We start from the raw sequence: 60,948 nt of genomic DNA, 5'->3' as shown, positions 1-60,948 counted from the left end.
GCAGGCTTGGAGGGGGGGCAGGTGCCGTTTCTAGAAACAATAGCCCCCAATGAGCAGGGTCCTGTTGCAACTCGTGATTGCGAAAAACATAATTTGAATTCAAAATTTCAGAATTCAAGTTAATTTCCATTTTATTATTTAATTTTAACTTGTGTTATTTTTCAGAGAGTTTTTTTTTTATACCTCTTGCGCTCCCCGCTCCGCGAGGGTTGTGGGATCACTGACGAGGGGAGCCCCGAACTTAATTTTTTGCGGGGAAAGTTCTCAATTTTGCAATCAATGAAACACTTAATTTTGTCGAATGACAAAATGCGAGCATGCACACACACTAACATCGGGGGCACCCCAATGGCAGGTCACGGGAGGGCTATGTGACCTCTAAAAAATTTTTCATTCGGCTAACTTTGACTGAGGATTCGGCAAATTTGGGTACAAAATCGCAATTTTGGAATTTTTTAAACTCCCGGTTGTCCCTTTTCATTAGATCTACTTTTGTGTGCATACCCATATTTTATTATTCGGTGAAAATTGGAATTACAGTCGGTAAATTGAGTTTTCACCCTCCCAAAAATTTACTTTCGCGGCGCCCCTGACCACCCTACGTCTTATGGGAAAAAACATTAAGCATCTAAAAAGCTTTTTAAAAAATGCAATATTGCATCACTGATCATTGCATGCAAATTTGATGAGTAAGAAAAATTTTTGATCTTCAACAGTGACTTATACTTCTCTTGACCTCCCGACCGCCCGTGCGACCTGCGACTGAACCAGAGACCGATTAGTTTGGAACAGGGGTTCTCAAACGGTGGGTCGCGACCCCCAGAAGGATCACGGGATGTGTCTAGGGGGGGTCGCGAGATGTGGAAGAAAAGTTCAAAGAAAATTAATTTATTGCTATCTTTTTCGTATTGTGTGCAATGATAGAATTTGAAGGAGCGCAAGATCAATAACTGTCATAAAACAACTGCAAGATTATAAAATCAGTACTGTCTCTTATTATACAATGATTCAAGGGACAAAAATTCATGTTTATTTTACTAGTTACTTGTATTCAGTAAATTACCGCCCATTGAGTCTGCTGATTCTATATTAGCTACCAGTTTGTTTCGCACTCTTGGCTTCCTTAAGATATTTTCCATCTCCAGCTCAGTCACTTTCCTATGCCGGGCTGATGAGTGCTAATAAGCACGAAACTGCAGTCCTCGGCTGGAAATGACTGAGCTGGCGGTGTATTTCACGTAGTTACTTGTGCTTCTAAGGATACAACTTATTCATTTGTGTAGTTTTTAGTTATTGTTTTAATGTTTAGACAGAGTTAAAACTTAGGGGGAGGATCACCAAAATACCTAGTCTAAAAAGGGGATTCGTAATGTCCAAAAGTTCCAGAACCCCTGGCTAAGAAAAATGAATCTGCCCTATATTCTCAGCAGCAGCACAATTTATGCGCATCCCCTCGATCCTCAATGCCAAGCATCCTTTCGCCAGCTAAAAACGAATCGGATGGGCTTAGGAAGGGATGGAAATAGCATCTCGACAGCCACATCCAGAGACGAGTCGTGCTCTCGTATCTCGCCCTCTCCTGATCCTTCAACATCGGCATCTCAAAAGTCGTAAGTACTCCTCCCGTCTCATCTATCATAAAGCTTGCTAGTGGACTTGCCAGGTGTCCCCACGGACCATAACTCGCCGTGTTGAAATATTCGTCACTTTTTTTTGCACCCTGGAAAAATTCCATATCCTTCATCACAAGAACTTACTTGAGAGCTCAAGTACATCATAAAATTTATATGTATGTGCATTGGGATGGTTCAAAAAAACTTTTTTTCAGCAAGAGCTTAGGACACCCCTTATTTTTTTTAGACTTACTAATAGTATTATGCTGTAAAAGTTTTAGTTTCTTACTCAAACTTTAAGAGGGTGCTCAATGAACCCCAAATTTAGAAACATTTAATTTCCCCAGTTATTTTTTTGTAAATAATTATTTTATTGCAGTGTAAGTATATTACAAGTGTATATTATTATTTGTAGCATTGTTTTTTCCGTTCAATGTATTTTTTTAACCCCCCTCACCATACGTATGAAGCAAGGGCGGATACAGGGGGGGGGCGATGGGGGCGATCGCCCCCCCCCCCCCTTGAGCCAAGAGATGAATAACCGGGCACCTATCGAAATTAACCAAAAAAAAAAAAAAAACCAACTAAAGAATATTCGCGAAACAAAATGTTCTTCAGAGGCAAAAGAACATTCTTTCTTGCCTTTATAGGAATAAGAATTTATAACATTTTTTTCTTCTTCGTTGGGATTGAATTTTGGCTTGAAAATATGATGAAACAGAAACCTTAAGATCTTTTAACCGAGAAAGAAAAAGTCTAACGGGCTAAAATGCAAATCATATAGGGGAAAGGGGGAAACATAACCTTCCCAACCAGAAATTCAGAGCGCCGCCGATTTTTTGATGACGCCATTCTGTATAGCGTCACTCTAGGAAACCGCGGGAAATGTTCAGTCATCGTCTCTCTTGAATACATCTAACTTCCTAAGACTATGTCCAAAAGAAAACAAAGCAATTTATTTGGATTTTTCAAGAAGAAAGAAGACCAAGAAAAAACCCATGAAACTAGTGAGCTACCAGATGTTGTTAGACAAGGTACGTTTATGTATTTTGTATTTTCTTTTCGTTTTTCTTTTTCTGATTCGACAAGTTTTGGTCTGTATGTGGGTGTGCATGCATAGATATTTTTAACGCCTCATAAACACATGCATTAAAAATCGAAAAGACGGCTCAAAAATATTGTGAACTGTAATTGACGGTTTGTGTTTTAAGCCTTTGAAAACACAAAACCTAAGTAAAGTTCCGGGATGATAATATTTATCAAAAATTTATTAAATTAGAAAAAACAAAATTGAATAAATTGACTAGGGCCATTCTAGCTGGGGTCAGTTTTATATTTTCTCTATGTATTAAAAAAAAAAAAGTAAGGTCAAAGAAATAATGAAAGGAAGTCTGGCGGGCTTGCGTCCACGAGACCCCATAGCACCTACAATCTTGAATATTTGTACAAAATTACTTCGAGCCCCCTCCCCCCAGGGTTTTCACCTGGGTTTTTATGTTTTAAACTTCGAATTAGATTTTTTGTAATTAATTTTTAAGACAGGAATTTTATATTAATTGCCTATTATCGGGATGAAAGATTTCCCATACCCCCGAACATTCGATGTCGTTCGAAAGACATTTTTTTTTTCTGAATCAGATGCAGCTTGTTCCAATTTTATCAATAAATTAAAACAACTCAATCAATTTTTATCTAGGGAACCATACGATCTTGAATTGGATTTGGCTTACTATTTAATTTTAATGATTTATAAAGAAAGGTTTTTCAAACAATCGGCATATTTTACTTCTAAATGCGTAAAACTTTTATTTTTTACAGCATATTTATTTTCCTCTTGCCTTGTATTATTTCAGATGCGAGTTTGGAAAATGTGAAACGTACGAAAGTTGTTGACAGTTGTTGTAGTACACAGGCTACATCAGATATCGAACATTTTATCTCAGATAAAACTGCTGAAGCCAATTTATCCCCTAAAGAAATTTATCCGAATGATTTAGGACTATATATAAATGAAATGTCTTTATCTGAAAGACGCAGAAAAGAACTGTTAGACAATCCTTTTAAACCACCAAAAGGGTTTAAGTTTCCCTACTCAGAGCACAATAAAAGTGGCAAAATTGAGAAACGGTACATTAATCAGTCACATTTAAATGATTACCCATGGTTGGTGTATTCGCATGAAAAGAAAGGTTTATTATGTAAATATTGTATCCTTTTTGCACCAGTTGAAGTGGGGGCTGCAAAATGCCAAGCTAAGCCTCAGATACTTGTTCGTTCTGCTCTAGTATCCTTTTCGAAACTTAGAGGACAGACCGGTCATTTAGAAAAAAACCAATTACCACAGAAATGCAGTGCAAGCTGCAAAAGATTTCATACAATCTTATGAAAATCCTGAAAAAGAAGTGCAAAATATGTTAAATTCTGAAAGATTAAAACAGGTTACAGAAAACCGCCAGCGTTTAAAGCCAATGATTGAAACAATTATTTTTCTCGGAAAACAAAATATTCCTCTTAGGGATCACAGGGATGATGGTTCATTTCTTGATATGCCTTGCACTTCTAGTAGTATAACGAATGAAGGTAATTTCCGAGAAATGCTGAGATTTCGAATTCGAAGTGGAGATCAGGAACTTCAAAAGCATTTGGAATCTTCTTCAAATGCTACTTATATTTCTAAAACGACACAAAATGAACTCATAGAGTGTTGCGGCGAAGAAATATTGCAGTATATACGAAATTCAGTTAATATTTCAAAGTTATATTCCGTAATTTTTGATGAGACTACGGACGTTTCGTATGTCTCCCAAATGAGCGTGATAATTCGTTATTGTGGTGAACACGTTCGTGAAGATTTTATAGGTTTTTTTGATTTACATGAAATTAACTATTCCGCTGAGTCCGCGAATGAAGTTACTGAACCGGTATTAAGTGGTGAAAAAATTGGTCACTCAGTGCTGAATATTCTGAAGAAAAATGGTTTCGATTTAAACTATTGCGTTGGTATCGGCACTGGCACTTGCAAAGTCATGGCTTCGGAGCAGAAAGGAGCTGTATCCTATTTGCTAAAAAAAAACAAAATTTACAACATGGATATCTTGCAAAAATCATTGCTTAAATCTGTCTTTGTGTAAAAGCTGTGACATCAGACAGATTGGAAAATGCCTAGCAATTGTTCAAGAAACAGTATCTTTTTTCCATGCCTCAGCAAAAAGAAATTTCGTTTTGAAAAGGGTTTTAGGGAAGAGGGTTAACGAAGCTGTGCGGCACTCGTTGGGTAGAAAGATATGAAACGATAACACAATTTCAAAGCAATTTTAATTGCGTTGTCAAAGTACTAGAGGAAATTACGAACTGGAACGATACTACGGCTTCTGTTAAAGCAAGCATGCTTTTAAAATCATTGCTCAGCTTAGATTTTTATTTATCACTCAGTTGTATGGTTCATTTTTTCTCTCTCACTCTCCCTTTGAGCAAATTGTTTCAAAAAGAAACTCTAGATTTGCATGTAGCAAAAGATTACATTAATGATCTTATCACAGTTTTAAATGAACAAAGACGCGATGCTAACAAAACGTATGGGAGAATTTGGGAAAAAACTACCGAAATTTGTAACCAGCTCAATGTGCCAATTGAACTTCCGAGATTAGCAGATAAACAGAGTATAAGAGATAATCACCCGTGTTCATCACCAGAAGAATATTACAGACGAAGCCTGTTTATTCCATATATTGATGCGCTACTTGCTCACATTGAGGCACGCTTTTCTTCCAACACAACAAATGCCTTTGATTTATGTCTCTTGCTTCCGCATAACGTAACTTCACGTGGTAAAGAAGAAATCTACAACTCAGCTAAAATTTTATGGAACATGTACGGTGACTTATTGTGTAAATTAGTTAGTCAAACCACCGAAGAAAATTTTTATAGTGAAATAGTAATGTGGGAAAACTAAATGTAATCGAGAAAAAAAATCTACCATTGATTCATCATCAACTGCAAATGAATATGTTTTTGATATTTTGCATAACTGTGATGGAGATTTATATCCTAATGTCAAACAACTTCTCTCGATACTAATCACATTGCCGGTCAGCGTAGCTAGTGCTGAGAGAAGTTTTTCTTCATTAAGGAGGTTGAAAACTTGGTTAAGGAACAGAATGACCGAGGATCGTCTCACAGGGTTAGCTTTAATGCATGTACACAGAGAAATCGCTATAGATGTAGATGGAGTCATAAATAGATTCAGCAAGTCGGGAAAACGACGCAAAGAATTTGTTTTATAAGAATTTCCATTTTGTTTCTCAACCAAATTGAAATATTGTTTCTGTTCTATTCACCAAAAATTATTTTTTTTAAATACATGTTTTTATTTTAATTATAAACCTTAGGTATTTTATGTATGTTTGTTGTACTGTTACGATACAGAATTAGCAATCTTCATTGCTAAAAAGCATATTCCTAAAAGAGGCTTCTTTTTTACGCTTAGTTGTAAACTGCTTGCCTTGATTTTGATTTTCAAATATGTTGATTTTACGTATTAATTATTTTTAATTTATTATTTTTGTTACAAAAGCTTTTCAATTTATATAAACTTGCATATAATTAGATACAAACATAAGGTTTCCAAATGACAATCTGAAGTTAATATTTTCATTCAAAAAACATATTGGACATCTATCTACCACATCTTCAATTTCAATTCTTACTTTGATAACTGGATTACAAAAAGAAATACTGTTAAAAACAGTAAATAAAATAAAATAAAATAAAATAAAATGTAAAAAACCACCTAATAATAAATATGCATCTTGCTTCATGTTTCTCTATTAAAAACGCCCAATGTTCATTGTGGTTCTCGGTTCTGTGTTGAAAATGTATGCTGATGTCAGAGCTGCATTTATTTTGTACCAAAATAACGTAATGTGCTCATGAGTTCACCTTTTTGATACCGATCATATTGCATCTCCAAAGTTTATTTTAAGTAATAAGTATTATTGTATTAACTTGTGCTTGATTATATGTTTGAACACCACACACACACATACATACATATATATATATGGGTAATATACATATGGGTATATATATATATATATGGGTAAATAATAAAAATCTATCGCCCCCCCCCCCTTGAGAAGTTTCTGGATCCGCCCTTGGTATGAAGTTTGGTGGCAGGGGTTGAGCCCCCTCTTTCAGTTGAAATAGGAAGCTAAAGTTCTTCCAGTATATTACTATACACAAGTGTAAAAATATTGAGGGGGGTCTTGTTAATCTAGATTTTTTTTTACATGTATTCTTGAACCACCCTGATGTACATATTCCATTATTTTTAAAGTTATGTTTCTGTTGACTACTTAACGCATTTGCCCGTGGGTGAGACGGGCGAAAGTACCGCCAACTTTTTGCATATACCCGTGTCTCACACGGGCGATCTTGTAACTCGACGTTGATGCCCATCCAGTAAAAATAGATATAATAGATTAGGGGTTTCCAACATGGGCGTCCATATAGGGGGGCAAGTGGGGGCTGAAGCCCCCCTTAGGAATAAGTACTTCCTTGCTTTTAGTACTTTTTTCTTCGCAAAAATGAAAAAAAAAAAAAAAAAAACATTTTTTCTCCTACCGTTAATGAATAAGTTCTTAAAAATGTCAAATTTTAATAACTCTAATCTGTACTGAAATCGGTTTCCATGGAGAAAATATCTGACCTCCCCCCCCCCGCCTTAAAATTTTGCATATGGGCCCCAATGGTTTCCAAAGTGGGTGCCGAGATACCTTGGGGTATCGCAGGTGGAGACGAAATGGTCACGGCATCAATGTATATAATGTAACAGAAATAGGCTAGGGGTACCATGAGAAAATGTCAATTCTTCAAAGGGTGCCGCGAATCGAAAAAGTTTGTGAACCCCCGGAATTCATCATAATTTGACTTATTTACCATGAATGGCGCTACTATGTTTCCTTTTCCTTCATAGACGCCCATATGGGGGGCAAGTGGAGGCTCAAGCCCCGTCCCCCTTAGAGATTTGAATTTCCTTGCTTTTAGTACTTTTTACTTTGCAAAAATTTAAAAACATTTCTTCTCCAGCCATTAATGAGTATGTTATTAAAAATGTCAAATTTTAATAACTCTAATCTGTACTGAAATCGGTTTCCATGGGGAAAATATCTGACCTCCCCCCCCCCGCCTTAAAATTTTGCATATGGCCCCAATGGTTTCCAAAGTGGGTGCCGAGATACCTTGGGGGTATCGCAGGTGGAGACGAAATGGTCACGGCATCAATGTATATAATGTAACAGAAATAGGCTAGGGTACCATGAGAAAATGTCAATTCTTCAAAGGGTGCCGCGAATCGAAAAAGTTTGTGAACCCCTGGAATTCATCATAATTTGACTTATTTACCATGAATGGCGCTACTATGTTTCCTTTTCCTTCATAGACGCCCATATGGGGGGCAAGTGGAGGCTCAAGCCCCGTCCCCTTAGAGATTTGAATTTCCTTGCTTTTAGTACTTTTTACTTTGCAAAAATTTAAAAACATTTCTTCTCCATCCATTAATGAGTATGTTATTAAAAATGTCAAATTTTAATAACTCTAATCTGTACTGAAATCGGCTTCGAGGGGGAAAAAAGTTCTGCTAAACCATGGGGAAAATATCTGAGCACCCCCCCCCCTTAAAATTTTGCATATGGGTACCCATGTTTTCCTTGTGTAAACAGCTTTATGTATTTTGATGGTAAACTGTATAGGTTTGTTAGGGTGAAAACTTTTTGTAACGAATTTTTGTGTGTGCGTGTGTAAAATGTAGTACGTGTACCCATTTTTAATGAATTATTTGTCAGTCTTATGTTTGTAAGAATAATTTTTTTTTTATTTTTTACCCCACCCTTCTGTTCCCTAGTCACTCTCCTCCACAGCTATGGAGCTGTCTTTTGGCCTTTAACTAGTATATAGCTTATACAACTTTTGTGCCATTAAACCAAACAGAAGTGAACCAACCAAACCACAATTATATTTGCAGAAAAGCCGAGTGCGCCACTGAAATTTTTTCAGGGGGGGGGGGTTCAGATGCATTTTCTCTTATTTTTTGGGAGGAGGGCGAGCTCTAGTTCTTGGGGGGGGGGGGGCTTCGTGGTATTTAGGACGTGCACTATTGCTCTTACGGGGGGGGGGGGCTGGATTTCTCGTAAGTTTTTGTGAAAAAAATATATGACAGCGGTGGGAGGGGAGCTAAAAGAATTAAGCAAATTTCATGTTTGAAAAAAAAAAAAAAAGAATCTATTGGGGTTTGTGAATATTTATTACTTTCTTCTCATCTAATATATAGAACAGCGTTCCCAAAGTTTTACAAGTCGTAGCAAATTTTGAAAAAATTATAAGTTTCGCTCGGCACTCTGATTATTTATTTCTATGAATATCTATAATATATCTAATTTTTTTTTTTCGTGGGAATGCCAAATCCTTTCGAATACTTAATCAATTTTCATCAGTAAGGCATCATTTCAAATATTTTTTTCACCGATTTCGGCGTAAAATTTGTTGGTTTTATTTCGTTGGTTTATTGCGTATTGCTTAGTGTAAAGCATCCTGAGATGAAGGGCCATTAGCTCAGTTGATTAAATTTGTTAAATGCAGTAAAATAAAAATTCTAAATTTTTGAAAACTCGCCTTTGTGCGTAGTAGCATCACAAAAGTTCTATCATTCATAATATTACAGAGGTAAGGTTGCAGTGTAGGAAGAGCACTTTTAATAAATTCAAAAATAGCTTCCAATAAGTAACTTCAGAATTACTAAATGATGTAATGAGTAGACATTTAGGGGGGGGGGGGTCAATTCCTCCCCCCCATCTTTTGGAAATTGATGTATTTACATGCACGTTGGAGTGGCCTTTGCTGTTTTTTTTTTTTTTTTTTGAGTGTCCTATATCCTTAGCAAACCTTTGCCCCCCCCCCCGCTTTAAAAATGCAAAAAGACGGGCCTATAATGAGTTGTGCACAATAATGCGAAACTTTTTTTTTTCCTTTTGTAATACTAGCGAGGCCCTAGAGCTGCTAGTCGAGCGCCTTACCTACTAAGCTATTCGAGCAACATAGTCCGAGCTATTGCTGCAATAAAAATGCATCGTAAAATATTATTGATTTAATTTCAATTTATTGCTGCTCCACTCCTATTAGTCATAGCGTAATGTTATATAGCCTATACCTTCCTCAATAAATGTTTTATTCAGCACAAAAAGAATTTTTCAATTCGAACCAGTAGTTCCTGAGATTAGCACGTTCAAACAAACAAACTTTTCAGCTTTATATTATTAGTGTACAGGGGTGGTAAAAAAAATTGCACCCGCGCCGCAAAGGGGAGGAATATCATCCCGACTGCATTCAACACACAGTACCCTTTCCCTAGTGTTTGAAAATCTTATCTTTAAAAACTTTTCTGTTTGTGACGTTTTTCCGCACTATAGGTGTCGTTGCTGTTCTGTGACGCAATGTTTCCGGTTTCCATGTCTATTTACTTTGCTTCCTTCTATTTTCCTTTCATTTGTGGTTTGGTCTACATTGTGTGGGCTTTTCGTTCTTCTTTTATGCACTGATGAAGGGGCTTGCATTTGACAGTTCCGAAACAGCTGTTTGCTGAGATTTAAATCCATTTTAATACTTAATTTGTACTTTATACACGTTGTGTCGTTTTACTCATTCCATAGTACAAAATTTTCGACTGTTTTTTTACAAAATACATGTGATTGTATAGTCATGTGCAGGTCATTGGCAGTATTAAAATGAAGATAAGGCTTTTAGATATATGTATTTGAAGAATCGCGTTTTTGATTCCCTACAAACATCCATAAAATATTGATATATATTTTTTAAAGGATTTCATATTTCATTGGAATTGAGCATTTAATTTAAATCTTATGTGCATAGATAAATCAGAGGGTGCCCTTCTAAGGGCAAGGGCACACCCCCTTAAATATAGTGAAGATCCCCCAAAGCAAGAGCACCTCAATGAGAAGAATATCCCTTAGAACACCCCCCCCCCGCCTAAAAATTTCAATGGCGCAATCTGCGCCTCTTGGGTTAACACCCTTGGATAAATTAATTTCGTTCTTCGGAAAATGTCTTCTCCTGTATTTCCTAGTGATGCATTCATGAACTCTGGTCTCTCAATCAAGCAACGAGGGTAAAGAGTTAAGAAAAAAGAAAAGAAAAAAAATTAAAAATTAATTTGAATTTTGACACTTGGAATTCAAATTATGTTTTTCGCAGTCACGAGTGTGTGTGTGTATGTAGGCGTGTGTGTATGTGTAGGTATCTGTATGTATGTGTAGGAGTCTGTACGCATGCGTGTGTGTGTATGTGTTTGAGTGTGTGTATGTGTGTGTAGGTGTATGGATGTGTGTATGTGTGTGTAGGTGTATGGATGTGTGTATGTGTTTGTGTATGTGTGTGTAGGTGTATGGATGTGTGTATGTGTTTGTGTGTGTGTACGTGCGTGTATGTATGCGCGTGTGTGTAGGTGTATGGATGTGTGTATGTGTTTGTGTGTGTGTGTGTACGTGCGTGTATGTATGCGCGTGTGTGTAGGATATGGACGCAACCTCTGGAGACGGTTTTTGCTATAGGAGTAGCATCGTGAGGTGGCCGGTCGACGGTGGTGCTGCAGAGGGTGCTGGCGGGAAAATAAAATCATAGGACATCAAAACAGTCAAATGAAAGCAATAAGCAATCGTGATTGCTCAAAAAAAGTTTTTATGTCAAGAGTTGCTTTAATTTCAAAAACAGATTGATTGTCTCTTTCTGTGCTCTCACTTGTAGGTTATCCTACCGGAAGGTCATGTTCATGAGTGCAGTATACATTCAGACACCATACAATAAAAGCTAACGTTTTTGATTCTTTTCTTTAGGGATGAAACAGGCTTGCGTCCAAGATTCATTTGGAGTATTTCCAAATAAGTTAACGGATAACAATAATGTTCTTTGCTTTCAACTTCACCACATGTTTCTTGCTAAATGTATTTGAGTAGTGCTAAGTAACTGAAATTGAATCTTATAAATGGAGTCAAATAATTTAAGTAATCTGAACAGTTCAATAAACTGAACATTAGCTCCTACGGGGAAATTTAAGGCAAATATAAATCTCGCACTTAAAGGCGAATCTGCTTTAAACAAGCTTTGTTATAAAAAGCTATACCGAATACCGGTGCTTCGTGTTATTTTTAATTTCCTAAAACCAGCATTTAACTAGATTAAAAAAACGGTACTTCGGTATACGCAGTAAAAATAGAAATTTTTAAAAGTTGATATATTTTTATTTTAATGCGCTAGGAGTCTACTGCTACTCATATTTTAAATGCAGTTTTTAAAATTATTTTTTATACAATCAATAAGAATATCAAAATCAATCATTTAATGCTGAAATTCGTCTTCAAATGCACGAATTAATAGAGAATCAAATGCATAAAAGCACAGAATATTTCAACATTCTATGGCGATGTGATGAATCGCCTTTTCACGTAAATCAATAAATAAATATTTGAAAAAATACACGCACACACTCACAATATTTTTATGTATGACTATTTACTTTTTCTCATAACAATGCAATGTGTTTTTTCCCATGTGCCATATGTTCTGTGCTGTGGAGTTCCAAAATTTTATCAAAATTCAAAAATAAAAATATTTTAGCAAAAAAAAAATTTTTTTTTTGATCTCCCCCCCCCCTCCCACACTCATACGAAATATAGTTAAGTTAGTCAGTTGTACTTATGTCTAAAATAATAGCTGACGGTTTTCTTTTCATTGCATAAAATGTTATTAACTGTTGTAACTTAAAGAGTTATAATAAATAAATACCTTTGTGTTTAAAATGTAAAATAAGGTATAAGGACGTTTTAATTGCATAAAACTGCAGATTACGGCAGACTCGTGTTTCGGGGGTTTCAAGGTATGATCACCGTTTTCCCTCATCACCCACAACCTTTTTTCAGTTTTGGACAGTTTCATAGCTATTATTTTTATTTGGAGGGAAAAGGAGCATTATGTTAGATTATAACATTTTTCTGAGGGACAAAAGAGGGGGGGGGGGGGGAGTTCGAAAGTATGAATATTTGTAGAAAGTTGGGAGGCTCACGAGGTTATTCCCTCAAAAAATATTTTTGAAATCATTCAAAAAGTCTCTTTGTTCGATTTATATATATATATATATATATATATATATATATATATATATGAAGGATATATATATATATATATGAAGGAAGCATCATAGTTGAGTGAAATTTAGTACAGTTTAGTGGTAATGGTACAAATAAATGATTACATTTTCAAACCACACACACAGGCCCGGACTGGCTCCTTCTGGGGTGGTCGGCAAAGTACTGGAAAGGGGCCGTTAAATAATAAAACTAAAGTTAAATTTATGTATAAAAACATGTGTTTGAAGTTTTACTTGACTTACCCTTTTGCAGAAGGAAATTTCATACCATTTTAACAAAATCTATTAAAGGTTTGTAATTTTATTTATCATTATTTCTGAATTGAACGTTTTTTTTTCCTTTATTATTATTATTATTATTATTATTATTATTATTATTTTAATTTTATTTACCTTGTAAGCGGAGACGTTGTGGAGAAGGATTGTGAAGCAGGGCCAGGGTTGGAAAGGTTTTTTTCCTACCACCGGTATTTACCTTCCTGGAAAACACTACGTTTTTCCCGCACAGGAAAAACTGATTATTAAAAAAAATTTTTCAAAACAATCTATAAAAATATCAAAATTGAGTTCTAAGTAAATAATAGCTTGATAGACAATACACAAATTACAAATCATAATCGTGTTTATATTCTCCGTCTTCTACTTCCACATTGGATCTTAGCATCATATAACAAAACACTAAATTAGAGACTTTTTGCAAATTTTATTTAAATTTAACGCAAATTATTTGCTGCTTCTCTTTATGACGCTGGTATTTTTAAGTTTAAAAATTTTATTTTATTGTGATCAAAAATATTTATTTAGGAAATTAATTATTGATAAAAAAAATTGTGAGCAAATTTTATGTTATATGCAATAATTCTTTTTTATTTATATTCCTTTCCTAATTTAAAACCCAAGGGGAATTTGTGATAACCATTTATTTCTAACCTTCATTCTACACATCAGATTCAGATAGCCAAAGTATTTCTTACATATTGTTATTTAGATGTATTTCCCGGAATTTACCACTTTTCCCGGTATTTACCATTTTTTTCCGTATTTCCCAGCGGGATGAAAAAAACAAATTTTGGACGGCAAAAAGCCAACCCTGTGTAGGGCTTGGGCACCCTTGTTTCAGTGGAGTAGGGTAGACCGGGGAACGTTTACGCAGTGCCCTTTTTTCAAAACGAATTATAACTGGAGGGCCAACAGTCATAACAGATTGATTCTGCTCCCTAGCAAATATCTTCACAAGCTTTTGAGCATCAGTCGAACTTCGGTCTAGCATGCAGAGAGAATTATCGGTTTTCTACCAAGTCGAGGAAAATTTTGATTTGAACGGTTTAAAGTTTATTGTGAAAAAATAATAGTTAAGAAAGAACAAATATATAAAAAAATAGCAGAATTTTATCCTTTTTGAGAATTGTATTTGTTTGAACTGAAATGTTATTAGCTTTTTTTGCACGTTAAAAATAAAGTCTTAATGTTAGTCTCATTAGTTCTAAATGGGTGAAAATAAAAATTTAACTTGATCAAAAGATTCATGTTAGTGTTTTGTATCTCAACTTATATAAAAAGCACACAATACCTCTGAACATTCCGGTTAATAGAGGAATAAAATGAAATTCAAAAAACAGATTCAAAGCTTTCAAAAATTAACCGAAAATGCCGTGAAAAATGGTCGAAGTATTTTCACGAAAAAATGTTTTTACCAGTTCAGGTAAACAAAAATTCTGCGAATTTTGATTCATCACAGAACAGTACCTTAAATACCATCAACATCAATGAAATAAAATTAATTAATGAGACAGAAAACGAATTCAAAGAAAATTTCAAGCAGACAACAGAAAATAAAATATTTGGAAGAAAACCCTCAAATCGAAAAAAACATGCGTCAAACTTATAAGAAATACAGAACGAAAGCTAAATCATTTACCAAATCAATATGAATTCCATACAATGTGAATACTTTTTTCAAAATCATGATTTACAAAGGAGAAAGTTATTATTAGAATACTGTTAAGTCTTGAGAAACTCTTGTTTACTTGCTTATATAAGTTAAAATTGAAATGGGCATCCAAAAAACCAACAACCCCACACAACTACTCAAAACCTTAAAATAATAATAAACTTGTAAAAATATTTAAACAAATAAATTCAAAATTTAGGTAGAAATGTTGAAGCATACAAAAACAAACAACAAACCACTCTTTTAATTTTTTTTTTGAGCGGGGGGGGGGGGGGAGGGAAATTCAGTGGGCGGTTACGGACCCTGATGATTTTTTACAGGGAGGTCGAACATTTCTGTTGGGGGCCCGTAGCCGCTTCCTAAGTTGCCCATTTGGTAATCCGGCCCTGTTTACGGGACAAATTCAGAGAATTAAAGCCCTAATGCCCCCTAACCTAAAGATAATGTTTTCCCCGGGACCCTACCTGGCTTTAATCAGACCCATTGTGCTATTTGTATAAAACTAGAATCAGTGATCAAAAGCATCCCGGACAGGGCCTGATTAAGATATAGGAAGGTTCTAAGCCAAGATTTTTTAGAGCCACTAAGCAGTTAAATCTTACCTTTAGTCATTAGCAAAAATAACTTTAGCCATTGGGGGCCCCTAAAAAGCAAGGGCCCTAGACCACAGCCTAGTTGGTCCATTCAGTAATCAGGCCCTAATCCAGGCAAAACGTATAAGGAAACAGATTGAAATAGTTACAAGGAAATCAAAGAATTGTAAAATTATTTTTTTCTACAAATTTTTTTGGCTTCATTTGAGGGCCCTTCCTAGCTTGGGGGCTTTCGGCGATCGCCGACTAGCCGACCTGGTCAGTCCGGGCCTGACCACACAAACAATAAAAAGAGTATTTTGTGTGGCTACCACGCGCCGCAATAAGAGCTGCTACACGACTCGGCATGGAGTGAAACAAAGTTTGAATATCTACCTGCAAAAGAGTATACCATATTGTTTGTATGCGCAACCAAAGTTCGTCTGTCGAAGCAACAGGACGAGGATCACGATCGAGACGCCGCCCAGCGAAATACCACACATGCTCAATCGGTGACATATACGGGGAAAATGCAGTTCAAGGAAGAAGCCGTATCTGCTGCCAATCAAGGTGGGATTTGACAGTCCTGACGACATGTGGATGGACATTATCCTGCTGGAATACAGCCCCTGGCAATCCTTGCAGGAAAGGAATAGCTTGAGGCTGTAAAACTTCGTTTATGTAATGGTTACTGTTCAAATTGCCCACAGTTCGTAGCAATTGTGATCGTCCATGATATGCTATGGCACCCCAGACCATAACTCCGGGTGTTCGTCCACTGTAGCGTTCGATAATGCACTCCAGAATGTGCCGTTCCCCGGCATAGCGCCTGATACGAATTCGGCCATCATGGTGCCACAAATTGAAGCGAGATTCGTCAGAAAAGACGACCTGCTGCCTATCAGCACTCCAGCTCCTATGCACATTGGCTCATTGTAACCGCAGGCGGCGATGGTTTTGTGTGAGAGGAATCCTGTATAAAGGAATCCTTGCGCGCAGCTGACACTGCAGCAGACGTCTCCGAATTGATGAAGCACACAATGAAACACTTGTAGCTGTTGACCACTGTGCTGTCAATTGTCTAGAAGAAGCTGTGCGGTCCGTCAGCGCCATACGTACCAGATGTCTGTCATCGCGAGCTGACGTCACCTTTCGGGGTCCACTCCCGGATTTTCGAGCTATCCGACCCTCGTCCATCCACTGGTTTCAAACACGCATGATTGGGCTGCTGTCACACTGCACACGAGCGGCTACTGCACGATAAGACAATCCAGCTTCACGAAAGCCGACGAATCTGCCCCGTTCAAACTCCGAAATTTGCTCAAATTTCGCTTTCTTTCATCGAAGAGACACATTAAATATTCAGTTAACGTTTACTCTAGCATATAACCACCGATAATCATACACGCCTCGCTACAGCCGTCAGTTTATATTCGGTTCGATCCGCAGTTCAGAGGGTGCTGCTCAGCATACGGTTGCGCTACCGGTCTGCAATTCTAATCATTTGCATATCATGCCCTACTTTACATTTTCTGCAATTTTCAGCTCACTCTCGTTAGTCTTCGTGGTGTTGCAATTTTCACAAACAGGAGTGTATTCCCAAGCAATCGCAGTACCAGTCCTACTTCTGGGTCAAACTTTCAGTGAAACAGTTTATGTTTCTATGATGGCAACTTCTTTGTTTTAGCGGGTATTTTATGTATTTTTATCGTCCTTCATACCATATGTAAGTTTTTTTCCCCCGTCTGTTTATAGCAGCTTTTTCTAATGGATTGGCGATGATCAAACTTAGGTCCCATACCTTAAATTAGCGGCTCCTAAACTTTTAAGGCCACGGAACCCTAAGTGATTTGTTTTTACTTAAAGGAACCCCATTTTTGTTGTGACTAAAAGGCAAAATGTTAACGTTTTAGGAGTCAAATGATAAAGATGAAAAATGATCATCATTCTTCTGCACTTTCTTCTGCATAGAAGAAACTATTGATTATGTGAGAATTTACTTGTTTGACATATTAACACGTTTTAAGCTGCTCTGAACCTACCTTGACCATTTTTAGAAACTGTCTGTCCGTCTGTTTGTGTTTTGCATGTATTTGACCGATTTCTTGAATGCGATCAAATGCAAAACGTAATGCATGAAATTGAAACAAACTTGGTATACACGTGCATCTCCATGTGAGTAAGTATTGATTAGTTCTGCCCCTAATCTCTTCAAAGATTAATGCCAAAACGAACAATTTCCACTTTTATCGTGGCTGCTGTCTGTCAAACAATAACACAAGAATTTGTATAAAAATTGGTACACATACATACCTTATTGGGAGAGGTGCATATAAAGTTTTACAACCAATCATTTCAATGGGGACAGATTGATTTTATTTTCAAGCATTAATATTTAATAATGATAAAAATACAAGAATTTAAACAAAAAATTAAATACAAAAGGACCTCAACTGAAACATGTGTGGATTCGCCTTTAATTTTTGCGCCTATTGCTTAGAAGGATTTTGAATGCTTTTGTCGTCCAACGTGAACAATATTATCTTTTATTATTCAGTGCCTGTGCAATGTGCATAATTAGAACTGCGGCAAGACACTTAATCTATCCATCTTGATAGTTGCCTTGATACATAAATTTGAAATTCCTCCAATATAGCAAATTGCGCAAACCTGACTGATATAAATTGTGAAGTTCCATAGGCCCTGAAGGAAATTCAAAAATGCTATGATGAATGTTTTATACGGTTCACTGATAGACATGTATTAACCTCAAAATGCATTTACCAGCCCCCAAACCTATAAATCTGCCATTGATTCTCCGTAACTATCATAGTTTTACCAGTTTTTAAGGGACCCTAGACATATTTTTTTATGCTTCACCAGGGGATAAGCAACACCAGCCCACTATCCCCAAAGGTATTAACTTGGGATGGAACATTGAAAGACTTTGACCACAACTAATTGAATGTGCCCTTATCAAATTAGCGCACATGGTGGATCTTCGACCGTTGTCAGTATCAAACCTGTAACAATTTAGCCACGAACTAAATTCTTTATTGAGCTCGGCCCCTGTCCACAGCATACTATTTAACTATGAACCGTAAGCAACCTTTTAAAAAACTATGAGGCAGTATGAACAAAAAATACAGCCTTCAATTTAAAATAAGACCCTATTTAAGAAAACATAATTTTCCCATGAAATTGTTCAACCGTTTTATTACTGTGGTCCTGCAACAAATTACATTAATATGAAGAATGAAATTAATTCATTGTAAAATTAATAATAGCTATAAATTTTTGCTTTGTGTCGGAATGTTCAGTAAGTACAGCAGGAGCAGAATGGGCATGGAAAGCTTGTTTTGCATTGATTCGAGCGGAAGAAGTTTTGAGATACAGCTTTGTTACCCTATAACTGCGTTCATTTTCAACATCAAATCAAAATTTATTGAGTGAATCTGAATCAGAAAATTGATTTCCAGCAGATGAACTCTAAAGTGCGATTATGATTCGTATACGGTCATGGACAGTGTCATAGATTTCTCAAATGAAGACAGTTTTTAATGTCACGAAATATGTAGTTGCACTGCGTTTTCTTCATAGAAGTTGTTTCTGGCAGAAATTCCCTTTATGAGGGCAAAACATTCTACGTTAGGCAGGAACACAAAACAGCTTTCTTTCTAACGGTGTTATTTTATCTCTCACAACAAATGTTACTACTGTTTTCCTTTGAGTGAAAATAGTTCAGTTCACCAAAAAAGTCCACAAAATATTTATTAGCCGTAATTCCTCGTGTAAAACATTGAAAACAGCTGAAAATATTGATGACTTTTGCTCCAGTTGAAATACCCTCCTTTCATGCGGAAGTTCATACAACCTTTTAAAAGATTTTGCTTTGGATTTATCCAGCATATTTCATATGGACAAGTAGTGGTTTTTACTGCCTACCCATGTTTTAATAAGATTTCCTAGATAGTCTTGACTGGAGAAAACGAGATTTAGCAAAATAAACTATTTCTGAAGCTTCATCAAGAACTTTTCTGAAGTCGAGTATTCACTTGATTATGACATGGCAATGCACTGTAACGACTACTACTTCAATCTGGAGCGACAGTTTAGATCCTTGATATTAATTATTTAATTTTCTTGAAACTAGGGGAAAATAAATTTATGCAATGGGTAACTCGCGAGGAACCCTTCTTATACTTCGGCGGAACCCAAGGGTTCCACGGAACACACTTTGGGAAACGCTGCCTTAGATCAACCGTATCGGTACTGTAGAAAAAAAAAATATGGTCTTAGTCGAGATTACTTAGTCAAAAATTATTTTTGACTTAGGGCCCATTCATCAATTACGTAAGGGTCCTGAGGGGGAGGGGGGTTCGGAAAAATCTCTATATACCCTTGCTTTGAAAGGGGCATCAAACTCATTCTTACGTAATATTTTCCAAATCGATATTTTATATTGAAATCGTGCGGTTAAGTGGTTTGGCAGGGATTATATTTCATTTGGGTCAGAAAGGTAAAAAAACATATTAGAATGAGCTGATTTTTTCTTCTCTTTTCTTTTTTTTTTACAAAGAATGAATAATGTAAAATACACTCTGTCGCAAAAAAATATATGCACCTAGAAGAATTAGAGCCACACTCATGAAACTTGGCACAAATGCAGTTTCGTAGCCGATATGCAAATGATTAAAATTTCAGCGCCAATGAAACAAGGCTAAGCGCGCTATGAGCATGTGAGTTGCACGGGGGGAGAGTTTAAAAGCATGAGTACTTGTGCCGTAGGGCTATTCAGTCGGAATCGTTGACTTCGGTAGACTGTATTGTGACTTAAGATGCCTCTAAGACGTAACCGGCGGCAGTACGAACAGCTGACGGAGTTTGATAAGGACCGTATATTAGGCCTCAGAGAAGCAGGTTGGTCAAACAGGAGTATCGGTCGCCACCTCGGTCGGAGTGATATGGTAGTTGCTCGGTGTTGGCAACAGTGGATCACGGAAGGGAGAGCCTACCGTCGCGGAGGGTCAGGGCGTCCAGGGAACACAAATGAACGCGAGGATTGCGCAATCAGAAGAGTGGTCGCGACGGCACCGACAACGTCGATAGCATCGATTCAACGCCACTTACCTCCTTCCAGGCATCCGGTGGTATCAAGGAAAACCATTAGGAGACGACTGGTCAAAATTAGCTTGGAGCCCACGTCCATTAAGACGCTTGCCACTGACCCCACATCACAGGCAGTGTCGACTGGATTTTTGCCGACCTTGGGCAGCTTGGAGTGTAACAGACTGGAGGCGTGTGATCTTCAGTGATGAATCCCGATTCAGTCTCAGTGCTGATAATCACCGTACACTTGTGTGGAGGTGCACCGGTCAGCGCTTCGATCCGGCATTTGTTGTCGAGCGGCATACAGCTATTTGACAAGGTGTAACAGTGTGGGGAGCGATTTCTTGGGATACACGATCACCTCTAGTTGTTCTCCAAGGCAATTTGACAGCTCGCAGATACGTGGACAGTGGACAGCATTTAAACGCCGATTGTTCTGCCCATGATATCAAGTCGCCTAGGTGCCATTTATCAGCAGGATACTGCGTGACCAGTGTTCGAAAAGATCATCATATTTTCGAAAATATCCGATACTTAGATATTAAAATATTCGGATATATATATCAATGTATATATCCGGTATTTTCGATTTAAAAAATTTCCATTCAAGTCATTTCGTTAAATATTTTTTTAAATTTTTGTACTCAAGAAGCGAGAAGGTGTAAGGATAACCTGCAAAGTTAACCATTTTTCGGATTTTTTTTTACTTACTTTATTTTTCTTAAACTCATAGGTACAAATTAAATGAATCAAAAAATATATATATTGCCACTGAAATGCTCGATCAAATAAAAAATTGCTAGTAAATGGATACTTGCAATCAGGGCTTTCTGATGAATCGATAATATTATCTTTGTGCAAGCATTAATTGTAGAAATACAAAAAAAAAAAAAAAAATGTCTGGGAGAAAAAATGTAAAATTTGCCGACCCGTAAATATTTTGTAAAAATTTTATTGTGGGGGCCCCTTTGTTGTGGAGGCCCCGGGGCAGTAGCCCGTATGCCCTCCCCTAAATCCGGCCCTGTCTCTAGGTCGTATTTTTGTTTAAATTTTTAAAAATTAAGAGATCGTATATAATTAGTTAGGTATTTAAAATAATTCATCGTATAGTAATTTAGATCAGTGTTTATTTTATAATTCGGTGTTTAGTTTAGTTGATTTTTGTACTGGAATTGTAAAATAAATTTTATTTCTATGTTTGGGTAGGAAATAGAATGTAAGTGTAATCAGTTATTTTTTGTTTTTAGTTCCTGGGTATTTTTTGAAGGCGGTTTTTTTAAAGTAATTTATTTTTTGCTTTTTAGTGGTGTAAATAACACGGTGAGCGTCTCGGAGACTTCCGACGACTGTGAAGAAAGGCTTTTTCAAATGCGTAACTATGTACGAAAAAAATTGTCTTCATCATTTGTTCAAATGTATCAAAGTTTGCTTTCCGAAAGCAAATGCAAGTCACTAAAAAAAAAAAAAAATAAATAAAATAAAAAAAAATAAATAAACGAAATCGCTTTAAGTTTAAATTTGTAAAATTGTAAATTTTAGAATTGTAATATTGTAAATTGTAATTTATGTTTCGCAATTAGTGTCATGTAACTCGTGATAAAAGTCGCATGTTTCTTCACATGGCCCCACTATAGATTAAAAATTCCACTAGAGTGAATTTTATGTTAGCTTCAGAGAATCCTTTATTCAAAATTTTCATTATCATTACTCTTAATAATATATATTTTTAGTACTTTCTTTAACTATAGGTAAAGAAAGTATAAACCTTTGTTTTATGGCCTTTGTTTATCAATGGGTTTTATGTTTAATCGCTTGTGAGGGAAATTGCATGAAATTTATTGTTTTTCCGTTAACTTTTCCCTAAAGAACAAATAGGGTAAATCAAAGATTTGGAACTTAAGTTAGATCACCCCTAAACAAAACCACCACTAACCAAAAAGAAAGCATAAAAACCGGTTCACTAAGTGAGACGATATACAAAGTTAAAAAAGTACAAATCGATTTAAATGTATGATATTTGAAGAGTTCCCTCAATTTCATCAAACCTGAACTTGACTACCATTAGACCGCCGAGGAAGTATACCATTTCGAACAAAAAAAAAAGAACTTTCCTTATCGGTACAGGCAGGGGCGTGCACAGAAATTTTGGAGCCCATCACAAATGACTTTTCCGGGCCCCTCTCCATATTCTTTACCCCTATATTTCACCCTTTGGGCCCCTTTCAGGCACGGGCCAAAAAGTGTTCCTCCCCCCTCCCTGTGCACGCCCCTGGGTACAGGTGTCTTCGAGTATTTATGGAACATTGTACAAAGAAAAACAAACCCGACGAGTTCAGAACCTCCTCCTTTTTTTGAAGCCTGCTAATTAATATAACCCAAATTTCAAATTGAACTGGTGGCATCGTGAAATAGTAAATCTAGAATATTGGTCAAACTTCAAAAATCATACACAGTTACAATGTATATTATTAAAGAATATAAATTAAATCGTGGGGGGGGGGGGTCTGTATTCAATTCCCCCTCTATTGAACACTAAATATATTTAAAAATTGGAATATTAAATAAAGAACTTTATATTTTAGTGCCTAAATAAAATTATTTATTAGGAAATAAAATGTTAAGGTAATTGTTTCAACTATTAAAGTAGCAAAATATCTTTAATTTACCGCTTTGCTACGCAGTAATAAATACATTAGTAGCACCTATAATAAAAAATTACCATGCGGCGCAGCGTTGAGAAAATTGAAAATTAATCATCCATGTGCCGATGCCGCGAGAATTAAATATCGTTCAAGAGAAAGCCAAAAGCTTAGGTATGAAAATACACCGATCACAGCAACACCACGTGACCATGACGTATGAAATTTAAAGTTTCTTGGATTTCTCCGGGACCCCTTATCAGATCCAGACCAAATTACAATTTGACCATCTGGGAAATATACCCTTCCAAAAAAAAAAAAAAAAAAAAAAAAAACTCAAATCGATCCATTAGTGTTGGAATAATTCGAAAAAACACAGCGCCAATACGAAATCATTACCTCCTTTTTTAAAGTCGGTTAATAATCCGCATGCATGTTAGAATCCAGTATTTCGTGCCCGTGGCTCAACGAGAAAATTTTTCTTAGACAATTTAGAACTGAAGATTTAAAAAAAAAAAAAAAAGGTTTTGATGTTGATTTAGTAAGACGAAATTCGCCATCGTCCGTCTTTAAAAAAAAAAAAAAAATAAATAAATAAAAAAAAAATTTTTTTTTGATTTTAATGTAGTGTTACAGAATTTGCCGCCCCTTACAAAATGCCGCCCAGGGCGAGTGCCCCCTTCGCCCCCCCCCCCCCCCCCCCCGACGCTACGCCACAGACTAACGTGGCATGTCCAATTAGCAGCATTTGAGTATCTGAAAGCACATCGACAAAATGACTTGCCAAAAGATATCGTCTCCAAGTAGAACATAAACACAGGAACCGTTGCTATAAAAAGGGCGTAGATCTACCAGAAAGAAAAAAACTGGAGCAACTCGTGTGGATGAGTAGAACAATACAGAGAAGAGGTTGTGGAATAAAAAGAATAGTGAACTCTTTCTGGACGAATGCCTGCATTACTACACTTAAAAGAATGTTTAACTAAGCCTACATGTATTACCTCTAACCAGGAATGAGTAAATTTTGAATTTGAGTCGCAGACGATAGTTATGACAATTATGAATGAAAAATGTAAAGAATGAATTACATTATGCTTGAAAATGGCAATGTGAAGGGAGTTTTCGTTGCGCTATTAACCCTAAAATGTCTCATTTTAAAAACATTTTTTAAAAAATTCTCTTATTCTTATTGAGCAATCGAGATTGCTTATTGATCTCACTTCGCCCGGTAAATGTCAGTTGCCTTCGTGATTGGCAGAAGCGAGTCACGTGACATGAACAACGTAAATTTACAAACGTATGTATGATTATAACCCATATAACCCACTATAGGGGCCTTATGTATAATAAGCTCTAACTTATTGCCCTCATGTTCAAGCTAAGGCAGAACTACAAGCATGTACCGACAGCTCGGATATGATATCAAGAGACTGTTGCTGTTGAACCGCATTATTGATTGCAGACGCTGACTGGCCTACAATTGTTAACAATCGTACCGCTTTTATGAATTTTAATGAAAAGAATTGAACATTACATTTATTTATTTTTTCTCTTAGAACGATGAAGGCAAAGTTTTAACTTAAAACAGAAGTAAAGTAGAGGAGTTAATGAAAAAGAATTTTCTTGATATAAGATCCAAAATTGTATCCCAAAAACACAATTAACTTGATTACGGCTCTACATGTCCAGTTGTGTATTGACAAAGTGACCATTTGTTTTGTTTTGCTTTTTCTCAAATCAACACATTTACCAATTTTAAGCATCTGTGCGCGTATATCTAAAAAACATGCCTTCCTTTTTTATAGCTCATGGCAGGCAAAAATAGAAATGAACACTTACAAGGGAAGAATTGATATAATTTTTTAATGTAAGAAGTTTCTTGAGTATATATGGTGGAGATTTTAAATAAGAATGAACTGGGCCGAATTTCATGTTTTGAGAACTGCGATTTGTAATCGTGCTTTTTACTCTAACCCAAAAGACAAAACAAAAATATCTTTCTATGATAGCATTAGGCAGGCCCATCATTTGGAGGGGGGGGGGGAGTCAACTGACCACTCCTGGTTTTTAGAAACAAAATGAAATTAGGCATTTTTGTACGTTTTTTTTTTTTTTTTTTTTGTTTGTTTTTTGTTTTTGTTTTCTTCCTACAGAATGTACTAAGCACAAACCCTTGCCCCCCCCCCCCTGGAAAATTTTGAAATGACCGGTCCCTGGCATTAGCCCCTGGCAACGTAAAATACTTTAAATAATTAATCATGAATTTATTTATTGGATGAAAATGCATAAGCAGCTGCACCCAATGACTTTTGATCGAAACATTTAGTGCTACTTTCTGTCACTTCATAAAACGCAGTATGTGCGGGAACAACGGGACAAAATACCTGAAAATGGGAGTGTCACGTTCAAAACGGGATGCATGGTTAAGTTATGAATTGAACCATGTGATGGCAACAGATGATTTGAATGACTTTTCTTTCATTTATTTCTTTATTCAAAATTTTGCTGCATAGGAGAGCTTTGACCTTCCTCTTACTGACTGAGAAAAAAAAAAGATTCTCTTTGAATCTCTAAAATGTCAAGTTCAATAAGTTTGCAAACAAAACCGCATCTGTTCTATGAACAAGAGCGCAAAACAAATGGATTTCAATGGGTTAAATATAGCCATATTAAGGTATTCAAGCTCTGAACTCGCTTTATTTAAGTCTAGCTGTAACTAAACAGTGCAGAAGTGAATCATCATTCTTCGTCCTCGCCCCACATATCATTCAATCCTCTTGGCCCAGGTTTCCCCGACTTTCTCCGATGCAGCTGTTTCACTTTCTTAATTAATTGGATGTGTTTTCTGAAGGTGTGGTTCCGTATACAAAATGCCGAGATTTTATTTAGCGGTTATATCACCACTAAAACACTGCCGAGTGCACAAGTGACGCGCGAACGTTCGTTGAGGGGGCGATTTTGGCTTTTACAACTGTAATGCTGCATGAAAAAGGAAGTTCATATATAGCCCTGATATTTTGTAAGCATGGGCATTGTCAAGAGTGCCTACCTAGGGAGTCATGGCGCAGACTGCGCCATTGATTTTTTTGGGGGGAGGGGGGGTGTTTTGAGGGGTATTTTTCTCATTTTTAAGGGAGGCTCTTGCTTTTAGGAGGAGAGGTCTTCGCAGTTTTTAGGGGGTGCGTTCTTGCTCTTAGAGGGGCCCTCCTCGCATTGTTTTGAGGGGTATTTTTCTCATTCTTAGGGGAGGCTCTTACTTTTGGGGGGTATCTTCGCAGTATTTAGGGGAGTACGCCCTTGCTCTTAGGGGCTGGGACCCCTGGCATTGTCGTTCTATTTAATGATTATTTCATCACAGGATTGTTTATTTATTTCACTCGCACATTGATTTCATTGAATAGAACGGAATCCCCCCAGTTTCGCTCACGTTTAAAATTTCCTCCCCCTTAGAAAACATCAAAATGTAAGATTGAAAATGAAAAAAAGGGGTGAGGGAAATTTCGTGCCGGCGAAACTGGATGGATACCATTGAACACCTTTTTTCAGCCTAAAAAGTTTTTTGAAGTGTAAAAATGTCATTTAAGAACTATTAAATATAAATAATAAAAATTATAAATGAATTAAATTGTAAATAATTTAAAAACCTGTACAGTTAGCTGTAAAAAAAAAAAAATTCCAAGCAAAGTACCGACAGCCCGGTTATGCCATCCATGGACTGCAGTTTCGTCCTTGTTGTGAACTCCTCAATATGGAATGGTAAATAACGACTTGGAGGTAGATGCCAGCGCATGGAAGCTGGGAGTGCGAAAAAACTGGTAACTAAAGTAAATGTAACACACCAGTGAGAGTCCGCAGCCATGGTGCAGTACGCGGGAGTGCCTATCTGGGGGGGGGGGGAGATCATGGTGCAGACTGCGCCCTTGAAATACTTAGGGGAAGGGGTGTTTTCAGGGGTATTTTTTCCTTTTTTTTGCGGGGGGTGGGGGTTCTTCGCGATAATTAGGGATGAGTGCACCCTTGCTCTTAGGGAACGTGGGCATCCCTGCAGTACATTTAGTCAATTGATGGCTATTTGTCTCCAAATGTGTTAATTCGCCACTTTGCCAAGTAACCAGATTCCGCTTGCACGCTATCACTGACCCTATCAATTACGAAATGGTTATTACGAATTTCACATTTTGTCTCAGAAACCAATATTTCAACTAAATCATACCGTGCACCTAAAGCTCTCCTTAGCTGCCATAAAACTAAAAATTCAAATCTTTTTTCAGGAGTGTTGCCCTTTCAGTGAGAGGATATAACCGATCGACTTGAAGTTCCTTTAAAACTTACTTCCATTCCAAATAAATGGCAGAAAATGACACCATGGAAAATGGTGGGGAGGAATACAGCCCAGTTGAATCACCTACTTTAGTGAACATTCGGAGAAGAGACGATATATGGCCGCCAAAAGTAAGAACAGATTTCTCTTTCTTTCTATTTATCTTGATTGGGTATCAACGCTTTGTAGTTCCCTCTCTTGTAGTTCCATTCTAATCATACAGAGTAACAATAGAAGTAGAGAGAGATTTCTGTTTCTTTCAATTTATCTTGATTTGGTATCGACGCTTTGTAGTTCCATCTCTTGTACTTCCAGAGCCGTATCCAGAGGGGGAGGGAGTCGCCCCCCTCCCCGAAACTTGAAATGTTTTGAACCTTAAAACAGAAGTTTTTTTTTTTTTTTAATTTCTAATGTCCGAAAAGGAAAATATCTAAGTTTTTTTATTCTTAATTTTTTAACTATTAAACGAGTGAAAATTTGAAGAAATACAAAAAAAAGCAATTCTAGTTCTCATTACCAGCAAAGCAAACTTGAAATTTAGACCCTTAATTAGGACTTCCTGCTCTCTTTCCGAATTCAATTCAGGGCCGTCCAGGGCCAAGGCAGACCCCTTGTCAGTTTGGTAGACTTAACCTCCTCCAGGGGTGTGAACAGAAATTTTGGGGCCCGTCACAAATGACTTTTTTGAGCCCCCTCCATATTGTTTAACCCTATTTTCAACCCTAGTTATAAAAATATTGGGCCCCCTTCAGGCTCGAGCCCGAGTCAACAGGTGTCCCTTCTCCCCCCCCCCCGTGCATGCCCCTGGTCTCCTCCCACTAAAACTTACACTGCACCGATTTAGAGCCGGGACTCCCCAAGTTCCGGGCCCCTAGTTTCCGATTAGGCTAGTATCTGGTTACTAAGATGTGCCAAATTTAGTTCCTTGATACATCCAGAGAAAAAAATGCTAAAATCATGATCCTCGCATTTTTTGTATCATACGAGCAAAAAAACCCGGCTGTGCCTGGGTCAGTAATAATTATGAGAAACAATCGTTACTTGCATTATTTTTCTGTTTTAAGTGAAATAACTCAAAACACACCTTTTTGACGTGATTAAAAATCTAGTTTCGTCCTTACTCATGAAATACCCGGCAAAAATACCCGGCGTTGCCTGGGTCAGTAATAATTAAGAGAAACAATCGTTACTTGCATTATTTTTCTGTTTTAAGTGAAATAATTCAAAACACACCTTTTTGACGTGTGATTAAAAATCTAGCTTCGTCCTTACTCATAAAACTAAAATAGCAGAAAGTATAAAGAACAAAATAGTATTCATGTATAAAACGAAAGCACGACAGTTAAGAAAAAACAAACTTGAAGAATTCCAAAAATATGAAATTAATCTTCACATTTTAAAAACATTTATGTGTTAATACTTTTTTTTTTTAACATGCAGTCTAAAACCTTCTCTTTTGGTAAGGTCTTTTGGTAAATGAAGATACAGATCATAAATCGATAATTTCTCTTCTTATTTACTACTCAATATAATTTAGAACTCGTATAGCTCACAACTAAACAAAAAATGAAGGTAAAATATAGGAAGGTGTACAGAAAGCTTTGACTTCAGAAGTTAGTTATCGAACCGAGGCTGTTAGCAAGTGTACAGACAGGTATAATTGCTTTTTTAATTGCGACTGACGCTAACAAAATTGTTGGAACCTAACAATAACAAATAGTTAAAAACTCCAACCTCAAGCAGCTCAACAATTTTCGAAAATTCTTAAAGTCAAGATTTTATGTTTAGTTCTAAGCTCTTAATGAACAATTTTTCTTTTAAACATTTGCAGGTTGTTTTAATTAATTTCTACTTCGTGACTCTAGTTAGAGCGACACATAATATGTGATGATGTTTTAGTATTTGCATAGAGTAATATATTGTTCCTTATCTATAACTATTATAGATAAGGAACGATGCTTTTTTTTTTCTTTTTTGTAAAATGCTAGTGGTTTAGAAGTTTGGGAACGTCTGTTAAAAATTAAAAGCAGAAAAAAACTAGTAAGCTGTCTACTTGATTGTACGATTAAGGCCTTTAAAGTAAAAACGTTTTCAAAAATTAATTTAAGTTTTTTACTTTACTTTTTAATCGACAGATTTTTTTTTCCAGACGTCAAGTGTAAGGTATTTGCCAAAGACGGGATTCTCACCTACCATTTTGGCAGAAAGTAAGCTACTCAGGAAGTTTGTATACATTTGATTAATTATTACTTTATTTTACTTCTAATTATTGCTATTTTTTTTACTTGTGTAAGCCGGTTAGTTTCATGTTTATTTAATTTTAATTTTTTTTCTTTCTTTTTTCTTCTTCCTTTTCTCATCTCTGTCTCACTCTCACCCTCAGTTTCCTTTTGCTTTTTTTTTTTTGAGTAATCACGATTGCTTATTGCTTTCATTTGACTGTTTTGATGTGCAATCATTTTATTTTCCTGCCAGCACCCTCTGCAGCACCACCGTCGACCGGATGTCGCACCTCACGATGCTGCTCCTCTAACGAAAACCGTCTACAGGTTGCGTCAATATCCTACACTTACACGCATACATACACGCACGTACACACACACAATTATACACTCACGTTCTTTCACCAAAGTCATTATTTTTTTACCTAATTTTTCTAACGAATCAACTTAATTATTAAAATCAATTCATAATCGACACTTCAATCAGATTTCAAACTTGAGATAAAAGTTAATCTTTCAGTAAACATAAATTCCATTGTTAATTAGAAAGATTGTTTGCAGTTAACAATGAAGGATAAATGAAACGTCGTAACCGTATTTGTCATCAAAAAGCTAGAAATAAAGCTTTAAAAGCATTAATTAATGGGATGAAACTCAAAATAAATAAGTAAGTGAATAAGCAGATAAAGAAGGGGAAAAAACAATTTAATTAATTACAGTGAAGCTTGAAACATGAAAAATAAAATTAAAAATTGACGTTTTTGTTGGTTTGTGGTGTCCATAAGGCCAACCATGTGTGATATTGCTCCCTTGTTTCAACATTTTGCTTTTTTATCAACTAAAGGAAAAATAAAATCAAACAGGATACTATATTGAATCAACTGATGTTGCAGAAATAATAATTACTAAAGTCACGATTACCTCACTGAAAAAAGATTTTTCTTGTTTCTTAGAAATGGTTAATATGTAAAATGACACCAACTGGTAGAATTGCGTTTAAAACACGATTTTTTTTTGTTCACAAATTTTTTGTCAATGTTGCAAAAAATGTACTCGGATTATTTGGTTGCAACATTATTATTATTATTATTATTATTATTATTTGTTTCGAAGCATTTCTTTTACCCCAAGTATTTCTGCGGAGGATGCCCCTGGAGTTTCATTCTCTTTCTCGAATCCTATAAACTTTGGCTGAATTCCGACCTGATGAGTTATGCTAAATGCGTGTCTTTTTTTTTTTTTTTTGAGCAATCACGATTGCTTATTGCTTTCATTTGACTGTTTTTGGGGTCCTATCATTTTATTTTCCCACCGACACCCTCCGCACTATCACCGTCGACCGACTCCTCACGATGCTGCTCCTACAGCGAAAGCCGTCTCCAGGTTGCACCCATGTCCTACACACACGCGCATACATACACAACTACACTCACACACGCACACATACACACACACAAACATACACACACATACAGCTACACACACATACACAAACACATACACACGCGCATACATACAGACACCTTACACATACACACACAAAACATACACACACAACACACACACATACCCACACATTCATGCCTGCACGCAGACACAAACACATATGCCTACACACACATACACATACCCCGCCCCCACGCACACACATTTATACATACAACTACCCACCACTTATGCCAGCACACAGACACAAACACACATGCCTACACACACATACACCCTACACACAAACACACATACCCCCCACACAAACACACACGCCTACATAGACACACTCGTGATTGCGAAAAACATAATTTGAATTCAAGATGTCAAAATTCAAATTAATTTTTATCTTTTTTTTTTGTCTTAGTCGAACTAGCTATTTGTTACCTTACGTTAACCCTATCAGAATCTGCAAAAACACCAGTTTTAAATAATATGATACAGGAAATTTATATGTAAAAAAAAAGAGAGAGAGAAAGAAAGTAAAATAAACTAAGCACTATTTGCAACTCCAACGAACTATAGGGGGCACTGAAGTCACTGTCTAAGGGCGGACTTAAAAACTAAAACAAACGCACATGGTAACGAAGAAAATGCTAAAAGTGTTGTGATTTTTGTTCGTACGTATGATTTTTTCGCTTTATTCTTTTTAAATTAATTTTCAAAGTCTTGTGGATATTCTGGCCCACGTAGAAAGAAATGAGAATTCAAGAAGCATTACTAAACGTCAAAGATTAATGCAAACTACGTAGTTCGTAGTTATAAGCAGCTATTTCCACGATGTTGAATTCGATATTTATCAATTCTTGATAAAACTAAATAATAATTGTGGCCTGACAAGAACAACAATTAATACTAGAAAATTCAATATGACATTACAAATTGTTATCGAAAGAAGATGATACTTTTTTGCCTTGCTTGGCTAGCGCTTATTGTTTTCCATTTGTAGCTGAGTTATTTCCCTCGAATTCCCGAATCAGTTAATTTAAAAATTTTCTGTTTCGATTTTTCTAATTTCTGAGTTACGGTTTAATTGTGTCATGTTATGCAAATCATCAACAAAATTCTCACGGATATATGGTGGTAGTTTTCTTTTCAGTTGATTGACCATTATTTCTTTTCACTTATCGAATTCTGTAATCTTACTACCATTTTATTCCACTCATGATAAAAATTAAAAATGGTTCAACTAAAAACGCGAAATCTCGCCAAGGCTACTTTGCTCGCACAATACTAAAACTATAACCCTAAACAAATTTGGCGAAACCTTTCAGCTGAGAATAAAAGGAATAAAGTAAATTCTTTCTCGGTTATTCATTTTGTTCTACGATAATATATTCAAGAAAATATTTTGCATACTGTCCATTCCAACTAAATGCTGCTGTAAAATATGGCAAGTTTAATTAATTTAAGATTAAAAAAAACCCCATATTCTTACAAATTCATACAAAACAATAAATTTTTTTACCTTGTATAACGTTATCCAAGTTTGTTAATCCAGAATTTTCGCTTTCACCAATTATTAAGGAAATAATGAAAACTAACATTATTTTGAGAAGCTCGAGAATACTACTAAGGGACGAATTAATTTCTGTAGCTGAAAACAAACTAAGACTCATCGATTGCGTTAATAAATACTCAGAACAAACTGCCTCTGTTTACGTCAACAGACACACGTGGAACGCAACGTGGCAATGTTTTAGTTTCATTTGCAGTTTTGTAAATCACCGCAAGGTAGCGTATTCGAGCGCTGGAGTTCCGAATCTAGTGACAAATAAGTTAAACAGAAACAGAAACTATGCATTATTAAATCATTTTAGCAACCATTTATCTATCTATCTATCTATCTATCTATCTATATATATATATATATATATATATATATATATATATAAATGAATGTTTGTCTGTATGTCATCCATGAACTCAAAAACTACCCGGCAGATTTGGCTGAAACTTTCACCGTTTGTTAGTTTTGGTACTGGGAATGTTTATAGACCAGTTCGAAAAAAATCCGATCGATAGTTCCTTTTTTATTCCAATTTAAGTCACAATCCATTGGATAAATACGAATAAAATTATCGGCTGCAGAAATTAATTCGCGTGAAAGATCTCATTGATAAGAAGTTAGCTGTTGCCATTTTTCTTGAGTTTGAACAAATAAATTCTTTCTTTATTGTTTTATGGCTTTTCATGCAACGGGGGGATTTAAAACTTTTTCTATTTGATATTTTTAGCGATTGATTGATCTTGCAAACTGCGTGAGTCCAAAATTTGAGTATAGTCACGGCTTCACTTGATACCTGGACCGATTAATATGAAAATTGCTATATATATGTATTTTTCCACGGAGAAGGTGCATAATATGCTCATTGAAGCCACTCGCCACCAGGTGGCACTGCAGAGTAGCAACTTCTGCCCCATTCAACCGATTGTCATGAAAATCAGTATAATGATGTATTTTTTTGTTGGCGTAGCAACGCGCGTCGGGTACAGCTAGTTAATTATAAAAACATCATTAAAGTAGTATGTTGTGGCCATCAGGCAACTTTCTTCGATCTATGTTTTTTTGACGAATTCTTGGTTGTTACGCATAATCACAACTACTAAATTTGCTATTCGCAAAAACAGAATCAAGAGCAAAAACTGAAAATCGTTTTAAAAGCCTTGCTTCATTTAATTACAAACATTTTATTTGCTAAATAATTTCGAAATTTGAAAATTTAATACTTTCTTCAAAACATTAGATATTGAAGAAAGTAATTAGTGGAGCAAGAGTGTAACGTTCTATTTCTGAGCAGTAGCCTTTTAATTCTGTTTCTGAGCCAAGCAATAACAAACGTTAGTCGTTTGTATTGCTCGACATTTCTCTGACGCATTGACATCTAAAAATTACTTTTCTTCTTTAGGAGGCCAAGGCAAAAAGTTCGTATGGCCCCCTGAGAACGAAAATGCTCAACCACACACTAGCCAAGTCGGTCACTTGCCAACAGGATCTGCAGACCAAGCCTGGAATCCAGAAGCCAACGCTCTGGGCAACAGACCACCGCCTTTCGCGCCACGCACTGCCCCCACTCGACGATGCACAGACGACGTGTGGCCACCCAAAGGCAGTGAGTACCAGCTCAGACACCATTCTTCACCCAAGCCCGTGAAAACACTAGGACGATTCGAGGACTACATCAAGTGCCGACATGGTCCTTCTGTGCCACCTACCTACAGGACGCCACCTGGTACTCAACACATACAGGTACGGTGATTATTAGCGCCCGAATTATGCGTACAGAAAAATCGTCAAAATATGCAATACACATTCCTAAAATATGCACTAAAAATTCCAAAAATGTACACTATTTTTTATATTCACGCAAATAAAATATTTGACGTTTGAATAAAAACAAAACGTCTGTTGTCGGATATTTTTTCATCCATACGATCACTTTTTTTGCATTGAAGAAGGGGTTGTAGAAGCGAGGGGGGGGGATATGGTTGATACAGGGTTAAGTTGGTACAAGGGCTTTAATTTTCGAGTGCGTTATGTGCCCAGAACTGAAATTCTTATGAGGAAGCAACCACATACTTGACCTACCTACGCAGAAGAACATGTTTTTCTCCATTTGAAAGTTATTCGTAACACAAATCGTTTTTTAACACAAAAGTAAATTTTTAAAATTTTCTCTTTAGTGTCGTATAGGGTGATTAAATAGTTATAAAATGTTAGGCTAGATACATATCACTATGTTAATTAAATAGGGGACATGTTTTACCCAGGGGAGGTTTCTTATATTCGAAGCTGTTTGTTCACCGTTTTAGAGTAAACGCAATGTTGCTGTTTGGATCAGGTTGAAACATCGCGTTTGGGTCAAGTTGATAGGAGTAATAATTTAACATAAGTTTTTAAATGTTTTTCCTTTTTCCAAAAAATGGTTAGGGAAAAAAATGAAATGAAGGAAATTCCACTTGAAACATTTGAAAGAGAGTATATTTCGCAGAAGATAGCCGTACTTATATTTGCATTAACTGTAATTCAGATTTACGTTAATCATATAACTCTTCTTTAAAAACAACTCTTAAAAACTTAATTTCGTTGCTTGTTACGTCATAACAGTTGTAATCATTTGTGTAAGCACCACTTAGAAAACTTTGGGCCACGTTAGAAAAGTTTTTTTTTTTTTGTATGAAAAAAAATATCAACAAAGATTTTTAAATCAATCATTGATAGGAAAATAGTAATAGTATTTCTGGAGAATTTGTTTTGACACATATCATTGGTGACAAAAATTATAAATCTAAAATGTAAAATATATATCTACTTCACCCGCTTTCCCCAACGGACAACGTATGTGACTAAATGTAAATTAGAGGTGGGCAATGTCGTTCTTTTTAATGTTCCGTTTATCAAAGGATAGTTCATTATTTTGATCCGTTCATCTAACTCGTTCATTTGAACGACTTCATTCATTTAAAAAAAAGTTGCAGGTCATCTCTCAGCACGACATAATCATGTACATTCGAAAAGTAAGAAATGAAAAACGGTTTTAATAAACTTAATACATGTTTAGATGTACAAAGCAATTATAGTTAATTTTGAAAGGTATTTCTCAGTTGCCGTATAGTAAGAAATGTTTTCCTCTAAAAATTGTATGTTAAATTTCAGCATGTCACAAAATTAAAGGTATTAAATTTTACTGTATCAAAGAATAAATTAACTGCTAAATGAAATTTGCAAAATTGAACTTACGTGAAATAGTGTGCCAATTTTAAATTGAAATATCATATCGCCAAGTGTAGTATGGTCGCGGGTAAAAATAAAACAAAATATAATTTTGAACTTTTTTTTTTGGAGGGGTTATATTAAAAAAAATAATAAATAAATAAAATCACGGAATTAATAAAAGAGAGAACTACCAAAATAAATAAATAAATAAAATAAAACAGGCTATAATGTATTAAACACGAGGATAAAAAAATGTTTATTAACACTATATACGTTAAACATACATAAACTTAACAAAGATATTCTAATCATAGAACGTCTGCTTTTTGAATAAAAACTGGCGTAAATTGTTAAAACTGACCTTTTTTGACCACAAAACAAACATTTATCAACCAATTAGACAGTAATAATCCTTAATAAAAATCTCTGGACATTGAATGCTAAGGGGGTCCGGGACACATTTTGAAAAAATATTATTAAACAGTTTTGAGTTTTGAAATTTTTTTCACTGATTCATCATCTGTTAAATAAGCGAACTTACAAAAGAAATAATTAAAAAAAACTATTTTTTATTTCAATTTAATTAATTTAAAAAAATGCTGTCGCTTTAAAGCGCTAAAACTTAAAATCGTCTTGTTCAATTTTTAAATTTTTTCATAAATCTAAACAAATACCTAAGCTTTAATTTTTATTCGGCAATTGCAAAAAATATTAATTCAATAAAAAATTAAAAATATTTGAAAGAAAATTTCGAAAGATTCTAAGACACTTTTTTTTTTTTTTCAAATTTTCAGAATAAAAATTCAAGTAAACTGTTTGAATAACATATATGCTAAAAATTTCATTACGTTATCTTTACCAGTTCTTGACTTAGAAGAGTTTAAATGCAAAGAATCGGGAAAAATTGCATCATGGAGAAAAACGCGTTTAAAGTTTTAAATTTAAGAATAATATTAATTAAATGAAAGCAACAAAAATAATTACATTTTGTATTCTAACTAAGACGGAAACAAGATTCAAACTGCATTTTAAGCAGCAAAAAACGGATTTATTTTTAAATAATTTAAAAACATTGCAAAATTTGACGATTTTTGTGTCCCAGACCCCCTTAAATAAGCGACTTGAAAGTTGCCAAGTAAAAATAAAGTCAAATCAATATAGATGGTAGTAGTGGATAAGAAGGATGTTACAGAAGATAAAATGATCAGAAAAGTGAATTGCAACCGTTAAAGAAAAGTGATGAACATAGTAGCAGAAAGTAAAAAGGTAAGAAATGAATATATTACACTGCACTGAGAAAAAAGAAATTTGAGATTGATTAAGAGATAACATATATAAAGATGAGTGTAATTCCAAAAAAAAAGGGCGATTTTATCACAAGTGCATCCGTACAATGTTCCATACAGCTCACCGTTCAAAAGAACGGTCGTTCATTTTTTTAGGTGAACGAACGGATCCGTTCATTTTAAATATTCGTTCTTTTTGACTTGTTCGTTCATGAACGACACATTCCTAATGTAAATGTAGTTCGAAATACAACGGTTTTCACTGATCAGAACTACGTATATATATATATATATATATATATATATATATCTTAGGAATTTGCACCTTTTAGGTTTATCAATAGTTTCAATCACCTGCTTTTTATTTTGCTATCTAATTTTTCGCATACATTGACTATGAGTTCCCAGCTGTATTTAATACGCCTTGTTGAATTTATAACTTTAAGTTTCGGGGATCAATGCAAAGAAGTGCGAGCTTTTGGATAAAAAGTCATCCGAAGAAAGCCACTTTTTATCCAAAAGCTCACTCTTCTTTGCAATGAAAAATGGGTTCCTTGTAACCCCGAAACACGCGTCTGCAGTAATTTGCAATTTTTTATGCATTAAAACGCTGGTAATTCATTCATTTAATTTTCAAGCACAAAGGTCGTGCTTTCGTTACATAAACCCTTATTTACAAACTAACATAATTAATATTCATTTAACATTAGGAATGTATCATGTATTTACGTTATGTAATAATGTAGCCTTATTAAAGTATCCAAATTTCACTTTATTTTTGTTAATTTGTATCTATTGAAGAATGTAATATAAAAGTTATATTATTTAGCAATACTTAATGCAAGGAAAAGAACATCGTTAAAGTGTTATCTTGGAAATAAATACAACTGGCCAGCTCAGCTATATTTTATGTTAGCCAAAGATTTAAAAAAAATCAGTAACATATTATCATTTTTGACTTTCAACAAAATTTGGGAAGGTCCGGACCTCACCAGTTCCACAGTGGTCCTCTACATTTATCCATTCTCAAAAATATTAAAATTACAATATTCCAGTAAAAAAGAAATATTAACTCACAAAATTCAGGCAAGTACAAAGAACAGAAGTTTTTTTTGCCTGCGTTAAAATGGGGAAATTAATTGAACTTTTCTATTTACTCAGGTGACTCATATTGAAGGGGAATTCATCCACGAATCAAAGACGACGACGACCACAGCTTTAACGAACAGCACATATGTAAGGAGGGAAGCGCAGATGACAACTCAACCCAAAGAGGAAGAAGTTGAAGAGGAAGAGGAAGAGGTTGAAGAGGAAGAGGAAGAAGAGGAGGAGGAGGAAGAGGAAGAAGGCGAAGAGGAGGAGGAATAGAAATTAAAAAAAAAAAAAACACTGAGTGTGATATAAAAAAAAAAATTGCCTTGCAAACTAAGCACGTCACCGTATTTGTTTTTGAAATGCGTAGCATCATTGCTAAACATAATGATTACTCCCTAGCTCAAAACAGTTTCAGCCACAAATGCATACATTTAAATATCGATTAAGTGTTCTGAAAAAAAAATATAACATTAAAGTAAAATTTAAAAAAAAAAGTTAAGCTTTGTTATGCAACGGACAATTTTCTGTGTAAAAAGAGTCTTCAATAAAGCCTTTTTTCTTTGGAACATTTTTTTCCTGTATAGTGCTATCGAAGACCTAAACTACTAGTTACAGTGAAATTAGTAGTTTCACGAGTATACAACTTTTTTTTTCGTGTGTGTGGAATAGAATCCCAAGAAGAAATTCAAAAACACGTTTTAAAAATTATTTTTTTTTAAATGTTTATTTTTAGTATTTGCATGTAAACCAGTAAATCTTTTATTTATAAATTTCTCTCAAAAAAAGTTGTGCTAATTTTTTAACTTAACAGCCAAACAGTGACACTCCCCTAGCCTTTTCAGAGACTTGCAAGCACAATAGTAGCTTCCGGAGCCATGCACACTATCGATTTATGAGGCATAATTGAAAATGCATTTTGACATTACTGGATTATTATGAGTTACGCAATTTTTTGATGCTTAACCTGTATTTACGATCTTATTTTCCTTCTCAAAAAGGTTGTGGGAATTATTATATTTGATCCATGGTTACTCAGCAGGATATCGATCGCATAAACAAAAGTTTGAACAAATGATTAAAAAAAAACTGATTAAAATACAGTGAAGCACCTTTTATACGTTTTTTTAAAGGACTGTATGAAAAAAGCGTACAAGTGAAAAAACGTGTAATAGGTATAGGTTAATGTGTATACTCTGTAGGGACTAATTCAGAAAATATAATTGATTAAAACGTATAAAAGAGAAACGTATAAGCGGTGTTTCACTGTATAAATGAATTGAAACGCAGTTACGTTTTGCTTCATAATTTGTAATAACTGATAGAACTCGATGCATACATTCAAAATAAAACATTTTTATTGAGAAATGCGTCGTTTACAGCCATTTAATTATTACCGACTCACGTCCCTTTAGCAAAATGCATCTTCCGAGATATTTACTCAGAAATTGATAATGTTTAAGTTCAAATCTATCTTATGGGCGAAATCAAGAAAAATAAAACATTTTGCAATGCTACGACGTCTTTCCTTACCCGCAAATTCAAATAAACTATAGGAGCAGTTCCAGTCTGCTAATGACGGTTAAAAGAGGTAAAACGAACAGGGCCGCAGAGAGCCAAGGCAGGCCCCTTGTCAGTTATGTCGCCGGGCCCCTTCCGCCCTCCAGAAAGAGAAAAAGGTGATGGAAAAAGAAAAGGGGGAAAAGAAGAAAAAAGGGGAAAGAATTTAAAAAAAAAAAGACGAAAAAGGTTGGGGGGGTGGGGTGAAACCTAAAACAGTTCACTAGAAAACAATTAACTCCCTATTAAGTGCCTCAACAGTGAATAACAAAAAAGTAAATTTTAATTAGTCTTTACGTTTTCTCTTATTCGGAGTCCCCCCCCCACCTTTTTCTTTTTTTTTTTCGCGTCAGTAACGCCCTCCTCCCAAGGCTCAGGCCCCTAGTTTCTGCCTAGGCTGACATGGCCTCTGGTCGGGCCTGAAAACGAAGACCAATAGACTTAAGGGCGAGGCTTAACATTGCCGTAAAACAGAAACATAAGGCAGAAACGTAAAATGGCTCGTGTTCGGTTTATGTGACTGTCCGATATTGATAGCTGATATTGACTTGTCCGAGTGATGCACTGGCCTTTTTTTTTCAGTTTCTGGTTAGAATTTTGGAAATTATTAACATATTGTAACGGATTCGGTGCGACTTCCACTTTCTTGAAATGAAGACACAGTTCTTGATAAAAACACAGGAAATTTATTTACACTATGTACAGGAAAGATCTTCAACAACTGCTAAGTTATTCATCAGCAATTAAGCAATTATCACACAACACCGTAAACTCAACGTTTACACACGTATTTACTTCCAAATACGAAAACAACACAGCGAAATGCCTCGCTATAAACAGAGCAAAATGCTCTCGCTCAGTTCGAAATCCTCAATCGAAACTAACCGTTTATCCATCGCTAACGGCTTAAATACACCGAAAAGAATTTTCCACAACATTCTACACGTTTCCTTCGGCTTCCCGAAATGCGTAGACCGTTATCAATGAAAAGAAAAATAAAATAGGGGTCGTATATTTTAGCCATATGAAAAAGGGGTTGTATATTCATTACGGGAAACTATTTACAGGTTACGTTCCTACAATAATTACTATTTACAGAATTTGTAACATTGCCCCCTTCCTAAGGACTGCACGTCCCGGGCAGTACAATCCCCAGAAAGGGTGCCAAACTTCTATCACAAGTTCACAATTACACACATTAAATTATAACTAGCAGATACAGAAAACACAATAATAACAAGAAATATTACTAAACATTAAAATCAAAAATTATCTACAACTTTTATGTTATCAACCATGGTTGTTTACGTAATACTCATGAACTATGGCCATAGTATGGGGCTAACCGATCATAATGTACAACCCTAGGTTTTGCATTAGGTGATTTTTGGATCCTCACTACGACGTCATTTAGTCGGTTAACGACTTTGTAGGGTCCATCCCAATGCGACTGCAATTTGGGTGACAGACCTTTCCGTCGGATGGGATTCCATAACCAAACCTTGTCGCCTTCGTTGAATTCATGTCCAGTAGACCTTGTGTCGTATCGGGTCTTCATCTTCTCCGCCGCGATGTTGATTCGCTCTCGTGCGAAGTTATGAACGTCTTCCAACCGGGCCTGGAGATCCTGGATGTACTCCTCAGGCGATGAAGGCGCATCCGGAGGACGACCGAAGACGAGATCACAAGGTAGCCGAAGCTCTCGTCCGAAGAGCATCTGAGATGGGGCAAATCCGGTAGTCTCGTGGACAGCACTGCGGTAGGCCAGCAGGAACAAAGGTAGCTTCTTGTCCCAATCCTGTTGATTTCTGGATACCATAAGCGAGAGATTATTTAGGATTGTGCGGTTAAATCTCTCCACCATGCCGTCCGATTGTGGGTGTAGTGGTGTTGTCCTAGTTTTCTCAATTCCGAAAATTTGACATAGGCCCTTAAACACAGCAGAGATGAAATTCCTCCCTTGATCGGAATGAATCTGCAAAGGTGTTCCGTATCTCGAGATCCAATGTTGGACTAGAGTCTCTGCTACGGTAGTAGCCTCTTGATCTGGAATGGGATATGCTTCCGGCCATTTGGTGAAGTAGTCGATGGAAACAAGAATGTATTTGTTCCCATCAGCAGTTCTTGGTAGAGGACCCAGGATGTCGATCCCAATTCGTTCGAAAGGAGCTCCAACGTTGTACAGATGTAGCTTCCCTCTGCTTCTCTTCTTCGGTCCTTTACGAGCAGCACAGGCGTCACAAGAATGGCACCACTTCTCCACGTCATCCTTCGCCTTGCTCCAGAAGAAGCGCTCCCGAACTTTATTGAGAGTTTTCAAGACACCAAAATGTCCTCCAGTCGCACTACTATGTATTTCTTTCAGAACATCTGAAATCCTGGATCGAGGAAGTAGTAACTGCAACCTAGATGTCTTGCCGTCGTCAGATTCCCATTTCCGGTGTAGCACGCCGTTCCGTAAATGGAGTGAGTTCCATAAAGCCCAGTATCTTTTTGTTGCAGGACTGAAGATGGAAACGTCCTGCCAGCTAGGGCGTCGACTGTCACTTTCCATGAACTCTAAAATTGGTTTTATGTCGGGGTCTTCAAGTTGATCTTTTCGAACTTGGTCATCACTCCATGGATCAGGTTCTGATGATGTTGGAGTCACTGTCACCTGATAGGCGGTAGGGCTAGTCGTTCCATACTGTTTCTCGATTCGGGAACAATAGTGGCAGTTCTCAGGACAGGGTCTCCTTGATAAAGCGTCAGCATTACCGTGAGATAACCCTTTTCGATGCTTGATCTCCATGTCATATTCCTGGAGCCGCTGTATCCATCTGGCTATCTGGCCTTCTGGATTCTTGAAGTTCAAAAGCCAAGTTAACGAGGCATGATCTGTCCGAAGCAGAAATTTTCGGCCGTAGAGGTAATGATGGAAGTGTTCTACAGCTTTCACTATGGCCAGTAACTCCTTTCTGGTGACGCAGTAATTTCGCTCCGACTTTGATAAGCATTTGCTCCAGTAAGCGATGACATGTTCATTTCCGTCAATTTCTTGGGATAAAACAGCTCCAATTCCCTCGTTGCTCGCATCAGTGTCCAGGATGAAGGATTTTTCAGGCTGAGGATAGGCGAGGATAGGCGTTGATGTTAAAGCCTCCTTCAGTCGTAGAAATGCATCTTCGCATTCTTTGGACCATTCAAACTTTTGCTTGCTCTCCGTCAGCTTATGCAAAGGTCGTGCAATGTTGGAAAAACCCTTCACAAACTTCCTGTAGTACGTGCAGAGCCCCAGGAAACTTCGCAACTGATGGATGTTTTCGGGACGACTCCAACTCCTGACCGCAGATACCTTCTCTGGATCGGTTTGCACACCCTCAGAAGAGATGATGTGACCAAGGTAGTTCACTTCCCGGCGGAACAAATTACATTTGGACGGGCTTAACTTCAGATTGGCTTCCTTAAGCTTTTGCAGCACCTTCCTAAGATTTGCCAGATGTTCTTCGAAGCTGCGTCCCACGATGATGATATCGTCTAAGTAGACCAGACAGGATTCGTAAGAGAGTCCTCTTAACACTGTCTCCATAAGACGCTCGAACGTAGCTGGTGCATTGCAGAGGCCGAAGGGCATCACTTTGAACTGCCATAAGCCTTGTCCAGTTGTAAACGCTGTCTTCTCTCGGTCATCAGGGTGTATCTCAACCTGCCAGTAGCCGCTCTTCAAGTCCAGGGTCGAAAACCACTTGTGTCCGGAAAGAGTGTCCAAGGTGTCGTCTATCCGTGGAAGAGGGTAACTGTCTTTCTTGGTGATTTCATTCAGTCGTCGGTAATCAACACAAAATCTGGTGGAGCCATCTTTCTTTCGGACCAAGACGATGGGAGAGGCCCAAGGACTGGATGACGGTTCGATTACATCATTCTCCTTCATCTCTTTCAGGAGGGTCTCAACCTCTTCCTTCTTGGCGAACGGTAGTCGTCTTGGATGCTGTTTAATAGGGAGGTGTTCTCCAGTGTAAATCCTATGCTGCGTTAAATTCGTACGGCCAACATCCTCCGATGTAGATGAAAACAGATGCTTGAAGTCGTCCACCAATTGTTCCGCAGCAGTTCTTTGATCTTTCGATAATGGCGCACTCCCAATTAACTTCGACGTCAAGGACTCAGAAGACACAGTCTCGGGGGAATTGATTCTTCTAATGATGCAGTTTACTGGAGTACAAGTTGCTAACACTTCACCTTTCCGGATATTCCTTGGCCTTTCACTCACGTTGGTGACTCTCACGGGAATTACATCCTTAGAAAGGTCCACAAGCGTAGATGCTACCAGCACTCCTTTTAGGCTATTGCTTAGGTTAGGGTATTCAATGAGTCCAAATCGAAAACTATTGGTTTCTTCAATGGAGCCGGGTATTAATGATTCTGACCTTGAGGGAATCGATAAATCTGTTCGGGCTATTATTTGATGAGCGGATTTTACATCACTTTCTGCGGGGAAAACGGCTATGTCTTCTCTCATCGAGTGCAGCTCATTAGTCTTGAAGTCGAGAGTGAAGTCATATTTCTTCAAAAAGTCCAATCCGAGAATGAAGGGGTCCGTGATATTAGCAACGAATGCCGTATGATGGTAGGTGGCATTCCCAAACACTATTTCCAAGTCCACTTTACCGTCAATCTCAATTTTGTCACCTGTCACAGTCTGGAGACTTACGCGTGGCGAGGTCCACAGCAGTTTCAATCCAAATTCACGAGCCACATCTGTCCTAATGATTGTCACATTGGCTCCAGTGTCAACAATCAGTCTGCAGGGGTTCCCATTTACATGTGCGTAAATGAAAAGTCCATCACTGCCACTACTAGAAGAGGAAATCTGCAGAGCTTTAGTGGTGGTGATTTCCTTCCCTCGCGTAGCTTGGCGAGCCGGACAACTCCTTCGCAGGTGTCCTTCACTACCGCATTTCCAGCACTTCTGCTCTTGTTTCTTTTGGGCTGTTATGCTGCTCAAATGTCTTGTCAAGTCACCGAGTTGTCTCTCAAGTTCAGCGAGGTGGGACGACCTGGAATCAGATTCATCAGCTTCCTGAGTCCGGATTCGAAGGCGATCCACACGGGTTGCTTCTTGGGCGGCCTCGTATCTCATCGCATACACAACGGCAGAATTCAGGTCTTTGACATCCGCCATCCGTAGAGCTTTCTGGATTTCCGGATCTCGAACCCCGTCGATGTAGTAGTTGAGTGCCAGGTTGTCTCGAACATCCGCAGGGCAGTCGTAAAAAGCAAGATGAGACAGTCTCTCGATGTCCGCCGCAAGCTCTTGCACGGTTTCCCCGGTTTTCTGGAAACGGGACTTCAACTGGAGTCGGCTGAAATCTTTCTGGCACTTCTCACCGAAGCGAAGCTCCAACGCAGATGTGAGGGCGGCGAAATCCAGGCGCTGGCCGTCCGGAAGGGTCTGAAGAATGTCCGCTGCGTCACCTCTCAGGGATGCTGCAAGATGGTAGGCCTTGGCAGCAGAGTCCCATCCGTTCGCTTCCGCCACTATCATGAACTGAGTTTTGTAAACCTGCCACGAAGTTTTCCCATCAAAGGTGGCAAGTTTAATGGACGGTCGAGCAACCGATGTGGGAGCGCCAAACTGTACAGAGCTGCTTTCCGCGGTCGACAATCTCCTTTCCACGTCCTTAAAGATCTCCTCTTTTAGTAGATGAAATCTTCTATCTTCATCTTCAAATTTATTTTCTACAGCATTGAATCGGCTTTCAACGGTATTAAATTTTTCTTCAATAGCATCAACTCGATGCTCTATGTCATTAAATTTATTTTCCATCACAGTCTTTACCGAAATAAGGTCGTTTTTAATTTCTTCTTGGTTAGACGTTAAGTCCTTTTTCAGCACCGTTAAATCGCTTTTTAACTGGTCTTGATTTGCCAACATACTTGCAGTCAGATCATTTTTTAATTGTTCTTGATTAGCCGCCATATCATTTTTTAATTGTTCTTGATTAGCCGCCATATCATTTTTTAATTGTTCTTGATTAGCCGCCATATCACTCTTCACAGAGGTGATTGCGTCAAGAAGTTGTTTTAATTGTTCATCCATTGCGCGAGTAATCACCATAAAAATAAAGTCCTAATTCAAAAAAAAGTCTTTATGAAAAAATGTCCAAAGTCACTTACTCCAAGAAAGTCCAGAAGAAGCCCCACGTTGGGCGCCAAATTGTAACGGATTCGGTGCGACTTCCACTTTCTTGAAATGAAGACACAGTTCTTGATAAAAACACAGGAAATTTATTTACACTATGTACAGGAAAGATCTTCAACAACTGCTAAGTTATTCATCAGCAATTAAGCAATTATCACACAACACCGTAAACTCAACGTTTACACACGTATTTACTTCCAAATACGAAAACAACACAGCGAAATGCCTCGCTATAAACAGAGCAAAATGCTCTCGCTCAGTTCGAAATCCTCAATCGAAACTAACCGTTTATCCATCGCTAACGGCTTAAATACACCGAAAAGAATTTTCCACAACATTCTACACGTTTCCTTCGGCTTCCCGAAATGCGTAGACCGTTATCAATGAAAAGAAAAATAAAATAGGGGTCGTATATTTTAGCCATATGAAAAAGGGGTTGTATATTCATTACGGGAAACTATTTACAGGTTACGTTCCTACAATAATTACTATTTACAGAATTTGTAACATTGCCCCCTTCCTAAGGACTGCACGTCCCGGGCAGTACAATCCCCAGAAAGGGTGCCAAACTTCTATCACAAGTTCACAATTACACACATTAAATTATAACTAGCAGATACAGAAAACACAATAATAACAAGAAATATTACTAAACATTAAAATCAAAAATTATCTACAACTTTTATGTTATCAACCATGGTTGTTTACGTAATACTCATGAACTATGGCCATAGTATGGGGCTAACCGATCATAATGTACAACCCTAGGTTTTGCATTAGGTGATTTTTGGATCCTCACTACGACGTCATTTAGTCGGTTAACGACTTTGTAGGGTCCATCCCAATGCGACTGCAATTTGGGTGACAGACCTTTCCGTCGGATGGGATTCCATAACCAAACCTTGTCGCCTTCGTTGAATTCATGTCCAGTAGACCTTGTGTCGTATCGGGTCTTCATCTTCTCCGCCGCGATGTTGATTCGCTCTCGTGCGAAGTTATGAACGTCTTCCAACCGGGCCTGGAGATCCTGGATGTACTCCTCAGGCGATGAAGGCGCATCCGGAGGACGACCGAAGACGAGATCACAAGGTAGCCGAAGCTCTCGTCCGAAGAGCATCTGAGATGGGGCAAATCCGGTAGTCTCGTGGACAGCACTGCGGTAGGCCAGCAGGAACAAAGGTAGCTTCTTGTCCCAATCCTGTTGATTTCTGGATACCATAAGCGAGAGATTATTTAGGATTGTGCGGTTAAATCTCTCCACCATGCCGTCCGATTGTGGGTGTAGTGGTGTTGTCCTAGTTTTCTCAATTCCGAAAATTTGACATAGGCCCTTAAACACAGCAGAGATGAAATTCCTCCCTTGATCGGAATGAATCTGCAAAGGTGTTCCGTATCTCGAGATCCAATGTTGGACTAGAGTCTCTGCTACGGTAGTAGCCTCTTGATCTGGAATGGGATATGCTTCCGGCCATTTGGTGAAGTAGTCGATGGAAACAAGAATGTATTTGTTCCCATCAGCAGTTCTTGGTAGAGGACCCAGGATGTCGATCCCAATTCGTTCGAAAGGAGCTCCAACGTTGTACAGATGTAGCTTCCCTCTGCTTCTCTTCTTCGGTCCTTTACGAGCAGCACAGGCGTCACAAGAATGGCACCACTTCTCCACGTCATCCTTCGCCTTGCTCCAGAAGAAGCGCTCCCGAACTTTATTGAGAGTTTTCAAGACACCAAAATGTCCTCCAGTCGCACTACTATGTATTTCTTTCAGAACATCTGAAATCCTGGATCGAGGAAGTAGTAACTGCAACCTAGATGTCTTGCCGTCGTCAGATTCCCATTTCCGGTGTAGCACGCCGTTCCGTAAATGGAGTGAGTTCCATAAAGCCCAGTATCTTTTTGTTGCAGGACTGAAGATGGAAACGTCCTGCCAGCTAGGGCGTCGACTGTCACTTTCCATGAACTCTAAAATTGGTTTTATGTCGGGGTCTTCAAGTTGATCTTTTCGAACTTGGTCATCACTCCATGGATCAGGTTCTGATGATGTTGGAGTCACTGTCACCTGATAGGCGGTAGGGCTAGTCGTTCCATACTGTTTCTCGATTCGGGAACAATAGTGGCAGTTCTCAGGACAGGGTCTCCTTGATAAAGCGTCAGCATTACCGTGAGATAACCCTTTTCGATGCTTGATCTCCATGTCATATTCCTGGAGCCGCTGTATCCATCTGGCTATCTGGCCTTCTGGATTCTTGAAGTTCAAAAGCCAAGTTAACGAGGCATGATCTGTCCGAAGCAGAAATTTTCGGCCGTAGAGGTAATGATGGAAGTGTTCTACAGCTTTCACTATGGCCAGTAACTCCTTTCTGGTGACGCAGTAATTTCGCTCCGACTTTGATAAGCATTTGCTCCAGTAAGCGATGACATGTTCATTTCCGTCAATTTCTTGGGATAAAACAGCTCCAATTCCCTCGTTGCTCGCATCAGTGTCCAGGATGAAGGATTTTTCAGGCTGAGGATAGGCGAGGATAGGCGTTGATGTTAAAGCCTCCTTCAGTCGTAGAAATGCATCTTCGCATTCTTTGGACCATTCAAACTTTTGCTTGCTCTCCGTCAGCTTATGCAAAGGTCGTGCAATGTTGGAAAAACCCTTCACAAACTTCCTGTAGTACGTGCAGAGCCCCAGGAAACTTCGCAACTGATGGATGTTTTCGGGACGACTCCAACTCCTGACCGCAGATACCTTCTCTGGATCGGTTTGCACACCCTCAGAAGAGATGATGTGACCAAGGTAGTTCACTTCCCGGCGGAACAAATTACATTTGGACGGGCTTAACTTCAGATTGGCTTCCTTAAGCTTTTGCAGCACCTTCCTAAGATTTGCCAGATGTTCTTCGAAGCTGCGTCCCACGATGATGATATCGTCTAAGTAGACCAGACAGGATTCGTAAGAGAGTCCTCTTAACACTGTCTCCATAAGACGCTCGAACGTAGCTGGTGCATTGCAGAGGCCGAAGGGCATCACTTTGAACTGCCATAAGCCTTGTCCAGTTGTAAACGCTGTCTTCTCTCGGTCATCAGGGTGTATCTCAACCTGCCAGTAGCCGCTCTTCAAGTCCAGGGTCGAAAACCACTTGTGTCCGGAAAGAGTGTCCAAGGTGTCGTCTATCCGTGGAAGAGGGTAACTGTCTTTCTTGGTGATTTCATTCAGTCGTCGGTAATCAACACAAAATCTGGTGGAGCCATCTTTCTTTCGGACCAAGACGATGGGAGAGGCCCAAGGACTGGATGACGGTTCGATTACATCATTCTCCTTCATCTCTTTCAGGAGGGTCTCAACCTCTTCCTTCTTGGCGAACGGTAGTCGTCTTGGATGCTGTTTAATAGGGAGGTGTTCTCCAGTGTAAATCCTATGCTGCGTTAAATTCGTACGGCCAACATCCTCCGATGTAGATGAAAACAGATGCTTGAAGTCGTCCACCAATTGTTCCGCAGCAGTTCTTTGATCTTTCGATAATGGCGCACTCCCAATTAACTTCGACGTCAAGGACTCAGAAGACACAGTCTCGGGGGAATTGATTCTTCTAATGATGCAGTTTACTGGAGTACAAGTTGCTAACACTTCACCTTTCCGGATATTCCTTGGCCTTTCACTCACGTTGGTGACTCTCACGGGAATTACATCCTTAGAAAGGTCCACAAGCGTAGATGCTACCAGCACTCCTTTTAGGCTATTGCTTAGGTTAGGGTATTCAATGAGTCCAAATCGAAAACTATTGGTTTCTTCAATGGAGCCGGGTATTAATGATTCTGACCTTGAGGGAATCGATAAATCTGTTCGGGCTATTATTTGATGAGCGGATTTTACATCACTTTCTGCGGGGAAAACGGCTATGTCTTCTCTCATCGAGTGCAGCTCATTAGTCTTGAAGTCGAGAGTGAAGTCATATTTCTTCAAAAAGTCCAATCCGAGAATGAAGGGGTCCGTGATATTAGCAACGAATGCCGTATGATGGTAGGTGGCATTCCCAAACACTATTTCCAAGTCCACTTTACCGTCAATCTCAATTTTGTCACCTGTCACAGTCTGGAGACTTACGCGTGGCGAGGTCCACAGCAGTTTCAATCCAAATTCACGAGCCACATCTGTCCTAATGATTGTCACATTGGCTCCAGTGTCAACAATCAGTCTGCAGGGGTTCCCATTTACATGTGCGTAAATGAAAAGTCCATCACTGCCACTACTAGAAGAGGAAATCTGCAGAGCTTTAGTGGTGGTGATTTCCTTCCCTCGCGTAGCTTGGCGAGCCGGACAACTCCTTCGCAGGTGTCCTTCACTACCGCATTTCCAGCACTTCTGCTCTTGTTTCTTTTGGGCTGTTATGCTGCTCAAATGTCTTGTCAAGTCACCGAGTTGTCTCTCAAGTTCAGCGAGGTGGGACGACCTGGAATCAGATTCATCAGCTTCCTGAGTCCGGATTCGAAGGCGATCCACACGGGTTGCTTCTTGGGCGGCCTCGTATCTCATCGCATACACAACGGCAGAATTCAGGTCTTTGACATCCGCCATCCGTAGAGCTTTCTGGATTTCCGGATCTCGAACCCCGTCGATGTAGTAGTTGAGTGCCAGGTTGTCTCGAACATCCGCAGGGCAGTCGTAAAAAGCAAGATGAGACAGTCTCTCGATGTCCGCCGCAAGCTCTTGCACGGTTTCCCCGGTTTTCTGGAAACGGGACTTCAACTGGAGTCGGCTGAAATCTTTCTGGCACTTCTCACCGAAGCGAAGCTCCAACGCAGATGTGAGGGCGGCGAAATCCAGGCGCTGGCCGTCCGGAAGGGTCTGAAGAATGTCCGCTGCGTCACCTCTCAGGGATGCTGCAAGATGGTAGGCCTTGGCAGCAGAGTCCCATCCGTTCGCTTCCGCCACTATCATGAACTGAGTTTTGTAAACCTGCCACGAAGTTTTCCCATCAAAGGTGGCAAGTTTAATGGACGGTCGAGCAACCGATGTGGGAGCGCCAAACTGTACAGAGCTGCTTTCCGCGGTCGACAATCTCCTTTCCACGTCCTTAAAGATCTCCTCTTTTAGTAGATGAAATCTTCTATCTTCATCTTCAAATTTATTTTCTACAGCATTGAATCGGCTTTCAACGGTATTAAATTTTTCTTCAATAGCATCAACTCGATGCTCTATGTCATTAAATTTATTTTCCATCACAGTCTTTACCGAAATAAGGTCGTTTTTAATTTCTTCTTGGTTAGACGTTAAGTCCTTTTTCAGCACCGTTAAATCGCTTTTTAACTGGTCTTGATTTGCCAACATACTTGCAGTCAGATCATTTTTTAATTGTTCTTGATTAGCCGCCATATCATTTTTTAATTGTTCTTGATTAGCCGCCATATCATTTTTTAATTGTTCTTGATTAGCCGCCATATCACTCTTCACAGAGGTGATTGCGTCAAGAAGTTGTTTTAATTGTTCATCCATTGCGCGAGTAATCACCATAAAAATAAAGTCCTAATTCAAAAAAAAGTCTTTATGAAAAAATGTCCAAAGTCACTTACTCCAAGAAAGTCCAGAAGAAGCCCCACGTTGGGCGCCAAATTGTAACGGATTCGGTGCGACTTCCACTTTCTTGAAATGAAGACACAGTTCTTGATAAAAACACAGGAAATTTATTTACACTATGTACAGGAAAGATCTTCAACAACTGCTAAGTTATTCATCAGCAATTAAGCAATTATCACACAACACCGTAAACTCAACGTTTACACACGTATTTACTTCCAAATACGAAAACAACACAGCGAAATGCCTCGCTATAAACAGAGCAAAATGCTCTCGCTCAGTTCGAAATCCTCAATCGAAACTAACCGTTTATCCATCGCTAACGGCTTAAATACACCGAAAAGAATTTTCCACAACATTCTACACGTTTCCTTCGGCTTCCCGAAATGCGTAGACCGTTATCAATGAAAAGAAAAATAAAATAGGGGTCGTATATTTTAGCCATATGAAAAAGGGGTTGTATATTCATTACGGGAAACTATTTACAGGTTACGTTCCTACAATAATTACTATTTACAGAATTTGTAACATTGCCCCCTTCCTAAGGACTGCACGTCCCGGGCAGTACAATCCCCAGAAAGGGTGCCAAACTTCTATCACAAGTTCACAATTACACACATTAAATTATAACTAGCAGATACAGAAAACACAATAATAACAAGAAATATTACTAAACATTAAAATCAAAAATTATCTACAACTTTTATGTTATCAACCATGGTTGTTTACGTAATACTCATGAACTATGGCCATAGTATGGGGCTAACCGATCATAATGTACAACCCTAGGTTTTGCATTAGGTGATTTTTGGATCCTCACTACGACGTCATTTAGTCGGTTAACGACTTTGTAGGGTCCATCCCAATGCGACTGCAATTTGGGTGACAGACCTTTCCGTCGGATGGGATTCCATAACCAAACCTTGTCGCCTTCGTTGAATTCATGTCCAGTAGACCTTGTGTCGTATCGGGTCTTCATCTTCTCCGCCGCGATGTTGATTCGCTCTCGTGCGAAGTTATGAACGTCTTCCAACCGGGCCTGGAGATCCTGGATGTACTCCTCAGGCGATGAAGGCGCATCCGGAGGACGACCGAAGACGAGATCACAAGGTAGCCGAAGCTCTCGTCCGAAGAGCATCTGAGATGGGGCAAATCCGGTAGTCTCGTGGACAGCACTGCGGTAGGCCAGCAGGAACAAAGGTAGCTTCTTGTCCCAATCCTGTTGATTTCTGGATACCATAAGCGAGAGATTATTTAGGATTGTGCGGTTAAATCTCTCCACCATGCCGTCCGATTGTGGGTGTAGTGGTGTTGTCCTAGTTTTCTCAATTCCGAAAATTTGACATAGGCCCTTAAACACAGCAGAGATGAAATTCCTCCCTTGATCGGAATGAATCTGCAAAGGTGTTCCGTATCTCGAGATCCAATGTTGGACTAGAGTCTCTGCTACGGTAGTAGCCTCTTGATCTGGAATGGGATATGCTTCCGGCCATTTGGTGAAGTAGTCGATGGAAACAAGAATGTATTTGTTCCCATCAGCAGTTCTTGGTAGAGGACCCAGGATGTCGATCCCAATTCGTTCGAAAGGAGCTCCAACGTTGTACAGATGTAGCTTCCCTCTGCTTCTCTTCTTCGGTCCTTTACGAGCAGCACAGGCGTCACAAGAATGGCACCACTTCTCCACGTCATCCTTCGCCTTGCTCCAGAAGAAGCGCTCCCGAACTTTATTGAGAGTTTTCAAGACACCAAAATGTCCTCCAGTCGCACTACTATGTATTTCTTTCAGAACATCTGAAATCCTGGATCGAGGAAGTAGTAACTGCAACCTAGATGTCTTGCCGTCGTCAGATTCCCATTTCCGGTGTAGCACGCCGTTCCGTAAATGGAGTGAGTTCCATAAAGCCCAGTATCTTTTTGTTGCAGGACTGAAGATGGAAACGTCCTGCCAGCTAGGGCGTCGACTGTCACTTTCCATGAACTCTAAAATTGGTTTTATGTCGGGGTCTTCAAGTTGATCTTTTCGAACTTGGTCATCACTCCATGGATCAGGTTCTGATGATGTTGGAGTCACTGTCACCTGATAGGCGGTAGGGCTAGTCGTTCCATACTGTTTCTCGATTCGGGAACAATAGTGGCAGTTCTCAGGACAGGGTCTCCTTGATAAAGCGTCAGCATTACCGTGAGATAACCCTTTTCGATGCTTGATCTCCATGTCATATTCCTGGAGCCGCTGTATCCATCTGGCTATCTGGCCTTCTGGATTCTTGAAGTTCAAAAGCCAAGTTAACGAGGCATGATCTGTCCGAAGCAGAAATTTTCGGCCGTAGAGGTAATGATGGAAGTGTTCTACAGCTTTCACTATGGCCAGTAACTCCTTTCTGGTGACGCAGTAATTTCGCTCCGACTTTGATAAGCATTTGCTCCAGTAAGCGATGACATGTTCATTTCCGTCAATTTCTTGGGATAAAACAGCTCCAATTCCCTCGTTGCTCGCATCAGTGTCCAGGATGAAGGATTTTTCAGGCTGAGGATAGGCGAGGATAGGCGTTGATGTTAAAGCCTCCTTCAGTCGTAGAAATGCATCTTCGCATTCTTTGGACCATTCAAACTTTTGCTTGCTCTCCGTCAGCTTATGCAAAGGTCGTGCAATGTTGGAAAAACCCTTCACAAACTTCCTGTAGTACGTGCAGAGCCCCAGGAAACTTCGCAACTGATGGATGTTTTCGGGACGACTCCAACTCCTGACCGCAGATACCTTCTCTGGATCGGTTTGCACACCCTCAGAAGAGATGATGTGACCAAGGTAGTTCACTTCCCGGCGGAACAAATTACATTTGGACGGGCTTAACTTCAGATTGGCTTCCTTAAGCTTTTGCAGCACCTTCCTAAGATTTGCCAGATGTTCTTCGAAGCTGCGTCCCACGATGATGATATCGTCTAAGTAGACCAGACAGGATTCGTAAGAGAGTCCTCTTAACACTGTCTCCATAAGACGCTCGAACGTAGCTGGTGCATTGCAGAGGCCGAAGGGCATCACTTTGAACTGCCATAAGCCTTGTCCAGTTGTAAACGCTGTCTTCTCTCGGTCATCAGGGTGTATCTCAACCTGCCAGTAGCCGCTCTTCAAGTCCAGGGTCGAAAACCACTTGTGTCCGGAAAGAGTGTCCAAGGTGTCGTCTATCCGTGGAAGAGGGTAACTGTCTTTCTTGGTGATTTCATTCAGTCGTCGGTAATCAACACAAAATCTGGTGGAGCCATCTTTCTTTCGGACCAAGACGATGGGAGAGGCCCAAGGACTGGATGACGGTTCGATTACATCATTCTCCTTCATCTCTTTCAGGAGGGTCTCAACCTCTTCCTTCTTGGCGAACGGTAGTCGTCTTGGATGCTGTTTAATAGGGAGGTGTTCTCCAGTGTAAATCCTATGCTGCGTTAAATTCGTACGGCCAACATCCTCCGATGTAGATGAAAACAGATGCTTGAAGTCGTCCACCAATTGTTCCGCAGCAGTTCTTTGATCTTTCGATAATGGCGCACTCCCAATTAACTTCGACGTCATGGACTCAGAAGACACAGTCTCGGGGGAATTGATTCTTCTAATGATGCAGTTTACTGGAGTACAAGTTGCTAACACTTCACCTTTCCGGATATTCCTTGGCCTTTCACTCACGTTGGCGACTCTCACGGGAATTACATCCTTAGAAAGGTCCACAAGCGTAGATGCTACCAGCACTCCTTTTAGGCTATTGCTTAGGTTAGGGTATTCAATGAGTCCAAATCGAAAACTATTGGTTTCTTCAATGGAGCCGGGTATTAATGATTCTGACCTTGAGGGAATCGATAAATCTGTTCGGGCTATTATTTGATGAGCGGATTTTACATCACTTTCTGCGGGGAAAACGGCTATGTCTTCTCTCATCGAGTGCAGCTCATTAGTCTTGAAGTCGAGAGTGAAGTCATATTTCTTCAAAAAGTCCAATCCGAGAATGAAGGGGTCCGTGATATTAGCAACGAATGCCGTATGATGGTAGGTGGCATTCCCAAACACTATTTCCAAGTCCACTTTACCGTCAATCTCAATTTTGTCACCTGTCACAGTCTGGAGACTTACGCGTGGCGAGGTCCACAGCAGTTTCAATCCAAATTCACGAGCCACATCTGTCCTAATGATTGTCACATTGGCTCCAGTGTCAACAATCAGTCTGCAGGGGTTCCCATTTACATGTGCGTAAATGAAAAGTCCATCACTGCCACTACTAGAAGAGGAAATCTGCAGAGCTTTAGTGGTGGTGATTTCCTTCCCTCGCGTAGCTTGGCGAGCCGGACAACTCCTTCGCAGGTGTCCTTCACTACCGCATTTCCAGCACTTCTGCTCTTGTTTCTTTTGGGCTGTTATGCTGCTCAAATGTCTTGTCAAGTCACCGAGTTGTCTCTCAAGTTCAGCGAGGTGGGACGACCTGGAATCAGATTCATCAGCTTCCTGAGTCCGGATTCGAAGGCGATCCACACGGGTTGCTTCTTGGGCGGCCTCGTATCTCATCGCATACACAACGGCAGAATTCAGGTCTTTGACATCCGCCATCCGTAGAGCTTTCTGGATTTCCGGATCTCGAACCCCGTCGATGTAGTAGTTGAGTGCCAGGTTGTCTCGAACATCCGCAGGGCAGTCGTAAAAAGCAAGATGAGACAGTCTCTCGATGTCCGCCGCAAGCTCTTGCACGGTTTCCCCGGTTTTCTGGAAACGGGACTTCAACTGGAGTCGGCTGAAATCTTTCTGGCACTTCTCACCGAAGCGAAGCTCCAACGCAGATGTGAGGGCGGCGAAATCCAGGCGCTGGCCGTCCGGAAGGGTCTGAAGAATGTCCGCTGCGTCACCTCTCAGGGATGCTGCAAGATGGTAGGCCTTGGCAGCAGAGTCCCATCCGTTCGCTTCCGCCACTATCATGAACTGAGTTTTGTAAACCTGCCACGAAGTTTTCCCATCAAAGGTGGCAAGTTTAATGGACGGTCGAGCAACCGATGTGGGAGCGCCAAACTGTACAGAGCTGCTTTCCGCGGTCGACAATCTCCTTTCCACGTCCTTAAAGATCTCCTCTTTTAGTAGATGAAATCTTCTATCTTCATCTTCAAATTTATTTTCTACAGCATTGAATCGGCTTTCAACGGTATTAAATTTTTCTTCAATAGCATCAACTCGATGCTCTATGTCATTAAATTTATTTTCCATCACAGTCTTTACCGAAATAAGGTCGTTTTTAATTTCTTCTTGGTTAGACGTTAAGTCCTTTTTCAGCACCGTTAAATCGCTTTTTAACTGGTCTTGATTTGCCAACATACTTGCAGTCAGATCATTTTTTACTTGTTCTTGATTAGCCGCCATATCATTTTTTAATTGTTCTTGATTAGCCGCCATATCATTTTTTAATTGTTCTTGATTAGCCGCCATATCACTCTTCACAGAGGTGATTGCGTCAAGAAGTTGTTTTAATTGTTCATCCATTGCGCGAGTAATCACCATAAAAATAAAGTCCTAATTCAAAAAAAAGTCTTTATGAAAAAATGTCCAAAGTCACTTACTCCAAGAAAGTCCAGAAGAAGCCCCACGTTGGGCGCCAAATTGTAACGGATTCGGTGCGACTTCCACTTTCTTGAAATGAAGACACAGTTCTTGATAAAAACACAGGAAATTTATTTACACTATGTACAGGAAAGATCTTCAACAACTGCTAAGTTATTCATCAGCAATTAAGCAATTATCACACAACACCGTAAACTCAACGTTTACACACGTATTTACTTCCAAATACGAAAACAACACAGCGAAATGCCTCGCTATAAACAGAGCAAAATGCTCTCGCTCAGTTCGAAATCCTCAATCGAAACTAACTGTTTATCCATCGCTAACGGCTTAAATACACCGAAAAGAATTTTCCACAACATTCTACACGTTTCCTTCGGCTTCCCGAAATGCGTAGACCGTTATCAATGAAAAGAAAAATAAAATAGGGGTCGTATATTTTAGCCATATGAAAAAGGGGTTGTATATTCATTACGGGAAACTATTTACAGGTTACGTTCCTACAATAATTACTATTTACAGAATTTGTAACAATATATTTTCCACCATCATAATATCTTTAATTTTTGTCTCCTTTACCAGCACTTTACCATCTTTATATGTGCAGTTTTCAGAAAGAAATATAGGTTTGTTCTGTTTCTTCATGAACAGGATATTGATCAAACCTTTGATCGTCGAAAATGCTTTGATACAACTTCTCATTCCACTAAATATGATAAAGTATGGGGGGGGGGGGATTTTTAGTGCCACCAGAAACAGGTGTTTTATAGTACACGGCACACCATTTTTTTAAATACACATTTAACACACGAACTTCCAACGCTTCCTTCTACACTAGATGCTTAATTAGCAACTCGTTACTGTCATCCCTATTCGAAATCTAAAGGCATTCTTATTTTAAAATTTTTAAATTAAGTTGGCGACATTGTTTAAATTTTACTTCGGGAAATGCCATGTCGGGAACCATTAGTGTTATAGAACGTATTTATCAGTGTTTCGCGCAAGTAAGTGAAATTTAGACGAACACAGCTTTAAAATGTTGTAAAGTTTTGATCTTGAATTTTTATAAGTGCTAAATATACATTATTCGATGCAATCAAATTTTTACCTGTTTTAATGAGGCGTAAATGTTAAAAGCATAACTTTTAAAAGTAATACATAATAGTATAAATGCAGCGTTAAGCCTGGCTTTCGAGTTGTTTTGGAATTAGCAACAGATTTTTAAACATAATTTATTTTTCTAGACTTAATGCTTACATTTTGCTACAGTCAGTGATGTTCCCATCAATACTTCTGAGAGTACACTCCCAGTAATTCACTACGCACAGTATGTGTATGCGACCATAAGGCATTCAAAAGGCGTTGATTTATTAAACGTGGAGATATACAAAGAAATAGTGGTACCCGCACGTCTTTGCCCGCAATAGAAAAATTAAAAGGTCTTTTGGTTGGCCTGTACATTTACAAATAATGTGTGGTGAATTTTCTCGCCAATTGGCTTGTACCCGTGTTACAGTTCCACATTATGATAATTTCGTATCTCGCCAATTGGCTTGTGCCCATGTTACGGTTCCACGTTATGATAATTTCGTAATTTACTCGTCCATCTTATTATATTTTTGTTCTTAAAATTGAAATAGAAAAAGAACCACATCGAACTTTCGAAAAATCGCTTCGAGTTGCACACCCCCACGCTACAAACTAACTTTGTTTCAAATTTCATGAAAATCGGCTAAAAGATCTAGGTGCTATGCGCGTCACAGAGATCCAGACATCCAGACATCCTCCGGACAGAAAGACTTTCAGCTTTATTATTAGTAAAGATAAGGTTACTTGTGGGAAAATGTGGTTACATAAATATATTAGGAAAATTTAAAAATGCGATAATGGAATCTGAGCTATAAATGAAAATTTTTAAAGCTTAGGGTATACGCTATACGTCTAAAAAATGTTTGAGAGTGTACGGCGTATTGGGCCCTATGGGAACACCCCTGGCTATAGTAATTTATGAAATTACTCGATTTTTTAAAGCTTTAGCGATGGATTTGATTTCCGGTATCCTTCAAGCCTTAATCTTTGTCTAGTGCTCAGTTCATTGAATGCAAACGTCAAAAACTTCGCAAAGAAACTTGAAGAGTCTCATTTTAATTGCGTTCAAAATCCTACGCCTAATTAATTTTGCTTTGAAGTTATGATAATACTACCTGTCATTTACGGGCTAAGAAATTACAGAACTCAAATATTGAAACCGTGAGTGTAAATTTAGAAAGATGGAGCTCCGCAAAACTCCAATACATATTCATAACATATTTAAGACATAGGTCTTTGAACATTAAAGAAAAAATGGGGTAAAAAGGTTGGTAACTTTGTATACTTATTCTTATTATAAGGTAAAAGAAAGGGGTGATGGAAAATAGAATGGCTTTTGATTTGTGACAACCTTACGTTTATTTGGTCGGACTGGAGATGGAGGTGGTCTCGCAATTTTAGATGGTCAGCCGAGCTGCTAGGTCGACGCTTGTGTTTTTGCAAACCCAGGTAGTTTATAGGTTTCACCCTCACCCTGAAAAAAAAAATAAATAAATAAAATATAAAAGAAATACTGAACATTGAACGTATTCTCGAGCAATACTGAAAGTACAGTTAGAAAAATAAAGCTGCAATTTTTAAGGTATCGATGGGAAAACACAAGGGAATTTGGAGAAAATATTTGGCAGTGAACAGAAAAGTGATCGAAAATGCTTCAATAAATAAATAAATAAAATAAAGCACAGATTTTTTTTTGCTGGGGAAGATGTGCTTTTTATTTTTATTATTTTTTTTAAACTTTGTTTTAATAAAAAGATTAGGTTTATTGAAAATTTTGTAAGGGAAGAGCTGCTGCATTGTTTTGGGCATTATTTCTCTTTCATTATCACAGAACAAACAAGTCGGTGGCTTTTATTATGTAACTTTCAAATTTACATTTTTAGAATTGTATTATCGTAAATTTGCCGACCGCAAACTTTGCTGTGCCCTTCGAGGCATCGCGCGTCGCTTTCTCCAAAGCCAGCGTTTGAGGTCTATGGGATGAGCGGATCCCTGTGTGGTCGTATACTCTTATGATTCTGGTGCAATACCTTTATTATACATATTAGGATCAGCAACGTGGCAGGCAGGGCTGTGGAGTCGGAGTCGTTCGAAAACATGCCGACCCTGGGTTTTTTTATTTCTTTAAATTTTCACTGACTCACATTGCGTTTTTTAAAAAACTGACTACCTCTTAATTTAATTACATGCTACTAATAAGAAAATGCTTGTCATTGTGGCAACCAGCTAGCTTGATTGTTTATCGAGCTTTCTGTAACAGCTACCTACGCCGTCTCCTAGTTTGCTTATTTTTAACTTTATTTAAGTGATAGCAACTGTCAGCAAACAGCTTTGTTGCCTCACATTTCCTAAGTAAGCACTTTCAAATAAAAATAAAAATATATTGCCTCGATCTCAGTTATAAAATAGTAAAAAGAAGGTATCAATCGCTTTAGCAAGTCGGGAAACTTCTGAAGGTGCTTGGTAAATTCAAATAAGTGTTGGTATGGCCCGAAAGCTCAAATCCAAAAGATCAGATAAAATACAAATGTTTTTTTTTTTTTTTTCAATCTAAAGACTTTATCTAAGAAAGTTTGGTTATCACTAAAAAGTTCAAAATAAAATCAGTACATGATTTCTTGGTTACAACACTCAATAATTGTAGTTAATCCTAAAATCTTCTTATTAAGATTAATTCTAAAGCTGCCAATAAAACTAAAATTAAAAATTCAGCCAAGAAATGTAGCTATAGTAAAAGCTATTCGTACAAAGCTGTATA

The 60,948-nt window shown here is 38.2% G+C and overlaps 1 protein-coding gene across 1 annotated transcript; it reads left to right on the top strand.

The window, feature by feature from the left end:
* Positions 1–1,485: 1,485 nt before the first annotated feature.
* LOC129225229 (armadillo-like helical domain-containing protein 4) lies at positions 1,486–38,791 on the top strand. The gene is made up of 5 exons (XM_054859804.1): positions 1,486–1,610; positions 27,368–27,548; positions 29,567–29,624; positions 34,037–34,377; positions 38,292–38,791. Exons 2-5 carry the CDS (start codon positions 27,444–27,446, stop codon positions 38,496–38,498), a joined length of 711 nt encoding a protein of 236 aa, XP_054715779.1. The 5' UTR covers positions 1,486–1,610; positions 27,368–27,443; the 3' UTR covers positions 38,499–38,791.
* Positions 38,792–60,948: the final 22,157 nt, after the last annotated feature.

This window comes from Uloborus diversus, chromosome 6, assembly GCF_026930045.1.
Source record: "Uloborus diversus isolate 005 chromosome 6, Udiv.v.3.1, whole genome shotgun sequence".
Lineage (NCBI taxonomy): Eukaryota > Metazoa > Arthropoda > Arachnida > Araneae > Uloboridae > Uloborus > Uloborus diversus.
This window is presented reverse-complemented; position numbering and strand designations above follow the sequence as displayed.

What these genes read in the sequence shown, in the direction of transcription:
- LOC129225229 (XM_054859804.1), top strand. Translation starts at nt 27,444, where the DNA reads ATGGCAGAAAATGACACCATGGAAAATGGTGGGGAGGAATACAGCCCA. An exon ending in ACGATATATGGCCGCCAAAA is followed by an intron (nt 27,549 to 29,566) that starts GTAAGAACAGAT and finishes TTTTTTTTCCAG; the next exon opens with ACGTCAAGTGTAAGGTATTT. An exon ending in ACCTACCATTTTGGCAGAAA is followed by an intron (nt 29,625 to 34,036) that starts GTAAGCTACTCA and finishes TTTCTTCTTTAG; the next exon opens with GAGGCCAAGGCAAAAAGTTC.